Consider the following 64,304-nt stretch of genomic DNA (forward strand, 5'->3'; position numbering starts at 1 on the left):
TCTTAAAAAAAAAAAAATATTCCAACTTGGAAATTGACCTAAACTTTGATTCTTAAGAAAAATATGGAAGGGAGTTAGGATTAAGGCGTGTTTTTGGTTTTTGTTTTGCAAAGATACTAAAGCACAGAGCTTGAGATGAGCTTCACCATTTCACTGAAACTAGGGGAAAGGGTGCAATTTATGTCCTAAGACGCTTTTTGACTAATCTAGATGAACTAAAACAGAAACTTGTGGAACATTTGAAAGAATACTGTAATTTAATACCAGAAAAGTACAGGTCTTGCCTTATCTGGAACCCTTCTTGTTAAGTATGACCATGTTTTTGCCCTATTCAGATACTAATTTTTTCTTCTTCAGTGCAGTAGACTGAGTATGAAAGGTGAAATGTTTGAAGTTTTGGGAGATGCCATGTTGCTCAGTCTCTGAAAAGCACTTACTCTTGGCCTGCTGTGTCCCCTCAGCCGCACTTGAGATCATGACCTATTGTTTCCTTTCTACGAATCAGAACTGGCAATTACAGTAATTACCCATATTAACTTTGCATTTAGTTTTCCACAAAACCTTAACAATAGCGCCACCAAGTGTTCAGTAAAAAAATTATTTTGGCTGGCTTAATACTAGTGCTCACAAGAGCAGTCACTTCCATGCTACTGTGTACAATGTTGTAAACCTCAGTGATTCCAGTCACAAAGAGCCTCATGTCTTTTAGATTACATTTCAGGATGCATGATGATAAAGCGTGTAACATATAGCACCTAACATTCTCTTGAAATATTAGTTAAAAAAAAAGCCAGCGCTAGTCACACAGTCCTTTTCTATTAGTTTCAACTCCCTAGTCTCTGATCACAAGTTTCCTAGTAAATGTTTCACTTCATTTAGTGAGTCTGCTGAGAGTTGGCTACAAAAGGAATTGCTGAAGATAACCTCAAGGACAAAACAAGAACCCTTTCCCTCCCCCTAAAAGAGTCACTGAGTGCAAGTACCAGGTCTAACTACCCAAAAAAGCTGAGGCCCCACAGGTGCCAGACATACACTCCCATAGAGGGACTAATTTTGTAGAAAAATATAGCAGCTTTTACTTTGGCACTAAAATGTATCGTTTTGGAAATTCTGTAACTCTGAAAACAAATCGCCAACCGCACAGATTAGGGACAATGGAAATATGTTAAGGCTTTTTCCAGTTACTTTCCTATCCACCTATGAATTCTAATTAATTCATACATTTATAGTTTACCAAACTATTTTTAAGTTAGTTTTGTTAGATTAATGTGTAACCCTGAATTTAAAAGCCATCAGTTTTTATAGAAATGCAAGTTACACCCTCAACTCCTCCACAATGGTCGAAACAACTGCACAGGCTGCTATTAAGGCAATAGGATGAAAAAAAATAAGATTAGTTCTTTGAAACAAATGACTGATTAGCAACCCTTTGGAGAAAATTTCTTCAAGTTTCATTTCTGACTCGGAATAAAGGATTTGCACTGTCTTGCCAACTAATTACTATGTTCATCATGCTGTAGGACCTGATGCCAGTTTCTGACTGGACAGCCTCAATGTTTCTCTAACCCATTCTCTTTAGGTACCAGCCATCCCAGCTGCGGCCACTGCCCCCAAGAGGAATCCACCCAAAGCTCTTCTCCACATGTCCTTGCCTTGCGGATGCTTTGTCTCCCCTCAGTCAGAGGAGGCACTGCACAGGCTGCAGCGAGCAGAGCTGCTTCCCACCTTCCAAATCCCGCCTGCTCGCTCAGTCCTCCCTGCGGTCTCCTGCCTTTACTTGTGCTTCCTACCCTGTTCATGTGGAACAGCTCCTAGCTCCTCCGCGGAGTGCACATGTGCATTTCCTCTTTGCAAGGCACGTGCCGGGGCTGTGTACATGGTGCTTGATTCCCGGAACTCCTGGCAGAGGTGCCTGAAATAATCTGCTTTCCCCCAAGGCCCAAACAGACTAGTCCTGGAGAACACACGCTACCTCGTTTCCTTTGAGCCTTGGCCATTGTGTGGTTTTGTCTCAGAAATTAAACTGTATGTAATTTGTCAAATTGGTTCAAAGAAAGTGATTCTGTGAAAGCATAATTGCACATATTCAACACAATACACATTTTAAAAGCAATTTAATTATAAATATTTATTAAATATTTTTAACTTAATCTTTTAAAAATCAAAACTTGTGAACATCCAGTCAGGCAGGTTAAAATGAAAATGCTAACACTGAACAACTGACAGCAGGAATGAAGCTGAACAGATCCTTAAACCTAACAATTCCATTCCTCACCACACACCCAATAAAAATGAGTAAGAATGTTCTTAGAATCATTATTCAGAATTTCCCCAAGCTGAAAACAATAGAAATGTCTACTGATACTAAAAATGACAAAAAATTATGATACATTTAGCCAGATATCAGAGCGCCTTATGCAGTTCAGAAACAGGCTGACCCTGTGTGTATAAGGTGAAAACAGCAGTGAGCTCTGGGGGATCGGAGAGTGGTGGGCACTGACCAGCTCCAGGCACCTACGGAGGCTGCCTGTGGGCACGGAAATGTTCTTTAGTTTGATCTGGGTAGTAGTTACATGGCTGTATACTTAAGAGTTGTGTGCTCACTGTACAAGTCCCACTGTGATAAAGTTGAAAAGGACACGAGTGAACTGAGGCTTGGGATTGCGTCAAGAAGCTGCAGGTACGGCCGGCCGTGGGAGAGAAAGCAAACTGACGGAAGTACCTGTCCCTCTGCCCTAACGTGTAAAAGAACAATTTTAAAGTTTTAGTGTAAAAATGGCATTCCTTTTATTGTAACGATCTTCACTTTGGCTTAAGGTTTGTAATACTATTGCCAGGAAATTTTGTAAAGCTATACATGGCAGTTACTTATCAGCCCGAGGTTAAACCATTCACTTTGCTAAACTGAACATGAAATCCGACCCACAGAAATACATCGGCTATTTGTTCCTAGTAATATTCTAAAATAAACGTAATTACATTATATTCCTTTATCCATGTCAACCTAAAATCTGCTACCACTTTTTAGTAAAGGTGGAAGAAACAAAATTCTTAGTGAAAAGCAGAGAGACCAAAAATTTGAGTACCCTAAAACAAGCACAAAAATTTCTACTCTAGATTGTATTTTGTAAGTCTGACGCTAGAAAGATTAAATCAATTCAGGCAAAGAGTCTTCATGTAATAAATGCCCCAAATTCACCAAATATCTGATGGGATTCTTCACATGAATATTTAGCATATGAATAAAAACAATTATTTCAGAAAGAACTAAAACATGTAAAAATTACACAGAACAAGCCGGGCTGTATACAGAATACATAAGGCAGGAGTGACTATACCACCTTGAGAAAAGAGATTTTTTAATTATAGTGTCATAGGTCTGTATGAGATAGAACATTTTATATCGGTAATGTAAACTAATTACAGCCTGTAATCTGTCTTAAGCAGAAATTCTGGGCGGCTGACACTGCTCGTGGGAGGCCGTGCTGATGCTGTGAGGGACTCACTTGTCAGCTTTAACTCTAATGCTGTCGTTTTCAAGGCACCAGTCCAAGTGTTCATTAATTTCAGAATTCAAAACCGCATTATGACAAACTGGACAATTCACTATTTCGCTCTGACTGGATGGAGTGCTGAAGTTTTGAGTTGTGGTTGTAGGAGATGCACTATACTTTGGATCACTGCTACCACTTTGTATTTTCTTTTTCTTGATAAAAAAATTGTTAAAAGCAGTCTTGTCCTCTAGCCTGGGACGTTTATTTGAGAATTTCTCTTCAGGTCTGCTCACAACCTGGGTTGTGGTAACAGCTGTTTCCTCCAGTGCTTTTGAAGAATTTCTTGGAGGTAGATCAGAACATGCAGCCCATCTCTGTGAGTCACAGGGGCCTGAGATTGTAGTGGCGTCACCAGCCATGAAGCACTTCACTGGAGATCCATTCTCACTTCTGAAAGCTTTTGGGTTTGCAACTGATACTCTAGAAAAGTAGTTGCTTAGAACACTTTGGTGGTTGGCATTAAGAACAGGAGAAACTAGATGAGTTTTCTTATTTGAACTGCTCTGTTCGTATTTCACGTCAACTTTAGAGCTTTGTCCTGGAGCATCTCCTGAATGGCCTTTCCTTGTAAGGTCTTGGCTTGTACTCGTGGCTTCAGAGGAGATGGATTTTGCAGATGAAGCCAAGCTACCTGTTTTCCCTAGGACATACCCTTTCCCACTGAACGGGATTAACTGCCGCGCCTCACCTCTACCGGACTTATCTGCAAAAGAAGCAAATGAGATTATTTCAAGTTAAAATGAAGCAGTCACAAATACTTAATGGATGGTTTAAGCAAAATGAATAGTTTATTCTAATTTCAGCTATAGAATAATTAGCAGTTAACAGCAGAATGACAATTTTCAAAAGTCAACATACATAGAAATAAAAATATTACAAGCTCTGAGATTCAGGAAACATAGAAGATTAAAAAAAACCCCAAGTCTCTCACTTAGATATAGAATTCCAGAGTAAAGTAAGGCACAGCTTGGGACACCCACAACCCACATCCATGTGCCTGGGCCCAAGTCCCAGCTCCAACCCCGCTCTCAGCTTCCTGTGTGCACCCAGGATGGAGCAGGTGATGCTTCAAGTACTGGGGTCCCTTATCACCTGCACTGCACACCAAACCAAGGTCTAGCCTCTTGTATCTGCCCTGGCGCAGCCCCAGCTGCTGAGAAATCTCCTTCTGTCTTTCTAATAAATAAGTAGAAATAATTTAAAACCCTATCATGCTCATGGCTCAATTGACTAAATCCTCCACCTTCCAGCTCCTGGATCCCATAGTGGTGCTGGTTCACATCTGGCTATTCCACCTCCCATCCAGCTCTGCTTATGGGCTGAGAAAGCAGTCAAGGACGGCCCAAAGCCTTGGGACCCTGCACCCGCGCGGGAGACCCGGAAGAGGCTCCTGGCTTTGGATTGGCTCAGCTCTAGCCACTGCAGCCACTTGGGGAGTGAACCAACAGATGGAAGATCTTTCTCTCTTCTCTCTGTAAATTTGCCTTTCCAATAAAAATAAAGAAACCTTTTTTAAAAAATCTATTAGGAATAATCCATAAACTTACCTTAATATTTGTTCTTATACAATAGTGATTATTTACACTGTAGCTCTGGTCATGGGAAAGTTAGAAAAATATAAAAATACCTTTATTCTCCCCTGCTGATTCCAGGTGCTGTCCTGGTTTCATCTTTCCCTTGCCTTTTTTGGCATAGTTCTCTGGCTCCTTGATTTTTATATAAGTGCCTCCACAGGTTTTCTGGTGTTTGGCCCACCAATAGTCATGGGCAGAGGGTGCCCTGTTAGTAGCACGTTTGACATAGCCATAGTATGGTTTCTCATACTGACACGGCCCATTGCAGCGCCACCAATGCCGCCGATACTCATCCACCTCATCATAAAAAGTATGGTATACCTGAGTTGAGAGAAGAATGTTATTATTCCGTGAGTATACAAATTATCAATTTAAGGAAGTATTTCAGAGCTTTCTGAACAGTTCTAATGTGGGGAAAACAGTAGCTACAGTTTCATTCCAAAAATCATCTTAAGGGGAAATAACAGCACTTTTAAATTCAGTTATGGGAAAAAAACGCTAAGTTTTCTGTAACGTCATAGAATTTTTTTAAAAGATATATTTTACTTGGAAAGTCAGAGTTACAGAAAAAGAGGGAGAGAGAGAGAGATCTTCCATCCATTGGTTCACTGCCCAAATGGATGCAACTTCAAGAGCTGGGCCAGTCCAAAACCAGAAACCAGGAGCTTCAAACAGGTCTCCCACATGGGTGCAGGTTCCCAAGCATTCTCTGCTGCTTTCCCAGGCAAAAAGCAGGGAGCTGGATCGGGAAGTGGAGCAGCCCCAGCAGCTAAATCTTCACCTTGCACATGCCGGAATCCCATATGGGCACCAGTTTGTGTCCCAGCTACTCCACTTCCCATCCAGCTCCCTGCTTGTGAAGGCAGTAGAGGATGGACCAAGTGCTTTGGTCCCTGCAGCCATGTGGGAGACCTCAGAACATGCCAGCTCTAGCTGTTGTGGAGTGTCAGCACTGCTAACAAGACTGGAGAGAAGTTACATCCCACCAGAAAGATGAAGACACTGTGATATGAATCAGAGGGAAGAGCACACTTTCGGCATAGGATACACAGGAGGAAGGCAGGGAGGTAAGAATTTCACTTAAACAGAAATGCAGAACACAGGAGGATTGGGGTTAGGGAGGAGAAAAGGAGAACAATATGATTAGTCAACAAAACACAATAGACAACTAATACTTAATCAGTGCTGAAACTGTCCTATCACGACTGGCCTGTGTTTTCTCCTCCAGTTTGTTGTCCTCACAAGACCCTGCCAAGCAGGTGAAGTGACACCAAGGTTAATCGTCAGTGGAGTCAGCATCTGAACTCCAGCAGTCCACCTGCTACAAAACTATGCAGATATGAATCAAAAAGACTTTTGATGAAGAAAATGGCAGACTAGTAGCAGATTATAGTATGGATTAAAAGAAACTACAATATCTGAACTATAAAGATTATTTCAACAGTCCAGAGGAAAGGTGATACCGGCCTGAAATAAAAAACGTTGACACGGGGCAGCTTTTTGGTCTAGCAGTAAACTCACTGGTTTAAACACGGGCATTCCACATCAGACACAGTCAGCTCCTGTATGTGGCTCCTAATGCCAGCTCCCTATGAAGCAGACTCTGCTGCCCGGAGCAGCAGTGATAGCTTAACTGGGCTTCCACCCCATCCCCCCAGTTGAGAAAACTTGGGGTTGTTTCTGTCTCTGGCTTGGCCCTGTCCCGGCTATTATAAGTATCTAGAGAATAAAATAATTTTTAGAAATGCTGTCCCCAAAGAGTTCAGAGGTCTCAGCCACATGGCTGACTCTGCTGCCATTCTATTAAGTGAGTTTATACAAGGCACTTCACTTCTTCTCTAGGACTCTCATTTACTGCTGAAAACCTTTAAAATAATACTTGTTTCCAACTAAATGAAATCTGTTTGAGAGTAATCCCATGTCTACAGTAACACAATTCACAATAGCTAAACTATAAAGTCAACCCAGATGTCCATATACACTATGGAATACTACTCAGCCATAAAAAAGGCACGAAATATTATTGTTTGCAATAAAATGGACCCAGTTATAAACCATTATGCTTGGTAAACTATAGCCAGCCCCAAAAAGATAATTTTTTCCTAATCTGTGGTAACTAATATGGAGTCGAAAAATGTAACAACCACGCGTGACATTCCAGGGTTTGATTACTGTATACAGCCTTTGTTTACACAATGAAAAATCAGCAGTTTGTTTGTTTTGATTTTGTTATTATTTTCTAATTATCAGGTATTGATATTTACCTAATGAAGTGTTAAAATCTATGAGTGCAAAATGAGATGAAAGCATGCTATCGTAAAAGCCAGGAAAGGAAATAAGGAAGGAGGAAGACAGGTGTGAGATACACCCAGGAGGGCTGGAGGGTGAGAATTATCAGCAAGCTCCTGAATCTGTAGTGAAATGTGCTCTCTTCATATATTAAAAAAAAAAAATTGCTTCTTCCTATTTCTGTATTTTTAATTCTTAGGAGCTACTGAATTTATCACGACTAAATACCATAAGCACGTGGAGCTTTACATACTGATATATTGGCTCCAGTCAGGTGGTTGATGCGATTCATATGTTTGCAAAATTCTGGACCATGTCCTTCCCGGTCTTTATCATTATTAGTAACAAATAAATAGGCATGTATCATTTCATGCAAGAGGGTCTGAAACAGAAACAATCAAAATAATTTGTTAAGGAACATTTTGATCACAGGTTTTTTCAAACTGAGAAAAAGTTATGAACCATCTCTTTCACGTTGCTCGATCAAGGTTCTATACGACAGTCCCAACACACTTATTTCCATCACTGCTCCATCTGGTCAGAAGCAACTACTCTGGTCCTAAACACGCCTGACCTCACTTCACAATCTCCCTGCTGCTCACAGCAGCCCGCTCTCTCTGTCCACAGTCCAGTCTGTCCTTTCAGGGCCAGCTCTCCAGATCACTGGGAAGCAATGAGGACTATGAGGCTAAGAGACACAGCAGAGACGAGTGGTTTACAGACAGGACACTGCAGCCTAAACCAAGAATCTATTATCCACTAAGCACGAGATGCGGGAAAAGCTCCTGCTGCTCTCTGGGAAAGGCCACAATTAATCCAGTCCAAAGTCTGGCACACAAAAAGAGCTCACTAAAGAATGGAAGGAGTGGTGGCAGAACTAAGAAAATCTGTATTTATAAAGCTTTTCTTGACTGACCTCTTTTCCTTTCCTGAATTCCATTCATTACAATTCAATGGACTACTTTACAGAACAGTTTCTTCCTTTTTTCCTAAACAAGTTGATACTGATAGCTTTCTGAAAACAATGCCACCCATTTCCACCCTTCTCTCATGTAGACGTTAAAAAAAAAAAGTGTCCCTGTGCTTACTCTTTCATATAAATATGTATTAATTATGCAGCTTGTCTTCCAACTAGGGCTCTTTATAAGGCTGATTTGGTTATTATACTTCTCAGTTTTTTAATTTGTTTTACATGCACTAATTGTTCTGGTTATTTACTAAGTGACTAAAATGGTGGCATTAACATCTGCACCTGCATGTTTCAAATAACAAAGCTGTATCACTACTCTCAAAATCATGTCTTTTTGTTACGGTTTTTTAATCTGGTACATTTTTTTAAAGATTTATTTATTATTTTTATTACAAAGTCAGATATACAAAGAGGAGGAAAGACAGAGAGGAAGATATTCCGTCTGATGATTCACTCCCCAAGTGACTGCAACAGCCGATGCTGTGCTGATCCAAAGCTGGGAACCAGGGACCTCTTCCAGGTCTCGCACGCAGGTGCAGGATCCCAAGGCTTTGGGTCATGTTCCACTGCTCTCCCACAAGCAGGGAGCTGGATGGGAAGTGGAGCTGCTGGGATCAGAACTGGCGCCCATATGGGATCCTGGTGTGTTCAAGGCGAGGACTTTAGCCACTAGACCACGCTGCCGGGCCGAATCTGATGCATTTTTAAAAATTGATTTTAAAGGGCCTAGCGCGAGAGCGTAATGGTTGGGGTCCTGGCCTTGAATGTGTTTATTTTTATTACATATCTAGAACAGTTGGGACCAAACTGTTTAGATTCTGGAATATTTTCTCAGATACTGTGACATGGGAATGAAACGCAAGCCTAAACAGAAAATTCATGTATGATTCATATACCCTCATTACACTTAATCTGATGGTATTTTTTTGCAGTATTTTTAGAGTATTTGAGTTTTTGATGAGATCTGCCACATGAAATCAAGTGTAAAATTTTCCAACTGAGGCCCAGCCTAGTGGCTAAAGCCCTCACCTTGCATGCACCAGGACTCCATATAAGTACTGGTTTGTGTCCTGGTGGCCCCACTTCCCATCCAGCTCCCTGCTTGTGGCTTGGGAAACCAGTTGAGGACAGAGCCAAATTTTGAACCTGAGCACTCTCCTCTGGGATGTGGGTGTGTTAACTAGGGCCGCCAGGGCAAGCATCTGTCCTTTCCGGCACCAGTTATCGAAAACACTTTCGAGGTCCAGCGCAATGACTCAGTGGCAAAAATCCTCACTTTGCATGCTGGGATCCCATATGGATGCCAGTCCTGTCCTGCCTGCTCCACCCACTTTCCATACAGCTCCTGCTTGTAGCCCGGGAAAGCAGAGGATGATGGTCCAAGTTTTTGGGACCCTGCATCCACGTGGGAGACCCAAAAAAAGCTCCTGACTCCTGGCTTCCGATCAGCTCAGCTCTGGTGGCTGTGGCTATCCAGGCAGTGAACCAATGGATGGAAGATCTCTTTGTCTCTCCCTTTCTCTGTAAATTTGCCTTTCTAATAAAAATAAACAAATCTTTTTTTAAAAATGGAGATAACAAAGATCAAATGAGATAGAATATAGCTAACAGCTTTTCTCAACTATGAAGCACTGTGAAAATAGAAGAATTATTCATCCCGCAATTCAAGTTTATTCTGTGGGAAAAACATTATTTGTTGTCATAAAAGTTCATTCACGGGCCCAGCGGCGTGGCCTAGCCTAGTGGCTAAAGTCCTCGCCTTGAATGCGCCAGGATCCCATATAGGCGCCAGTTCTAATCCCAGCAGCTCCACTTCCCTTCCAGCTTCCTGCTTGTTGCCTGGGAAAGCAGTAGAGGACAACCCAAATCCTTGGGATCCTGCACCCGCGTGTGAGACCTGGAAGAGGTCCCTGGTTCCCAACTTCAGATCGGTGCAGCACCGGCTGTTGCGCTCACTTGGGGAGTGAACCATCAGATGGAAGATCTTCCTCTCTGTCTCTCCACCTCTCTGTATATCTGACTTTGTAATAAAAATAAACAAATCTTCAAAAAAAAACCAGTTAATTCACAGCAATCTACATCAATGGTAAGAACCTGTAAATTACTAAGAATCAGGTTATTCAAACAATACCTCCACAAGATCCTTTCTTGGTCTCAACTTTAAAAGGGGTTCACTAAGACGGATAGTACACATTCCTCCACTTCCTTCATAACTGCATGTCCCAGCACACCTGGAAAGAACCACAAGAGAAACGGGTTATCATAGCCACAAACAGGAGTTAACAGCACAAGGACCTCGGGGTGCCAATCTGGAAAGGACAGCCCCTTTGTCAGCACATACTTGTGTGTTTCACCTCAGTTCATCAACAGTGGGGGCCCACCCGACCGTCAGCGGCTCAAACAGCAACCCTGTTCCCCACAAGCTACGATCAGATCTGGTGCGCAACAAGCACATTTTCAGAAGGAGGTGTGTATTTTAAACAGACTTTGTATCATATCCTAATCTTTTTATAGACTGTGTTTATCATTTCCAAACCCCCGTGGGAGGCAGACACTGTGGCACGGCCAGCGAAGCCGTGACTGGGTGCCCAGCTGCCGAATGTCTGGTTCCAGGCCAGCTCCTTGGGAGACAGCAGTTGATGGGTCCGGCACCCACGGTGGAGTGAAGATCAAGTTCTGTTTCCTGTATTTAATCTGGCATACCTCGCCTTTGGTGGATATTTGGGGAGATAGCAAATGCAAGATCTCTTTGTCTCTTCCACCTTTCACTCAATAAATTAAAGGGGGGGGGGGACGGGGGAGCACGGCATAGAGGAAACTGAATCCTGACTGGGACAGCACACAGGAACAGATTTTCAACTCAAATCAGGACTTCTCAAATTTAATGTGTACTACGAGAATCCTTCCAGAAGCGTCTCTGAGTCCTGAAACATGGAGGATCCACTCCCTCCCCATTCAAACACCAGCCGAATGTCAAGTGGTGTCTTCCCAGCTAGGCCCACACACATCCTCACAACTTTTGGGGAAGTTGTACTTGTTTCTGCTTCTCGGGTCCCACAGCCCTAACACAGGCAAATCAGAAAAGCGTTACTCTCGAGTGTAGGGGCACCTGAAGTCTCCCACTATTACAGTGGGAGTGAGACACACAGCTTTTTCTCAGGTCAAACACATCCAGGGAGGGGCTGCCACTTCAAAGCCCACCACGGGCCGGGCGGGCCGGAGCACCCGGGGAGGGCCGGGCCGGCAGCTCGCGTCGCCCTCCGCGCGGCTCGGGACTCACAGGGTCATCCGCACGCTCCACTTGACCTCCACGGCCTCGAGCCGGCCCCAGAAGAACTGGTCGTTGAACTGCACAAACAGCGCCTGCAGGTCCGGCGTGGGGTCCACCAGCTCCCAGGACGCGTCCACCAGCGACGCGGGCTCCGGGTCGCACCCCCACTCCTCCTGAAGACGCAGCGCCAACAGCAGGTCCTCATCCATCCCTGCCATGATCCCAGCCGCGGCTTCCCGGCGTCAGGAGGACTCCCCGAGTTCCGCGGCCACAACGCTCCGGCCGCTTCAAACACCCCAAAATAACCGGCTCTCGCGCCGCTCCCGGACCCGGTCTCGCGAGAACACAGGGAGCCAAACTGAGCTTGCCCGGAGCGCAGCCAGCAAGATTCCAGGGTGTAAACAAGAAACGGGCACCACGACTCCTAAGGAGGACAGAAGCCGGCACTCGGACCTGCTTCACGGCGTCCGGAAGCTGCTTACGGCGCTTACATTTCAAACGTGAAACCACCAGCGCCAACTCGACGCATGCGCAGTGCTGAGGCATCGCCCTGAACCTCCCCTCACTTCCGCCATAACTCCGCCTGCGCGTGCGCTCTCGTCCTCTGACACGCCCCCCTCCCCCGCGCAGACGTACTGTCCGTGCTCGGCTTCTTGCGCAGGCGCAGCTCGAGCGGCTCGGAGGTCGGCGCCGGCGTACTGGCGTCGCTGGCTTCCTGCTTCCGAAGCCCTAGAGCTCGGCTCGGGGAGGCTCGGGGAGGCTTGGGCGGGTCTCGGCGGCGGCCGTGACAGCGACGGCGTGCGGCCCGGGCGGACATGGCGATGGCGATGTCGGATAGCGGGGCGAGCCGGCTGCGGCGGCAGCTGGAGTCGGGGAGCTTTGAGGCGCGGCTGTACGTGAAGCAGCTGTCGCAGCAGTCGGACGGGGACCGGGACCTCCAGGAGCATCGGCAGCGCATTCAGGCTCTGGCCGAGGAGACGGCGCAGAACCTGAAGCGCAACGTCTACCAGAACTACCGGCAGTTCATCGAGACGGCCCGCGAGATCTCCTACCTGGAGAGCGAGATGTATCAGCTCAGCCATCTCCTGACGGAACAGAAGAGCAGCCTCGAGAGCATCCCGCTCACCCTGCTGCCGGCCGCCGCAGCCGCGGGGGCCGGCGCCTCCCCGGGCGGGGACGAGGGGGCCGGGGGCGCCGGGGGCCGAGACCACCTCCGGGGCCGAGCAGGGCTTTTTCCCACCCCCGGGGCCGCCTCCCGCGACAGCTCCAGTCCGGGCGAGGAGGGGAAGCAGCGCACGCTCACCACTTTGCTTGAGAAGGTAGAGGGCTGCCGGCACCTGCTGGAGACCCCGGGGCAGTACCTGGTGTACAACGGGGACTTGGTGGAGTACGAGGCGGACCACATGGCCCAGCTGCAGCGGGTGCACGGCTTTCTCATGAATGACTGCTTGCTGGTGGCCACCTGGCTGCCGCAGCGGAGGGGGATGTACCGCTTCAACGCCCTTTATCCCTTGGATGGGCTAGCTGTGGTCAATGTCAAGGACAACCCACCCATGAAGGACATGTTCAAGTTGCTCATGTTCCCCGAGAGCCGTATCTTCCAGGCAGAAAATGCTAAGATAAAACGAGAGTGGCTGGAAGTGCTGGAAGAAACTAAGAGGGCCCTGAGCGAAAAAAGACGCCGGGAGCAGGAGGAGGCCGCCGCCCCTCGCGCGCCTCCCCAGGTGGCGTCCAAAGCCACTAACCCATTTGAGGACGATGAAGAAGAAGAACCGGCTGCCCCCGAGGAGGAGGAGGAGAAAGTGGACCTGTCAATGGAATGGATCCAGGAGCTACCTGAAGACCTGGATGTCTGCATTGCCCAGAGGGACTTTGAGGGGGCCGTGGACCTGTTGGATAAACTGAATCATTACTTGGAAGATAAGCCCAGCCCACCTCCTGTGAAGGAACTCCGGGCCAAAGTAGATGAGCGCGTCCGGCAGCTCACGGAGGTGCTGGTCTTTGAACTCTCCCCCGATCGGTCCCTGCGGGGTGGTCCCAAGGCTACTCGCAGGGCAGTTTCCCAACTGATTCGACTTGGCCAATGCACCAAGGCGTGCGAGCTGTTTCTGAGGAACAGGGCGGCGGCCGTGCACACTGCCATACGTCAGCTCCGCATCGAGGGTGCCACTTTACTCTATATTCACAAGCTGTGCCACGTCTTCTTTACGTGTCTCCTGGAGACTGCCAGAGAATTCGAGACAGATTTCGCAGGCACCGACAGTGGCTGCTACTCGGCCTTTGTGGTCTGGGCACGGTCAGCCATGGGCATGTTCGTGGATGCCTTTAGCAAGCAGGTGTTCGACAGCAAGGAGAGCCTCTCCACGGCTGCCGAGTGTGTGAAAGTAGCGAAGGAGCACTGCCAGCAGCTGGGGGACATCGGACTGGACCTGACCTTCATCATCCACGCCCTGCTGGTGAAGGACATCCAGGGCGCCTTGCACAGTTACAAGGAGATCATCATCGAAGCCACTAAACATCGCAACTCAGAGGAGATGTGGAGGAGGATGAACTTGATGACCCCGGAGGCCTTGGGCAAGCTCAAAGAAGAAATGAAAAGCTGTGGGGTGAGTAACTTTGAGCAGTACACTGGGGACGACTGCTGGGTGAACCTCAGTTACACGGTGGTGGCTTTCACCAAACAGACCATGGGCTTTCTGGAAGAGGCCTTGAAGCTGTATTTCCCGGAGCTGCACATGGTGCTCCTCGAGAGCCTGGTGGAGATCATCCTGGTTGCTGTGCAGCACGTGGATTACAGTCTCCGCTGTGAGCAGGATCCGGAGAAGAAGGCTTTCATCCGACAGAACGCGTCCTTTCTCTATGAAACAGTCCTCCCTGTGGTGGAGAAGAGGTTTGAAGAAGGCGTGGGGAAGCCCGCCAAGCAGCTCCAGGACCTGCGCAATGCCTCGAGACTCGTGCGTGTGAACCCGGAGAGCACGACCTCGGTGGTCTGAGGCCGGCTCTCCGGGGGGGACACACACAGAACTGCTAGTCATTCGTATTTCTAAGAGGTTGGATTAGCATAGCCTCCCAAACACAGCTTACAAAGTACCCTCCCAGAAATGCAGACTCAAAAGGAGAAAGGAAGAAGAATGTCAAATGAAGCCCAATAACAAGAAACGTCACAATTGTGAAAACAAGTACTTTCCTTTTAAATTATGCCTGTTCTGTGCTCACACTACAGTATTCCAGCTTCTCTTTTGAGCCAGAACACACTTCCTTACTGTGTATGTCCGTTTTCAACACACAGAAATACTGTGCAAACACATGAGTTCAACATTTGTGTGGAAGGATTTCCAGTCCACTGAAGCGTTAGGTTTCTTCCAAAGTGCAGCACCACGTAACACTCGGCCTTGAGGCACGCTTGCATAGTCAGGAAGAAGGAAGCACTTGGCAAAGTTTCCAGGTATCTTCTAGTCAGTTATTTCTTGAATGATCTGTCTAGCTAGCATGTGAACTCAGCTACTCCCATCCTTAAGTAAGAGGAAGCTTTTCTAAAAATTCCAACATTTCCAATGTAATTTGAATGGTTATTTATTTTCAGTTGTTATTTAGCAGCTCCATAGCATTTGAGTTGGGAGCATTGACTTAGAAATCTTAAAAGATTGTGACCGGGTTCCGCACCACCCCCCCACAACACATTTCTGAATTGTGTGAATTTCCAGCTGAAGCTTTTGTGTTTTTAATCTCTCAGTAATAATAATACTAATAAATAGGAACTAATAATTAGGAAAGCTGAAGATCCTGACAGCAGCCAGGGATTTCGGCTTCCCCTCTCCCCTTCGGACAAATTTCAGTCTTCAGACAAATGCAAAAAAAAAAAAAAATTCATTGAAATATTTATATAGATTCTGGGTACTATATAGCTAGGAAATCAGGAAAGACAAAATGAAAATCAAATCTGGTGGTCTCAAATCTGACCACTTTGAACAGATTTGGTTTTGAGTTTTTCTGACCAAGTGGAGACCAGAGCGAGACAGTGTACCCAGAGAAAAGGGAAGAAGAGAGAGAATGGTTGCTTTAAAAAACACCAGTATGTTCCATGCTGTTTTTATTTTTAAATTTTTCTTCTGCTTTAAAAAATATAATGCTTACTTTAGATTACAAGTAAAGCATAATTAGATGAGCTTCCTGAAATTTCTAAATGGTTTCTTATGCTGTGTATAAATTCTGTGACATTGCTCCTACCTTGAGAGAAATTGTGCTTGCCAAGATCATTTTTCCCTAATTGTGATTCCTGTCCATAAGTGCCATTTTGAATGCCAATGATTTCAAAAACTCATTTCTTTCTTCTTAATAAAAATGGTAGTATTAAGACTTTGGAAATTATGTAAAATCTAAAATGGATTCCAAATAGTGGCTTAGGGTTGTAAAACTCCTTGACTTGATTACTCATATGCCAAGCCAGCTTTTTATTTTCTATTTAGCATATTTACAAGGTTGAAATCTATCAGAACTACAAAATTTCTGATTTTTTTTTTTCACAGAACTTCTGGATTTTCTAGGTAACCTTAACTGAGTATCTTTGCTGAACAAACTTACACTTTTTAAGATACCTGGGAACTTGAACTTTGCAAAATTGTGTTACTACGATTATTTTTGTCATTCACACATTGTAACGTATGAAACACAAGTATTGTATACATTTATGATGCTGGCCTGTGAAAGGATACTTCTGGAATAAAATTCCCTTTTGAGGCATGAAGTTGTAGAAACTTAAGTGTGTATGTACGCTCACCTATTTAAGTGGCTGTGTACTCATAGACCTGCCTGCTCTTTGGAAGTAAAGAATTTTCTTCTGTTAAAATGTGTGTTATTTGTAATCAGTGTTCTAGCTGAAGGAAGCATGCTTTTATAGAAGCAGTGTGGGAAGTTGACCCAAGACACTGAGCGTTCCTTTATATCCAGAACAGAAATTAGCACTGCATTCTTTAAGGTAGACTCAGAGGTCTTCTAATTCTCTGGTTTCATTATACTCCAAGATAAGTTCTAAGACATGAATGTAAATATTGTACATATTGAAATATATGACTTAAGCATTTACTGCCTTTTTGGTTTGCTTCAAGCATACCAATATTACTTGAGCTTGGAATCACAGACTTGATTAATAGCTGCTTGAGAAAGTGTGCTCTGTGAATTAAGTCTTTGATGAAAGCTTCATTTTACTTAAGTGTTGAAGACTTCTTTTAGTACTACCTATAGTAAAATTGTCAGCATTTGTTTTTCTGCAACTTGATATGCAGGAATGAGAATCTGAGACTTGAGGTGTAGAAAAAATCAATACATATACATTGTTATGCTGTGACACGAGGGAATCTGAAATGTTCTCTAAAAATAAACCTTAAAACTTTTCTTACCCTGCATAATGCTGATTGTTACAATGAATATGCCTCTTTCGATAGGAATTAATATTCCTGACCAAGTTTCATATAGTTTCATTATAGAAATAACCTGGATTGAAGTCCAGTGTGATGGCTTAATTGGCTAATCCTCCCTTTGCAAGTGCCAGGAAAGCAGTGGAGGATTGCCCAAATCTTTGACCCTATACACTGTGGGAGACCTATCAACTGCACTCCAGCCCTTGCATCCATCCAGGGAATGATTTAAAGATTTACTATTTTTATTGGAAAGTCAGATATACAGAGAGAGATCTGCCAGCTGCTGGTTTACTCCCCAAGTGGCTAATTAGAAGCTAGGAACTTCTTTGAGGTCTCCCACACGGGTATATGTATGCCTGATTATACATAATATGTAAGTTATAATCTGTTTTAATGATAATTAATTGCATCTTTATAGTTTAATAATTAGTAGGACTGGTCTCATTCTCCTGTTTCAGGATTTCCTAAGTATTCTTACACATTTATTACTCAAGTTATATGTTGGGTTTGTGTGTGTTTAAAATTTTTTAATTTTTATTGATACAGAGACTAGATTTCATATCCTTTCATAGATACAATTTTAAGATGATGGCCACAATTCCCTCCTTCACAACTGCAATTCCCCCATTCCTTATTTTCCCTTTAATTGTTGCAATAACATATTAAGTTGAATTTTGGATCATTTTATACCACTGTTACCATTACCCCAAATAGGTAACATTTTGATTAAAATCATATTGAGTCCCTAGATTAACACACAATTGATGCCTTTATGATACTGAATCTACCTCCCCACTTATGCAAGTGTTACATATTTGGGGAACACCTTCAAATTTCCCTCTGGTAAGTCTCATATTTCTTGGTGAGCTCAATCCTGGATACTTCACCTGCTCTGAGTGGAAGGAATCTCTACTTCCATGATGTTTTCAGAATGTGCTGATTTTAGTTAATGTTATTAATTCTGACTTACCTAATTCTTTTATGATTTTAATTGTTTTCTGTTTTCAAGCATGCAATTCATATCAGCTACAAATAAAGGTCATTTTACTTTTCAGTTTTCCTACATTTTATGCAGATCTCTTAGTATTCTATATTCATGGGGGCAGTGTAGCAGTATAGAAGTAAAACTTCCATCTGCAACACTCGAATCTGAATCCTTTACATCGACCAGTTCAAGTCCTGGCTGCCCTCTGGTGCCTGGTCCCAAGCCTTTGGGCCGTGCTTGACTGCCTTCCTAGGCCACAAACAGGGAGTTGGATGGGAAGTGGAGCTGCGGGATTAGAACCAGTGCCCATATGGGATTTTGGCGCATTCAAGGTGAGGACTTTAGCTGCCAGGCCAAGGAACCGGGCCCTAGATTTTTTTTTTTTGAGGTTGAGGAAGCATGTGGTTTCTTTTTATCCTTGCTCCCACTATGAAATATCTTGCTGGCGGAGGTATATAGGTGAAGTCTAAGTATATCCATCAATAGGAAACATTCATGTGTAGAAATTTATGCAAGAAAACTAATGCACATGTTAATTACTGACTATTGTCTGTTGTCACACATCTGGACACAAACAGGGGCCTCCTGTTGTGATGGTAGCAGTAGCTGACTGGGGCAGCTTCTCAAAGTTGTAGATCATAGATCCAAATGCCTTTGGCCATACTGAATGCATTTTCAATTTAGGGTACTTTCAACTTGCCATCATAAGGCGAGGACCATTTCTATATGGTAGGACTGGATTTCAAACTATTTACTTTTTTCAAATTATTTGCTTTTTTCACGTCTTTCATATGGGTACAAAGGCCCAATTATCTTGGAAAGGTGGTTGCTGGAGACAAGTAAGTGATAAATTCTCCATACCATCTCCTAGAATTCGCTTTACCATAAAGCCTTGTTTTCACTACACTATATTTACATATCACCCAGTCTGCCTGTGCCTCTGATGCCAGAGCTAACCAGGATATAAGTCCAGTTTTGGACTTATAACTGAACTTGTATCCAAAACATTTGGACCCAAAAACTCCTTGGTCTTTGTGCAAGACTGGGTTACAAAGATATCTAAGTAAAAAAAAATCGTATTAATTTTCAACACAGGCCAAGCACAATGTTTAGTAACTGGGAATTCTTCCTGAGGCACATCTACAAAGCAAGAAACAACCACAATCCTTGCTTCCAATTTGGCTTCGCCTGGAGGGCAGCAATGTGGTAGCGATTTACTAGACTTGCTGCTAAGTCCTCAGCCAGCAACATCATTCCATTAACTTTTCAACTCTTGGTCATCTCAATGCCCATGTATCTTCTGGATTTTCCAAGGCAGCAGAGTAGCAGCCTCAAGCAAAGGCCCGCAGAGGGCGCCCCTGTCACCAATGCATGATGCAGAGCAATGACTCTTCAGCCTGAATATACAACAGAAACAGCCTGACCTCAGGGAAACACATACACATTCCAGAAAATTTGAGCACAGACAGCTACAAACCAAAAACTGTAGGAAATGTTTCAATGAATTCCTATGGCACTACTGATTCCTATGCAGATGTTTCAGTCTCTAATCCAGTGTATGTTGATACCTTCTGGTATCTTTGGAGACAGGACCCTTGGAAGTGATCAGGTTTCATGCCCTTTCAAGTGAATGAACTGAATCTTGTAGACATCTGATCTCTCTTCCAGCCTCCAGGATAGTGACAGACATCAGTGTCCAAGCTGTCTAGCTGGTGTCATTCTGCATGGCATTCCAAGCTTCCCATCAGTTTCACTATCTGCAACTCTTGCTCCAGCCAGTTGAACTTTGAGATCCTCCAGAACCTACCCCAGAATATTCTGACCATGATACAACATTACCATACTGTTCCTCTAGCTGTCACTCCAATGACAACCCTGATCAATCCAACTTTCAGTTCAAATGTCACTTTCAGAGGCAGCAAACTGCCCAAGTTTCCTGTGTTCACCCTTCCTCTAAATCTGCAAGCATGTTTGTGATGGGTCATATCATATCTAGTAAGCTAGACAACTTATCTTTGTCAAACAAAGATTAGGTAACTTTAAAGAAAGCAAGCGATAAGGAATATAAGATGCGGGTGAATGCGCTTCACCCAAATGCTTGGGCACATGCATTTCCACTGGAAACAGGTGAGGCTTTGTGGAATTTTACATTTGGGGCATCATGTTGGTTCTCAAAAGTTTGGGGTTTTGAAGTATTTCACTTTCACATTAGGGATGTTTAACTCTTTTCAGCAATTTCCTTTTATTGGATTCTTCAGATTCATTTACTTGAAGGGCAAAGTGACAGAGAAAGGGAATGACAGCAAGAGGGGAAAAGAAAGATCTTCATCCACTGGTTCACTCCCCGAATGGCAAACGATGAAGGCCTGGGCAGGGTGACAGCCAGGAGCTAAGAACTCCATCCTGGTCTCCCATGTGGATGACAAGTGCCCAAATACTTGAAGCATTTTCACTGACTTCCCAGGAGTACCTGAGGGAAGGCAGATCAGAAGAAGAGCAGCTGGGACTCCAACTGGCACTTCAACATGGAACGCCAGCTATGCACACAGTGGCTTAATGTGCGGTATCACAGCACTGGCCCCAGCAGTTTTCTTTCTTATTGTATGATTTTATTTTTATTGAAAAGGCAGATTTACAGAGAATGAGAGACAGAATGATCTTCCACCCAGTGGTTCACTCCCCAAATGGCTGCAATGGTCAGAGCTGAGCTGATCTGAAGCTAGGACCCAGGAACCTCTTCCGGGTCTCCCACGCAGGTGCAGTCCTCGGCTGCTTTCCCAGGCCAGAAGCAGGGGGCTGGATGGAAGTGGAGCAGCCGGGACATGAACCAGCATTGGAACTTTCAGGAAAAGTACTGGCCAACTGAGCCACCAAGATGACCCCAGCAGTTTTCTTTTCCTTTAATGCCCAGAGCTTAGTTTTAATTCAGAAGTCAACATAAAACTTTAGCACATGTAGTAAGTTGAAAAGTATTAGTGAAATCAGAGCTGAGTTTTGCTTTCCCAAGTATGTTTTTAAAAGATTGCTTTATTTTAAAACACACACTGTTGGATACAAATGCCTTTTAACCATGTGGGAAGATTACGTTGATTGCTCACACTGATCATTTCTTCCGCTCTCTGGAATCTATGTTCTTGAAGTCTTACGAAGGATGAGAAGACAATCTCTTCCTTTACTTCCCTATTGCTGTAGTAATAGTCCTTTGATGACTATAATTATGTGACCAAATTTTCCATAATTGGCGATTATTAAAGTTTTGCAGTGGCTGTTTTTCTTATTGGTATTTTACATCCTAAGATTTAAAAAAAAAAAAAAGAGAGAGACAGTTCATAAAATGACATCGATTGTGCCCTTTTTCATACGAATGTTTCTGATGCTTCTGTCCCAGACATCTGACACTGTGCACAGCCTGACAGGACACCAGCCTGCTCCGCAGGAGAAGTGGTAGATGCTCCAAGTGGTGTCGGTGCAGGAAGCACTGCAGGTTCAGGACAGAGCCAGATTCAGGACTCAGCCCTGTCATGTTGTCTGAACTTTTAGTATATCGTGAAATGTTCACACTCAAGTTACATCAACCTCCTGTGACTAATACCTTGATTCTGCATCCTCACAGAATATTTTTGTATTTCTTTGCAATTTTGAATTTCACATTCACATACTCTAGAGACTTCAGACATCTGTAAATAGAAGGCTAGAATTTTGATCAACCTATTTCCTTCCATAAGGTCTAGTCCTTCCATCTTCCCCATGGTATCAATTATTCTATTACCCTTCTATACTGTTTCTTCAGCCATTCATTTCTATCTGTATGCCCTGTCCTGGTTTTCTCCTGACACCAACAGAAATATTTAAAGCTCACCCATGCAGACAAATATCTTGAATTATACTTTTTTTCAAATGTTAATACCTTCACCTTCTATTGTTACCCCATCATTCCTGTAAGATATATTCTGCACTTCTTCCAATCATTTATCTTTCTGTTTACACCAACCTTACTGGCCTTGTAAACAAATGGCCTTGCTTTTTCTCAGCTGCACTATCTCTTTATCAGCTGAAAGGATCTAGAGCAGAATAAGGATTAGATCAGTCACTCATGAATATGCCATCGGTCTTTATGTTTAGGAAGAAAGTCTAAATTCAAAAAAGTTAGAAAAATGCATACACGGACACTAATCCTTCACTTGGAAAAGAAGGATCCAAGAACGGAGAGGAAAGGCACAAATCAAAGGATGAAAATGAGAGTTATTCTCTTCAAAACTAGAAGTGTGTGTATCTTTCACTCAGGTTAGACAAGTTAGGAACTGACGATGTTGTATTAGATGGTCCATGACTGTTTTTCTGCTCATCTTCTTGGCCCTTTTTCTTTAGATGCCTTGAGAAAATTCTAGGCCATGTGAATAGCTCCCTATTTATATTTGAACTCAATTATTCTTCATTCTGGTGAGCTATTTGGTGTCACAAAACATCTTATTTTTCTACAATAGATTGGTAAATACAATGTGAAAACTCATTTTATTAGGCTGGACTTACCAAGCATTTCTTCTAATTTTGTTGTGGCAGGTTCATTCACACTAAATATGTAATCATTATTTCTAGAAGAAAAGAATCAAACGTTGCTATTGCACAAATGAGGAAGAAGACAACTACCATCATTACACATTGTTCCCGACTATATACACAAACAGTAGGACTGCTTCTCAGTAGTCTTCCTCAAGACGGTCTGAAGTGGTTAAAGGCCTCTTGCTCCTGTTCTAGCCTTGGCTCTGTGCTTCAACCTTCTCACCACATAAAAGATATGACTATAAATAAACATACTCAGCTTTATCACTGTTACATTCGTTCACTTAGAAAATCGATCTATCCAACCACATGCAACAATCTTAAAAAAAAATCTTATAATTAATCTGTAAATTTGAGTATTAAGTCAAAGCCAAATTATTGGCCTTAAGCACTTCTTCACTGCATTTTTATTCACAACCACATAAAAATTTCAGGGTAACAAACCAACCTAATAAGCAGAATGGAACATTCACTACGTGATACACTTCTACATCTCCCTGGGGTTTGTACTCAAGCATCACTTGCTGTCTTTGCCCTTTTAGTTCCCGGGGATCTCATGCAGTACTCACACTTTCTTCTTCTCTATGACACCAAGCCTCACAAAAGCTGCTAAGGCATTTTTTTGTACATCAGAAGATAATACATCGTAACACTGAGAGGCACCTAAAACAGACAGTGAGGAGGGGTTTAGGGGACTACATCTTTGTTCTCAAATAAGAAAAATCCCACTCAAAGAAGTGACTGACCTTGATTGAGAAGCTGACTTGTGAATTTTCTAACAGCAGCCAAGTACTGTTTCTCGGTGAAGTGGTCTTCTTCTTCTCGTAAGAGGTACAGGCAAATTATCTAATTTTAAGATGGAGGATGAGAGGGAACAGAAACAGAAAAAGGACAGCAAATACAACAGGAAAACAAATCATTGTACATTATCCCTCTTAAGAGAAAGACATAGAGCAAAGACTGCCCCCTCCTCCCAACTCTCTTCCTCTCTCTCACACTCACATACGTACACACACAGGGGAATTTGTAGAGCATGTCTTTCGAACTTCAATTACTTTTTACAATGAGAAAAAAAGAACTTGGAAGAATACTAACACCTTAAAAAACTTCAGGTGATAGCTTGCAAGTTAAGTAGTATCAATTTCTATAGCTTACGCTATTTGGGAAGAGGGGGACAGTTTTTATAGCTTTGTGCTTTTCTCTAATACACCTAACACAGAGATAGGTCATAAAAAGTTGATGATTTATGTTACAGAAAGGTGCCTAAAGCTGGAATTGGAACTGAGCAAGTGCTAGGCTACGCGAAGGGGCTGCCAAGGGTTATTTCATTAATCACATTGACTGCTCTGCCAGGAAGCCAGTCTAGCACCTGCCACTAGTGCACATACAGAGCCACAGATTCTCTTCCCTTCTACCCCTGTGGTTTGCATTTCAAATTTCCTCTCTCCCGTTGAATTCTGCTTGAATCCTGCTGAGACTGTTCCCTCTAACTATTCTTAAGAGCTCTAAAAAACTTTCAAATACTTGTACTTTAACTTTCCTTCCAACATTAGCATTCAGTAAACAACTGACTTTATGTTATTATACAAGGTTTGCATTCACTGAATGTGTACTATGTATCAAACATCTTGCATGAAAAAGACAAAATATAACTAACAATGCTTGGATATAACTGTGGTCACATGGAAACTGTCCTTAAGATGCCACTCAGTTGCTGCCCTCTGGGGTGGACTAAATCTCCTCCTGATTTCAAGGAGCAAAGTTACTTCAGAGAAGTCATCAGCTATATGAACCTGTCTCCCTAGTTCTACCACTTCGGGAAGATACTTAGCTTTCACACCAGAAATGAGCACATGGTGGGAAAGCCTTACCTTTGAGACGAGGGGCCTACGGGAGAACTTTCACATTTATATACCTGATAACTTTCCACAAAAGGTCTGAAGAGTCCTGCTAAAAATTCTAACACAGCATTTCCTTTTTCAGTAACTAAAATGTCCCGTGCAGTCATTTGAATGGTCTCGCTTTTACAAAGCAGGTAACAACCTTCTTCGAAGTCCTGAAAGGTGAAAGGAGTGCCATAAGGCTTCCGCTATTTCAGGTTCCTGAGTATGCTGCCAATCTCGAAACATACAAGTCACATGTCCTCAGGTAAGAGCACCGTTAGTTCCACAGTCACCCCCAATAGCCAGAATAACATTTGTTCTAACATTCAAAATGTTGAACTTCAACATAACAAATACAAGAAGAATTTTAAGCCTGAGAAATCATGCTTTAATGACAAATTTTCTTTACTTTGCAATTACATTCCATAAACATAAATAAAAAGTACATAATACAGATCCTAAAAATACTTAGAAGTGCATTAATGCTCCAAAAACTCTGCTATCCCCATCCCAACCCCCTATAGAAGGAAGCCTGTTCTCTACAATGCAAGCTACAAAACCTAGACCAGCCTGTGTGTATTTTGTCACTCCCCAGCAAGAAACCAACCACAGGTCATCGCAAGAGTCCGACTGTTCCTCAGCTGCTCTACAATACCAGGGAAGACCACAATGCAAAATAATAATAACAACAATAACAATAATAATAATACATCTTGCTGGTCAACAAATCTTCAAAAGATGTTAACATGAAAATGTGTGATTTTTAAATGCTTCCTAAAAGAGTTGATTTATTTTCAGTGGCTGCAGTCACGTTTCAAAAAGTAACCCTCTGTCACCAAATATTCCCAAGTTTTTAAACTTGGCTGAACATAACTAGAGTCAGTTGACCCCAACACCCAAGTTTCTCTTTAAGTCGGTCCCATTTTTCCTTAAAGAAAAGGATAACACACTGTCCAGGACACATATGCAAATCCATGTCTAATGGGCCTGGAACTCACACTGCAGTACATGTGCTCACGGTTTCAAGGACTTTACCTTTACTGTATTTCCTGGAAAGAAGATGAACTCATCTGATAAAACATCACGTAGGAAGTTAAAGCAACTGTAGACATCTTCTGCAAACAAAATCACAACAAAGTTATAACATTGCTTTGCAAACTTTCAGGGGGAACCAACAAAACCATGGTTTTCTGAAATGCAGTATTTCAAAAACATATTTTTAGTCACAAACAGGGATAAGAATTCATTCCCCTAAAAGGAAGATAAAGTCAATTTGGATTTTATCTGTTAGGCACTCTATATGTTCACCATATCTTTAGTATTTTTCCTTAGAATCATCTGAAATTTTGAAGAAAATCAAACCTAGTGCTGGCCAACTCCAAAACCAACCAAATTACAACACTGAGATGAGGCTTACCTTTTTTTTTTCTTTTTAAAAGATTTATTTTATTTTTACTGGATAGTCAAATATACAAAGAGGAGGAGAGACAGGAAGATGTTCCATCTGATGATTCACTCCCCAAGAGGCTACAACAGCCAGAGCTGTGTCGATCCAAAGCCAGGAAACAGCAGCCTCTTCCAGGTCTCCCACACAGGTGCAGGATCCCAAGGCCCTGGGGCATCCTTGACTGCTTTCCCAGGCCACAAGCAGGGAACTGGATGGGAAATGGAGCTGCCGGGATTAGAACTGGCGCCCATATGAGATCCTAGTGCGTGTGAAGACTTTAGCTGCTAGGCCATGGTGCCAGGCCCAAGGCTTACCTTCTAGTAACTAATGTGTAGCTTGGTTTGCAACCCCTGGCATTGCCTGCGGGCTCCTGTGAACAGGAACTGTGCACTGCACCTACACTGCTACCACACCACACCTAGTACCCACTCTGTATGGCACAACTGTTCCCCACTGTCTGTATCTGCTGAATGTGAGAAAGGTTACTGCAGATATAAAGCATCAGAGCAGGAACTAACAGACTGTATGCAAATACCAGGTGCTTTCTGAATAATTACTTAACTTTCTAAACCTTTGATTACAAGATGTCAGGATCCTTCCATTTCTGTAATTCAAAGCAGGAAGCCATGCATTTAGGGAACAAACCTAACTTCTGAATGTAAAGACCCCATTCCTTGCTGTCGTTTCGGTTGCACAGGTGTGGCTGAACACCGCGAGCTTCAAACATTGCTCCACACATGGAACTGAAATGCCAGGTCTCCTCTGAAGTTAAAAATTACAATCCTGAGTTACCTTTCCTGAAACCAGGTGACATCTGCAGTGCTGTGGCGACTAAGGCTGGACGGACAAAAACGTTGAGCAGCTGGTTCCGGTAAGATGAGCACATGAGCAGAGAGATGTGTTGGAAAATAAGTCCATCAACCACTTCTGAGTCTCCAGACCCCAATCTGAGAACCACCTGGTCTTTGACAAGGCTGGCAATGTTGGAATGCAAAAGGATGTGCGACTGGACAACTTCTTCAGCCGGCTGATTATCTACACACAAAGACAATTCATTCAAATGAGGCGAGTCGCAGTGGGGAATCTGAGGGCTAATACACTAATGCTAGTGACCTAAAAGTCATGTATTTTTAAACGCCACGTACTGGTCTCAGTCTACCAAATCAAGTCACAATACCATTCGTCAAAGATTATATTTATATATATAAAAGTATACAGTATATATTAATATATATTTATACTATAAATATATATTGGTCACATTTATTGTATAAATACATATATACATATGAATAATATTTATATAGTTTCTTAAAAAGAGATTTCTTTATTTTTATTGGAAAGGCAGATTTACAGAGAGAACAGAGAGAAAGATCTTCCATCCACTTCCCAAGTGGTCACAACAGCTGGAGCTGAGCTAATCTGAAGCCAGGAGCCAGAAGATTCTCTCAGGTCTCCCACACAGGTGCTGGGTCCCTGCTTTCTTGCATCAAAATCAGGGAGCTGGATGGGAAGTGGAGCAGCCGGGACACAAATCAGAACCCATATGGGTTCCTGGACTCTAGCACTCACTCCTATCTAATTTGCCTTGTTCAAGTTAATGCTGCTCTATATAAAAATACCATAAAAAGCTCTAGAATGAAAACTTAGAAATGTGGGATAATCTGAGTAAAAAAGAAAAATGAAACTGGATATATGTAACATGTTATAAGTTGGGAATTACATTTAGTCACCTGCTCCATCATTATTACTGATATACCAGCTAACTCTCACTTGACAGTAGTTGGAGTTGCTACACTTTTATACAGTCATGTATTTGTCCCATCTTGAAAAATGTGAAAGCACCTAGAATTCAATGTTTCTAGACCAGTTATGAATTTCACATTTTATCTTCTCTCATAACATCTGCCACTTGCCACCTTAAATGGAACTGATATGTCTTCTGCCTTCATTCAGATCAGCACGATATTGAGGAGAGATGTCGGACTCCTCTTTCTTTTCCCTGCTGGTGATCAACCTTTGACTCCTTGGCACTTGTGTAGCAGTTCCTTCTAAACATCTCTGTACTGAGTCCCAAGCTCAGCCACTGCAGTGACAAAGGCATCCTCACTTCTCATCCTCATACAGTGTCCTCTTACCTCAGTGTCTCCAGTCTCTCTCCACTGGGTTCCCTCTTTAAAACTGATAATGGGTTACTCTGTAGAAGTCAGTGTGTCACACTTTTTACAACCTGCAGGTTTCAGATTCCCAGGATCTGCAGGCCTACACAGTCCAGCCACTCCCCACATTCTTATCCTGCATGCCTTATCCACAGCCTACATTCCATCAAAGAGGCTATGAATTCTGTCAACTCCCATTTCTTAATCCCTAAGTGAGCAAGGTAAAGCTCCCTCACTGTCCTGACAATCTTCTACCTCTCCATCAAGACTGGTTCAAAAGTCACCACTTTAATAAACTATTAGTATGTGTCCTTTCTTAGCAACCTTAGGAACCCTCTGCAGTGTGTCTTTGGCCCCCTGTTTCTATCTCACTGAACTCCTCTCTCTGGTTTACACGTGTCCTCTACCACTGCCTTCGATTCTTCTATCAATCAGGAGAACCTTCAAGACAGGATTCTCACCTTGTTTATCCTTGAATCATGAGAGGTACCCAGCACTACTTGTCACTCCTAAGTTTGAAGAGTATCTGACTAGAGATAAGTATCTTGTTTCGAAAGAGTTACATTGTAATCTGTACAATTTTAAATCAAATAAAAACAACTTTAGCCCACTGTTGTCATATATGCCCCAAATTCAAGTACAGTATTTGTTAACTCCAATGAAGTTTTGATTAAGTTGATATCCAACAATTACATAAAGTTCCATAAGACAAGTATATTAGTGTGTATTTATAATCCAGTGATGCAAACAGATAGTCAATAAGTGTGGTCTAAAAAGAGGTGAACAGGGAGGGAAGGAGCTGCAGGAATGCCAAAGGATCTATGTCTTCATGCTCCATGCTGTGAGACACCAAGCAGGGGGCATTCTAGTACTCCAGCTACTTAGAGTCTCAAGTGATTACGTCATGTGTGAAATCACTCTCCTACAGCATCATGTGTTCAATATACCACTTCAGTAATGAAAACAAATTGCTTTTGCTTTCTCTGAACAATGCTTTCTTAAAGTCCCATACAGGTTTCTTGTATGTAGGTTACAACTTTTCTAAATCAGATTTTTTTTTAAAAATTGAGCATTCTTATCACATATATCCTGCAACATACCAGGCCAAATGAGAAATCCTCCGAATGTCTGGGTTAAGCCTTTTAGCCATAAAGTCTTTTCTAACAGAGCGTCAAAGTCCATGGACGGCCGGTTCTGAAGTAGAATAGCTACTATTAGGGACCATGGGCTCAGAACTAGATTTTCAATTTGTACAAGCTGCATTTTGTAGGCAACTTCAGTGACAAAGGCATGCGTGTCCTCAGACTGCTTCTGAGGAATATACCTAAAAGGAAGAATATAGAACAACAAATTGCAGATCTGCTTCTCAGACAACTGGAAATGCAAAGTGCAATAGAACAAGACCAGTCTTTAGATGTCAGGTACTTTCTTCCAACTAAATTCCCTCAGGTCACCTGTAAGCACTGTCCATAAGTCTCTAGGGTGTGTGGTTGAGGAACAACATAACCTATTCAAGGGAATAGGATCTTATTAATCCCCAGTTCTAGATAAAATAAAACAACAATGAAGAAAAAGTTGGTTTATAATAGAAACTATCATTTTTGTGAAAACTGATGTCTCCCCAGTTGAATAAATTGCTGTCTTCCTAGCATCCAACATGCTGGACATATCTCTACTAGACTACACTTACCAAACTTTACAGTCCCATCTCACATGTGTTATGCACAGGGTTCAGTTGGCCCAACTATTGCGCTGCCCCATTCTGAGAAGCAGCAGAGCACGTGTCAAGTACTACCCTGGTCCGTTTCTGACTGCTACTGGCATTGTTCACTAAACTTTGAAATATGCAACAAGGCTACATAGGGCTAGTCGCAGCAGGGATACATGTGTCCTAGCAGCAGCTATGTAATCAGGTGGCTTAATGTGAAAGCTGTAGCCAGCAAGAATGGTCTACACTAAGTAACAACCAGCCAACTCAATTTGGGACCTACAGGGGGAAAAAAAAAAGCCCAAGGCAGCAAAAAGCTAACACACGTTTCTGGGTAGACAAACACTCACTAGTGCTGTACCCATGTGACGCCTGGCTGGGTACATGGTTTAATGTTGCCCACTTCTCTAGTACTCCAAATTAAGAAAATCCAAATGGGTATCTGTATCCTGCATCCTGAAATAATACATTATCTTGCCAATAAAATACTAACCTTTCGAGAACAGAAACTTACATTAATTTTTATGCAGTCTTTTCTAAGATCAAAAACAATACTTAATACATATTTTAGCTGACCTATCATGATTCCACAATACCCATACATCTACTTGTTATAACGGTATGTGTCTTCCCTCCTTTTAACAATCATCATCTCATTTTTTCCATTTGACATACATATCCCACAGCCAGCCACTTTTTCTGTCCTTCATTGAAGCTTTCCAGGGATGTAAATAGAATGATAATGTTTCCCCGATAATTTGCTATGTGGTCTAAGGTAAATCAAGTTTCAGTTTTAGAAGTGGCCAACTGAAAAATAATTCACACATTTAGATTTTAACCCTTACTGCTAGGTCAGATATTAAAAAATGGCCCTGTACCTGGGAACCAAGTTATACGGACTCCTACCCATCCGCCCAGAGGCCAGAGATCGAAGTGATACAGGGTCTCCAAAGTATACATAGACGCTTCCAAAATTTTCAGACAGAATCCTTCTGGCTTTCAACAACCCCTAGTATGGCAACGTAAGAAAAACACAAAAAAGAGTAATTTCAGAAGTTTGCCAGTATGTAACTTTGCACATTCTCTAAATGCAAATAAAATCAAGTTTGGTGATCCTTCACATACAGCAGTAGATTCTTTCGGTTTAGGAATCCCTAGGAGCTCATATGCATAAAGAGTTTCTTCTAAAATCTTATCATAGCTGATGCTAATTGGAACAAGGTATGTATCAAAAACTTCTCTTTTGAAAAATGGTTCCATCACAATACTCAGAAGACCTGTAAGCACAGAGAGAAATGTTTTATCACAACTATTAAGGAGAACAGCATACAAGGATACACAAACACTATATGTACTGGACTGTGTATTATGCAATAAGCCATGAATATAAAAGGTTGAATATACTTATAAAGAAAAGAGCATTTTATGTAAATACCTAAACAAATGTCAAGTTCTATCTAGTGGCATCATGATACCACAGCGAAAGCCACTGAGGTTGTAACTCTCCTTCTGAAGTGCAAGTGACTTACCAAATTTAGGGGTCAATGTTTTGGCAGAGCGGCTTCTTGTCCCTTCGAGGAAAAATTCAACAGGAGCATAACCATTCTTTAAAGAGAAAACACAAACAAAAAACACAAACACAAAAACCCATTGCCTACTCTCAAAATGATAAATTCTTTTGATTTCCTTCCCCATCTCCCTCCCAATCCCACTGAACAAACATTTGCTTACAGTGAAATAAGAGAGTCACACAGATTAAACAGACGGCTGAGGTTTCATACATCCTTGAGGGGGAAAAACAGCTAATTGGCCTATTCAGAAGTTAAGAACTTAAACAAGCAAATATCAGTGAAGAGAAAATATTTACTTGGTAGTTATTTGCATTTACCCGTAACATAGTTTTTACATATTCAGAGAATACAGCCCAGTAGAGTTTATTGCCACCAAAGGTGCGTCGCATGAAGAAGGCCCCTGACATCCTCAACAGCTCACCAATCATTTTCATTCCCAGGAAGTCTAGAAGATAAAGGAGTGATTGATATTTATTGGCAGATCTTGAAACTTTCTATAAAGACCTAAATTCAAACACTGAGCTTTCATGCTTGTGAGATATCCCTATATTAATACTTCTATTTTCTAAGAATAAAATCACACCTGTTTAGCAGAATGATGGGGCAGAAAGGACTCTGTGAGCCAGGTGCTCACTGGGACACCCTGTGCCACCACTGCCTTTACAGCCAGGCTGGTTACAGACCAGGGATAACAGCAAGGCCTCGTGACAATTTACATAACACTGCCAAGGTCTTGGCCCTGCTACTGACCTGGATGCCAACACATGTCCTTCATGCTTCCAAGGAGCAGGCTGAGCCAGTTCTCACCTTCTGCCTATTAGGTAAAAATAATAACCTACTTCTGGTGGAACAAATAAAGCAAGTCTGAAAGGAGAGGAAGAGCTTTCATCTGCAGTTTATACACAGCCCTTCTCTGCAGAGAGCTCTCATCTGCAGTTTAAATATAGCCCTTCTCTTCATTTTTCCTGATTTTCAAATGACTTTTCTCATATTTTCAAATGAAAGTATTTGTTGCCTTATTAACAAAGCTGTACATTCAAAACCTAATTTTTCTGGCTACCTTGCAAAGGAGTTGTTAAGTAACATTATCTCAGCAGTCCTACTGTTAGCAATTTATCCTACAGAAATAATAGTACTAATATATTACAACACTGTTTGTAATAATAAAGCTAAGTTATGATATATTCACACTGATGAATATTATACAGTTCTAAATATAAGACAAAATTACAAAATGCTGAGAAGAAAGAAAAGGGAAAAACTTCATTACACAGGATTTGGCAAGAATTTTATTTAAATTGAATTTCATTAATTCATAAGACAATAGTTTTTCACATTTGTCATATTCATTTCATATGTTGCTATGAAAATAGAGACAAGATATTCAACATCATGGGTTTCACGAAAATAATAAATGGCATAATGCAGGAAAGACAATATTTTCAGCTATCTATATTACAAAAAGTTCAAAAGTGAAACATTTTTCAGCAGTTTCATAGGTAACGCTCCACAAATGAGTAAAAACATGTCATTTCTTTCTTTGCCTTATTTCACTTTTATGGCAGAACTCAGCAATTACATCAAAAGCAAAGCTAACAAAACTAAACAAAATAAATCAAGCTTTGCTTCATAGTTAAGATCTTCTCTGCATCAAAGGACACAACAAACAGAGTGAAAAGCATTGACAGAATGAGATATATTTAAATATCCAGAATATGAGTATATGAAGAACTGCTACTACTCAACAGTAATAAGAAAACAAATACCCAAATAAAAAATGGGCAATGAACTTAAAAAGATATTTCTGTAAAGAAAATATACAAACGTGGGTCGGAATGGTAGTGCAGCTGGTACAGTAGCCTATCAGGCTAATCCTCAGCCTGAAAGGACAGGCACTAGTCCCTGTCCTAGCTGCTCCTCTTATAATCCAGCTTCCTGCTTATGGCCTTGGAAAACAATGGAGGATTGCCCAAACATTGGGTCCCTGCACCCATGAGGGAGACCAGGTAGAAGTTCCTGGCTCCCAGCTTCTAATCAGCTCAGCTCTGACTGAGCTGTAATTCTGACTTTCGAGTAAATAAATAAATACATCTTAAAAAAAAAAAGGTATGGACTGTGATACAGTAGCCTAGTGGCTAAAGTCCTTGCTTTGCACATGACTGCATCCCCTATAGCACTGGGTCATATCCTGGTAGTTTCTCAAAAAATTAAGAATAAAATCATAAGATGCAGCAATTCTAACACTCCTTGGTGGGGTTAGCTCAATGACTCAACTGGCTAATCCTCTGCTTGCAAATGTGGAGATCCCATATGAGTGCTGGTTCGTGTCCTAGCTGCTCCATTTCCCATCCAGCTCCCGGCTAACAGACTGGGAAAGCAGCAGAGAATGGCCCAAGGTCCTGAGACTGTACACCAGCATCATACCCAAAAGAAGCTCCTGGCTTCAGATCATCTCAGCAAGAGTCGCTGCAGACATTTGGGGAGTGAATCAGCCTTCTCTCTGAGAAAGATCTTTCTCTCTGTCCCTCCAACTCTGTAAAATCTGCCTTTCCAATACAAATAAAATAAATCTTAAAAAAAATATATATTCCAGGGCCTAGCACGGTAGTCTAGTAGCTAAAGTTCTTGCCTTATGTGTGCCAGAATCCCATTTGGGCGTTGGTTTGTATTATGGCTGATTCACTTCCCATCCAGCTCCATGCTTGTGGCCTGGCAAAGCAGTCAAGGACAGTCCAAAGTCTTGGGACCCTGCACCCGCGTGTGGGAGATCTGGAAGAAGCTCCTGGCTCCTGGCTCCGGATTGGCTCAGCTCCTGGCATTCTGGCCACTTGGGGAGTGAATCAGCGGACGAAAGATCTTTTTCTCTATCTCTCCTTCCCTCTGAAAATCTGATTTTCCAATTAACAAAACAAAACTCTTCCTTGGTATCTTAAAAGCGAAAAGTAGGATCTTCCATCTGCTGGTTACTCCCCAAGTGGCAACAACAGCCAGAGCTGAGCTGATCCAAAGCCAGGAGCCTGGAGCTTCTTCTGGGTCTCTCATGCGACTACAGGGTCCCAAAGGTTTGGGCCATCCTCAACTGCTTTCCCAGGCCACAAGCAGAAAGCTGAATCGGAAGTGAAGCAGCCAGGATACAAACCAGCACCCATATGGAATGCAGGCATATGCAAAGCGAGGACTTTAGCCACTAGGCTATCACACTGGACCTGAAAAGTAGGATCTTAAATAGATATGTGTACTTTCATGTTCAAAAGGCCGTGTTATCTGATCGTCAACCCAAACTGCCAACCCACTGATGAATGAAAAGATAAACATGGTGATAATCAATACTGCAACTTATTCAACTTTTAAAAAGAGAGGGTCTGACACATGCTACATAATGGATGAATTCAACAGCATTATGCTAAGTCAAATATACCTGTCATAAAAAGACAAACACTATGTGAGTTCACACATATGGAGTATCTATAATAGTCAAATTCACAGAGATAGAAAGCTGAATGGTGGTCTGGAGCCCAGGGGGAAGGTAGAACAGGAAGTGACAGTTTAATGTTTCAGAGTTGCTATGAAAACAGTGTTAAGGATGAATCATAGTAATAATAGCCTATTAATGTGATGATATTTTAAGCCAATGAATTATATACATATAGATGGATAAGATGGCAAACTTTCATTACATGTGTTTTTCCAAGTGCCATCTTAGCAATTTTTTTTTATAGTTACATCAATTTATTGGCTATCAATGTAATACCAAATAAAAAAGTAGGTATCTTAATTAAGGCTAAACCAAAGAATCCTGGTGCATATATACTTTCTTATGTGTACAGAATAAAATCACATACAGGACATAATCCCAACTGCTACACACTGGGATTGGAAGGAAGAATAGCCTATTTTTATCATCATCATCTTCACAACTTCAGTACCCAGGGCATCATTCTGTTTTGTCTTTTAGAGTTAGAAGCAGAAAAACTACATACCCATTCCTGCGGCTATAACTGGGACAGGCAAATCGTAGTTGTATAAAAGAAATGACAACATGAGAAAGTCAATGTAACTTCGGTGACTAGGCAGCAAAACGACAGGATGCTCCTGGATGGCTCGTTGCAGCTTGAAAATAAATTTTAGACTTTAAATAATTTCACCTGTATTATTAACATCACATTTAAGAAACAGAATAACTTTGCAGAGAGAATGCTAATCATCACCATCATGTTCCTATCATACATAGGAGTTTAATTTGCTGAGAAGCTAAAATTTACTTCAGGGTTCTGGTTAAACAAATTCCCATAATCCAAGGATTTAAAAATGCAAATTTTATAATTAAGTTAATGATGAATGTGAGCATCTCCAGTAATAGGACAGATATCATGTCTTCCTGATGATGCACAGAGAACAAAACATGGCATCACATCAGACCCACATTATGAATGGAATACAGCATAACATATATCAAAATCAGGGAAAACTAAAATAAATTAAAAAAAAAAAGACATAATCTAGGAATTTCTCCTCTATATGGGATACAACAACTAGGTCAACTGCCAAAGCATGAGAGAGGTTTGTAGTATTATTATTATTTGTTTATTTTGATCATTGCAACATGAAAGAAATGTCCTTGTTTATGCGAAAAATACACTAGGGTACTGAGAAAAGGACAAAAAATTATTTTAGCGAAAATCTAAGTGAATTTGTTTTTTTTTACTTTTGCAACTTTTTGAACATCTGACATAAGTTGGGCTATAAATTTAAGATAGGATGAAGTCTGAAGTTAAGGGGGAAGAAAACAAACCCTAGGAGAAAGCACATCTGCTCAAAGGGAACATGTGAGGGCTAGGCCGTAGGTATTTACTGGCCACGACAGTTGACTAAATCACAAGGGGTTCAAGAAGAGATTTTTGTTTTTTTTCTTTATTTTATGAAAAGTGACCATCTCACCCACAGACAGAACATTTCAAAGTACTCACAGATCATTAAAACCATAGCAGAAAAACATTCTTAAACCATTGGTTTGACAAAGGCATATGACAAGGTTTTATGACGCTATGTTTACAGTAACAACTGATACATGCATATACTATTTTTTTTTTTGTTTGATTTTTAAATTTTAGTTCCCACAAGATGTAGAACATGAGATATTTGTCTTCCTGGGACTGGCTTATTTCACAGAGATTGCTTTTAAATAATCAATACTTACTTTCTGAATACCTTCTTCATTTACACACACTTTTGAGAAAATCTGTTTAAATATTTTGCTCAAAGCAAAGGCAAAAAACCGTATAGCCCCCAGACGCAGTTTGTGGCTCATCTCATCCAAGATTTCACAAACTTCTTCCCGGAGGGCATCGACAGATTGAAGTGATTCCATGGAAAGCTGTTAGGAAAGGGTAGCAGGGATAAATTTCTTTAAGGAAAGAAAAAAAAAAAAGAAAAAAAAAAGGAAACCAGGACTCTTTTTCATTCAAACGAATCAACAATAGTTTCAAGTGGACCAATGTGATGTAACTCAAACACATCAGATGTTTTTAAAATCTTAATTTGACACAACTTGCTTTTCAATACAACAAATGATCCTATTCAGACAAATGTAAAGGATAGAAAATCAAAGAGAATCAGCTTCCTATGACAGCATCCTATTTGGTTTATTTTGGTTAATGTATATTTAATCCCTTTAAAATAAGTTGTTGCTTAGGCTGAGGACCCCAACATTTAACAATTTCTCTCAGTAGACTGCTGCAGCACTTTCCCTGCTTGCTCCATGCTATCTCAAGGTCACATGAGTGTACAAGGTTGATGGCTGCCCCAGAAACTGGAGGACAGCAGACCTTGCTGCAAGCCCAACCCAGAGGGACAGAATTCTGGCAGGCTCCTGAGGCAGTGAAATGACCGCTCCACCAATGAGGGGCAGAAGCAACAGTTTCCATGTCAAGATGGGTTTACAACTCTCTTGCACTGCTCTTCCTGGCTCTTCTTCCTCTGTAGCCCTCTCCTTCATGTCTGTCTTTCTGCTACTTGGGGAAGAAAGTCATGACTGTGGTTTCCTGGGATAAAGGCCATCTAAAATTCTTTTCACATATTCAGCTGAGGTATTCTTTCCCCGGTGGTCTGGTCGGCGAATCTTACAAAGGTGAAAGTAACAGACTATGCTGAAAAAGGCAATTCAGAGTTCATGATACATATAAATCATTGGTACAAAATTTCCCAAACTATCAAAAGAATAATTACTACAATGAAACTTCAATCCTCTGTCTACCATTGCCAGGATACAAGATGGGTGCCAGTTCATGTCACTTTCCTTCCAGTTCCCTGCTTGTGGCCTGGGGCCTTGCACTTATGTTGGAGACCCAAAAGAAGCTCCTGGATCAGTTCAGCTCTGATCTGGCTATTGCAGTCATTTGGGGAGGGAACCAGAGGAAGAAAGAGCTTTCTTTTTGTTATCAGCCTTTGTAATAAATAAATCTTTAAAAAAGGAAGGAAGGAAGGAAGGGAGAAAGGGAGAGAGGGAGGAGGAGAAAGAAAAGAAAGGAAGAAAGAAAAGGAAAAGAAAGGAAGAAAGAAAAAGGAAGGAAGGAAGGAAGAAAGACAGACACACAACACAAACAACAACAACAACAACAAAAAAAAACAAAAAATACCACTTAAAACTAATCCTGTGGATGGCTGGCACTGGAGGGCAACACAAGATGGCCCAACTACTTGGCCTCCTGCCACCCATGTGGGACACTAGGATAGAATTCCTGGCTTTAGCCGGGCCATCTGGAGACTGAATCTCCAAATGGAAGATTTCTTTCTCTGTCTTTTCACCTTCAAATAAACAAACACTAGAAAACACACACATAACTATTCCCCTTTCTAACTACATATGCAAAGTTACTTTATTTCAACTCAACATATAACAGACTGAACACAGAAACAACTATAACAAGTCAGCTGTTTTCCATTAAACTAAAGACTAAGGAGGTTTGCAAAATTATAAATAAATAAGAGCAAATTCCAAGAGGTCAGAGGAACTGTAGTATTAAGCACAGCACAGCCTGAAGTCTAAGGAAATATGCTAAAGTTTAAACTGAAGAGATCTCTCCTAGGGACAGGGGAACAGGTGAGATTAAAGAGAAGCTTAATCATGATTCTGCCCCCCATGAAGGAAAGAGTGATTCTCAATCTACAGGAACAAAGAAGCAGGGTTAAAATGGCTACAATCGTTGGTAAACAGCCTCAAGCAAAAAACTGCAATTCTGAATAAGCATTCTCTTTTCTTTACAAAAACATGCAAATACTACACAGGTGCTTTTCCTTAATACATATACAGAGGCCAGGATTGCGGTATAGCCAGCATCTGTTGTGGGTGCTGATTCAAGTTCTGGGTGCTCTACTTCCCATCTAGCTCTCTGTTACTGGCCTGGAACAGTAGCAAATCAATGGCCCAAGTATTTGAGTTCCTGCTACCTACACAGGAGGCCTGGATGAAGCTCCTCGTTCCTGGCTTCTGCCTGGCCCAGCACTAGCTATTGTGGCCAACTGGGGAATGAACCAGAGGATGGAAAATACTTTCAGAATAAATTAATTTTTAAAAACAGAGGGGGGGGAAAAAAGACATTTACAGAGAACCAAAAATACAGTGGAGGGTGTCCACAGGCACATTATTCTTTCTTGAAGTTCATTAAAAAATAAATATATTCTCTTCTGACTACGATAAAAAACCATAACCAATCATAGATAGCAGAATGCTGCTGCTAGTAAAAACGATGCAAGTCATTCTAAGCCATCTTCCAACAGCAGTGAACATGAGACTCTGGGAAGGATGAAGCAACAGGTCAGCAACAGCTACAAACACATCGTTCAGCACCTATAAACCTACAGCCAAATGAGCACTGGGCAGTATAATAAGGATGGCTAGCTTCCAGGGGAGCTCTAATATATTAACTGTCTTCACTTGATCTTAGCCAAAAGGCTGAGAGGCGATTAATATATCGACTATCTTCATTCTGATGTAGTCAAACGATGTGTCCAAAGCTGAACTCAGGTACCCTGCCAGACCTGCTCTTTATCTGAAGTTTCCTATCTGAATTGTTCTATTGTCCATTTTTTTTCTTTAGATTTGTATATTTGAAAGGTTGCATTAGAGAGAGGAAGAGGCAGAAGCAGACTTGGAGCAAGAGAAAAATTTTCTATTAACTAGTCCACTGCCCCCAATGGCTGTAATAGCCTGGGCTGGGCCAAGCTGAAACCTGGAGCCAGCAGTTTCTTTTGGGTCTCCCATGTGGGTGCAGGGGCTCAAGGACTTGGGTCATATTCTGCTGATTCCCCAGGCATGTGAGCAGGGAGCCGGATCAGTAGTGGAACAGCAGGGACTCAAACCTATGCCTGTATGGTATGCCTGTACAGTATGTTGGTACTACAGGTGATAGCTTCATCCACTAGGGCCTCAAGGTTGGTCTCTACTGCCCTTATGTTTTACATTCTTTCCGTTCCTTCATCCAACTGATCATTAAACAAATCACTTCCCTGACGCCCTGTACCAAATTATTTGTCATCTATCAAATGTCTTAAATCTGCCCATTTCTGTTTCTGTAACCACTCCTGCCAATCTAGGCAATTGCAATGGCATGAAGGGATGACTGACTGCAGGGGCATCACAAGCAGATTTCCTATTTCTAATTTTAGCAGAATAGAGCTTCTAAAATGTATAGCACTCCACCTTGAAACCTTTGAATAGCTTGGCATTGTAGGCAGGATAAAATCCTATTCCTATGCAGTTTACAAAGCTCTGCGCAACATGATTACCGCTTGCCTTTCCAGGAACATTTCTTACCTTCCTTCTTTATGTGCTCATTGCTCTGGTCATGAACTACCTTCATTATGAGGGAGTTACATGGTCCCTCTTAGCTACAGTGTATAAAATAAGCTAGTGATTCCCAAATTTTGCAACCTCTCCTGATATTTGAATTTAGTTGGCATGGAGGCAAAACCAAAGCATGGGAACTTTTTAAAAAAACTCCCTGAGAAATTATAATGTAGAGATTTGAAAACCATAGGAATAAGCCATTTGCTCTGTCAGGCACACCCACTTCACATAGGAAATCTCTAGTCATCTTCTAACCTTCATTACTAAGTCAGGGCAGGTGCTTCAGGATAGAAGGTTGGGATGTCCAAGCCCCATTTCAGGGTGCCGTGGTCCGTGTCCGGGCTATTGAACCTTTGTGATCCAGCATCCTGCTAACATACCTGGGAAGCAGCAGATGATGGCCCAAGTATTTGCGTTCCTATAAGTACACGGTCTTCCTGTAGACCCCTGGCTTTAGGCTAGCACAGCCCTGGCTGTTGTGGGCATTTGGGGAGTGAATCAGAAGTGGAAGTTATGTTGCATCTATTTGTATGTGTTTCCTTCTCTCTGCCTTTCAAATAAATAAATATTTTTAAATGAATCATTTTTAACTCCCTACGCCAAATTAGCTGCCCACAGAACAAATCAGCGTTCCTTCCCATTGGTTTCCATGAGCACATCAATCACCGTACTATCACTGTGCAAGTATCATTCCTGACTGTGTACTGCACTCCAGTTGCTTATCGTTAGACCTCCCGTATTTAGCAGAGACAGCACACATTACAGATACAGTATTATGTGATGACTGTGCTGAAGGTAACTAGACTTACAAGAACACACTTAAGATACCAAAGTAAAGACTTTGCGGACAATGAACAAATCTGGTATGGCTGCAAACTTACCTGTTTTATGACATAATGAATCTCTTCAGAATTGAGAACACTATTTTTAATATCACTTGGCTTGCAAGGGGTAATACCCTTGTAGACAAGAGGTGTATAGCATTTCATTGCAAATTTGAAGTCACTGAGATGCCTCCTCTCTTCTAAAATATCTTCAAATTCATCCCATTTTTTGAGCTCTTTCTGTGGATAATGCAAAAAAAAAAAAAGCACATATTGTAATCTGGACAGATTAAAGGACATTGGTTAGTTCATTTTTGTCAAAAAATTTTTGCTCTTCTGAGTAGAATGTTCTGATGATAGACTTCCCTATACTAAGAAAAAGAAATGTTACCACTATTGAATTATCACAATGGTCTCATCATTCTATTTCTAATTGTCTTCTTTGCAAAGCCAGGTTTCTTCAGAAAACTTAACAATGAGCTCTAGAGTGATCTAACCAATTTTACAAGGTTTCTCCTAATACACTGACAAATTAGATTCGCCTGTCTCTACTTACTTAGCTTTCAATATTACAACAAAATATATATTAAAAACCCCAAATTATGACAAATAAAATAAACTTATGTGGGCGTAAACTAAATGAAATAAGTGTTTCCCTATAAGCAGACTATTTGCTGTGAAAACTTCCTTACCTGCTGTTGAACAAACTGAAATCCTAATCAGACCCCAAAACTTTGTTTACCAAGTACTTCTGAATCATCAGTTTTCTAAAACATACTTTCTTGATGACAAAACTAATGGTTGCAGTAACTGCAGTTAACAGTTACATACCGTCAGTCACTATTCTAAGAGCTTTGCAAATTGAAGAGCATTCCTTTTAATAAACCTGTGAAGTAGTTCTTCCCATCTCCATTATATAATGGGAAAAGCAAGAAAGACAAGTGAAATAATTCCTGCAAGGTCTCACGGCTTGTAGCCTCCAACCATCCTGTGATTTTCCTGCTTTGGTTTTTAATTCATGATTCTCTTCATGGTAGAAAATTCATCTCATTCCTCTAATCCAGTGGTGCTCAATTTAGGGAAAGTTTTTCTCCCCAAATCCCCTTCCATTTTTCCCCTAACATGGTAATATCTCATCAGATCATTCTGAGTATTCTCACCTACTTCACTGGTTCACAAAATAAATCATGTATGTTTCCAAAACTCTTCTCTTGTTCTCCTCTCAGCTGAGCTCCCAATATACACTCCTAGTTATAAACGCTTTAAGTTTATACATTAAGTAACAAAAACTCCATACTTGGTATTTCCAAAACTGAACTCATTTATTGCTACCCAGTCCTACGAGCTATTTTCGTAAATATCCAATTCAGCTATCACGCCATCTGTATCCTTCCACATCATTCTAAATGCCTCCTCTCTCACACTTGGCATCTAGTTATCCAGTCTCGTAAGATTGCAGCATGTCCATTCCCCACCCACATGGCCACTAATTCAGCTCAGGCTCCCTGTGCAGCCCCGTTGTATATTACACTTTCCCCACTGACCCTGCCTGTGGTTTTGGTCCCTTTGAATTAATACTGTAAGCTGCCATTGTGCTCTTCTCCAAGCACAATCCTGACTAAACTATTCCCTGCTTAAAACACATACTTACTCCTTCGGAGCAGGATTTAAGCCACTTCAGGTGCCATGTACAACCTAACATGCCCTGGTCTTTCCTTCCCACTCCCACAGGCCTGTCAATGGAAGAAGCTGCATTTCCCAACACACTTCACTGTTGACATGCCCCTGCACTTTTGCACATGGTGTCCTTGCTTAGACATCACTCCTCTGTGCAGATAATTTCCCAAGATCCCCACAGGGAATTATCCACACCTTCTGTATTAGGTCTTTTTGGTCTAGTACCTACACCTATTACAATATGTAATACAGCCGGTTTCTCTGTAGTTCCAACATCTAATCATGTTGCTGAGGTTTTAGTGTAAAAAAGTAAAAGAGTAGTAACACACTTTTTTAAAAGGTGGGAGAGCTTTCTCAGATTATACATTTCTCATTAGTAAATTAATTCACACATCAGTTCAGACTTGTACTACAACAACTATCATAATTTTAGGGCTGGCACTGTGGTATAACTGGTAACCTGAGGCACCAGCATCCCTTACAGGCACCAGTTTGAGTACCGGCTGTTCCATTTCCCATTCAGCTTCCTGCTTATACACCTGGGAAAGCACCAAAGGATGCACAAGTGCTTGGGCTCCTGCATCCATGTGGGAGACCTAGAAGAAGCTCCTGGTTCCGATAGGCCCAGCTCTAGCAACTCCATCCACGTGGGGAGTGAGTCAGAGGACAGAAGATCTGGCTCGATCTGTCTCTCCCTCCCTCTCTCATTAACCTGCCTTCCAAATGAATAAATACATTTCTTAAAAACTAACAACTTTAGAGATAAAACAGAAATTAGGAACTTATTTAGTAATGTTGGGAGTAGAGGAAGAAAAGGATCACAATCAGAGGGGCAGGAGAGTCCTCAGGGAAGCAGGCACAGAAACTTGACAAAGCTTCCCAGCCAGTGGGTTCTGGAGAGATTTCATTGTGCTTGGAGTGGTGAGACTAGCTGCAACTCAGAACTGCTGAATTCTCAAAACCACTTGAGCAGTGCCCTTGGAGCATGCCCCATGTCGGACACCATGGGCTGGGTGGGAGGCTGGGTGGGGCTTCTCCTTTTTTCTCCCCCTTATCCCAGAAACAAACAAACAAACAAAAACAAAGAGAGAAAGAGAGAGAACAAATATGTAAACAATGGTCTTACCCACTTACCTATCAAAAAAAAAAGAAAAGAAAAAGCTTCCCAAATATGATGACCTACAATCCTTTCTGTTACTTGCACCAAAATCTTAGTATTTGACCCCAGGCCCTTCATGATTTCCCTATCACCTACCTCCATCATTCCCCCTCTTCCAACAGTTTAGCAATGCAAAGACCTGTAGCTCCCTAAACAGGCCATGGTATTTCAGGGCTCCCAAGACCTCTGTCAATAGTACTCATTCTCAAATATTTGAACACTTAGGATATGCTTATACTGGGTACACAGTGTTGATCAAGACAAACATTGTTTCTTTTATTATGAGTAAACTGACTGGTGCATGTGCTATCATTTACTGAAAGAGAGACATTTACAAATGCCCCTCCTACTGTTCACCTGGAAATTATTTACCCATCAAGCACTGCCAAGTTCGTCTCCTCTGTGTACCATTTCCTGGTTCTCCATTTTACCAAACTTGTCATCCTTTCTTACATCTTTTTCTTTTTTAAAGATTTATTTTTACTATTTTTTAATTGGAAAGGCGGATATACAGATAGGAGAGACAGAGAGGAAGATCTTCCGTCCGATGATTCACTCCCCAAGTGAGCGCAACGGCCGACACTATGCCGATCCGAAGCCAGGAGCCTCTTCCGGGTCTCCCACATGGGTGCAGGGTCCCAAAGCTTTGGGCCGTCCTCGACTGCCTTCCCAGGCCACAAGCAGGGAGCTGGAAGGAAAGCGGGGCTGCCGGGATAGAACTGGCGCCTATATGGGATCCCGGGCGTGCAAGGCGAGGACCTTAACCACTGCGCCACTGCGCCACTGCGCCACTGCGCCACCGCGCCGGGCCCCCTTTCTTACATCTTTATGGATTTATTGGATTTTTAAGATGATCTATAGAACATTTCCTTAAATTTGAATTTGATGCCTTCCCCACAAAACTATGCATTTCTTGTCCAGACAGGTAAAGCCTTACACATTTTTGTACTCTCTATCCTTAGTGGCAAGTGAGTAATTGTACAAAGAAAACACAAATTACTAGATGAAGCTACTTTTTGAATTGTTACGACAATCCCCCAGTACTCACAGGAAAAGGTCCAAATGTCCCCAGCCTGATCATAACCCAATCTATTCTGGTGGTTTTTATGTCAGGTTGCTCAATAAAAGTATTCTGATGCCCTCAACTCCAGAAATTGTTGATTAATGTAGTCTTGGGTGGTGCCTCATTATCAGGACATTTTTTAAGTACTCTAAATGATTCCAAAGTACAGTTAGGACTAGGTATGAACTGTTTACCAAATGGTCTTTCCTAAACCACCCTGGAGAAGTGTTTATATCAATCAATCAATATATATTTATTATTATTATTAATTGCATTGCATTATGTGACACAGAATAAATAAATAAATTTACATGGCTATTCACAAAAGTTAAGATTTAGGTGAAATAGCTCTCCCTTTTTATAATTTGCAAAGCAGACCTCTCTCTAACAAACCTCTCCTTGTACCTCTCCTGCAACTGCTAGCAACTGAGAACCCACAGTGTACCAGGCACGATTATGCAGGCTAAGAGCACAGCCCAGTCATGGGAGGCAAGGGACTGAGTTTACACATAAGTCTTTAAGAAAAAAGACAGAATGCAACAAATTGAGGTAGGGCATAGCTAGGGACACCTAAGTGCTGGTTAAAGTTTAATCATTTAACAACCTGCACGAGAGAGCCATGACTTGTGTTGGCTAATTTCCGGGTATACATACTTCTAAAACAGCATTCTTCAAGCTATCAAGGGCTTCACAGAGCACAGTTGGACTAATGCACAATAACACATCACTGTGGAAGCTCCTCCTTCCAGTGTTATGAACACAATAACCTTAACAAAGTAGGCAACAGTAAAAATTCAGTAAAATTCTTAAGAAATGCTAACTCCTGAACCTTTGTTAGCTGTATCTATAATAAAATTACTTAATTGTAAATTTGTATAATTTATTCTTCTAATAAAGGCTATCTTTTAACAGTAAGCTTGATGAAAAGTTTCAAACAGTCTGGCAATCCATTTTTAAGACTGCTGTAGCACATCACTGGAAAGAGAACTGAAGTGAAATAACAGTGCAGTAACTAATGATTAGAGAATGACCATAGGTTGAATGGTTATCAAAAATCTTAAAGAGCCAGCCAGCAATTCAAACTTCCAGGAAAATAGCATGCCACTCAGAGGAGCGACCATTCTGAGGACAAAGCATGCTGTCAGAGCAAAGGAAGACAGAGGACTGGAGATCCAGGAGCCAGATGATTAAGGTTAGAACAGCAGCTGTTACTAGATCCTGTACAGCCTTCTGGTAAGCAACCCAGATCACTTCATTGACTCTAACAGGAAGCCGTAATTTGAATTATGGTATACCAGTGGTTATCTATCCTCAAGCTTCTTACTGCATGATCTCATTGAAAATTTTCAAGCATACTTTTAGCTTCAGATGTAACATATTGCTAATAACTGTCAAACCCATATGGTTAGACCACACCATCCTCTTTTGTTTGGTACCATTTCCCAACTCTTCTTGAATGTCTCCCAAACACTTTATGATGTGTCTGGTCCATAACACAACAGCCTACATGTTAAAATCATTACATTTGCCTCTTAAATTGAACACATCCCAAATGAAGCTACATTACTCTAGCTAAACCTGCTCCTCTTCAAGTGCTTCCTATCAATGAAGGGCGTCATCTTCCATCCAGGTGCCAAGTCACAGCCACCCAACAGTTGATTTCAGAGCACCTCCTTTGCCTTAGCCATCACATTCAACTGGTTCCACAGGCTAATGACTTACTACCTGAAGTATCACACAAATTCATCCACTCCTCTTCCTCCCACTCACACTGCCATTGCCTTACTTCAGGCTTCCTCACATCTCTGGGTTACTTCAAATTGCAATTGCCTAATTGATCTCTACATTTATGCATCAGATTCCTTCCCCAATTTAATCCTCTTCCTATAGGCCCCACTTGAGTGGTTACCCAAAGATGTTACACAGACAGAAATCTAGCAGACATCTTAGATTTTCAAAAGATACAAATGGCCTCACATAAAAGTACTCTTTTTAACCTATCAAAATGTGTCAATACAATACACAAAATTCCTTTATTCTACTTCCTTATTTTTACTTCTCATGTGCTCTTTATTCTACTGTTACTTACTTGGTTCTCTGAAATATGCAAGGGAGTTGTTTTCTTACATTAACTAGGAAAACAGCCTTACTCTTCCTTATTTCCCATTCACAGCCTAAAAACTGTGGGACAGAAGGTTAGGCCACAACACTAGCATCTCATAAGAGCACTGGTGCCCATCTCAGCTTCTTTCTAACCCTGCTCCCTATTAATCCACCTTGGAAAGCAATGAAACATGACTACTGGACAACAATGTTGTGGTGCAGCAAGTAAGGCCTTTTCCTATGATGCTAACATTCTCACACAGGCTCCAGTTTAAGACCCAGCTGACCCACTTCTGATCCAGCTCCCTGCTAATGTGCCTGGGAAAGCAGAGAAGGATGGCCTGAGTACCCGACCCTCGCACTTACACGGGAGACCTGAAGCAATTTTGGGCTCCTGGCTTTGGCCTGGCCCAGCCTCACGCTATGGGAGCACTTGAGAAGTGAATCAGTGGATGCAAGCGTTTTCTACCTGTGTCTCTGCTTCTCTCACTGTAACTTTGCCTTTTTTTTTAAAAAAAAGATGTATTTATTTTTATTAGAAAGATATCAGATTTATGGAGGGAAGAAGACACAGGAAAAGATCTCCCATCTGCTGGTTCACCAACAGATGGACCAGGGTGACCAACACAGCTGGGGGCTGAGCCAAACTGAAACCAGGAGCCAGGAGCTTCTTCCAGGTCTCCCACATGAGTGCTGGGTCTCAAGGCTTTGGAATGTCCTCCACTGCTTTCCCAGGCCACAAACAGGGAGTTGGATGGGAAGCAGAGCTGCTGGGACATGAACTGGCACCCCATATGGGTTCTGGTGCTTGCATGGTGGGAATTTAACCAATAGAACCACTATGCTATGCTGCGCCATAACTGTATTTCAAGTAAATAATTTGTAAAAACACACACAGAGACCAGCCATCTTTCACTGCCTTCCAAGGTGGATCAGCAGGGAGGTGGGTCAGAAGGAAGCTGGTGAAGAGGGAAGTTTAAATCAATTTCTTCCTTTAATATACACCTGAAAATTTTCACACACAAAGCCCAGCTTTGAAAAAAGGCTATCTATTTGGTCAAGAACTGCACAAAAGCCCTCTTCCATAAGTGCCTGAAAACTTAGAAAGCAAAATGAAAATATTCCCATCACAGAACTGTGGTGTGTGTGGGTAAACCAGGAGAGAGATATGTTCCAAAAGAAGGTTTAAAGAGGCAGTTAAAAGCAATTGTAAATCCCAAGTTCTTGAAAGAAAGGGAAGAGCAGTATCTCCCAAGTTCCAAAGAATATCAGTGTCCCAACTGGAAAGGAATCATATTCTCTTGAAACCAGGCTTCTTATCTTGCTTCTTTGGTGACTTCCATTTTGCCCCTCCTGCATTTAAGTGACAGCCAGGGCACAATAACATGTCTTTAGAATGCAATCTTGTATTTCCTCCTGAAGCAGAGATTAATTTAGTAGTTAACAACAAAAAACAACATTAGAGCCATCTGCCCTATCAACTGTGCGATCCCAAGAGTTAAAAGCTTTCACTTCACAGTTTCTCCATGAAGATACCATTTTTCTGGAAGGAAAAAACCCCATACAGCTAAAAACATAAGACGAATTGGAGTTGGGAGTAAAAAATGCAAACTGGAAAGCGGCAGAATGGCAATAGCTGTTCTCTAAGATGAGTTGTGAAAAATGCACAACGAAAAACAGAAGATGAAAAGCGCCAATACAAACTCCCACTAGTTTTAAATCTTTCCAGTTTTAGATTAAATAAACCACCCCTGCAGAAAAGCCGGATGCTTTTTCCCCTCAGGACTATCGCAACAGCAAACAGACATGGTAGAGAGCTACAGGCTATTTCAGTCTGGGTCGGACCGCGTGGGTTTCTAAGGTTTGCTCCACTTGCTCTCGCTTACAGGGTGGGAAGATTTCAACTTTCATTACTACTTCTGGAGGCCCAGAGCCCAATTCGGGGAAAGAGAAGAGCGGAATGGGAATAAAACAGAGCAATCACTTCCGTAGAAACTTGGGAAAGCTCACACACATTTACACGGACTCGCGGCGATATACGTTGCCTTGGAGACCAACCCACTCAGAGCCCCTCCTCGGGGGTCTCAGAACCCACTTTCTGGGAGGCAGTGATCGAGAGTCCAAAGGGTAAGAGACTAGGACAAGAGGGGCCTCTCTCGGGGGCTCGATCTGGGACTCGTTCCCTGGGGTGTGCCTACCGAGTAGAGGAGAACCACAGAGCTGGGAGTGGAGCCGACAGAGAAATAACTAGATGAACTAGAAGAATCCATGGTGTGGCTGCCGTCCCGGGCGGGGCCTGGGTTCCTTTGCTAAGCGTTGGAGATGGTGCTGCAGGGGGCGGTTCTTCCGCGCAGGGCGGCCAGACCTCGCCTAGGGCGGCGGCACCCTCTACGACCGCTCCCCAAGACCCCGGCCGCCGCCATCTTATCCAGGACGGAAGCCGCATGGGGTCCCGTTGCGCAGACGCGCAGGCACGCAGGCGCACTGGCGCCAGAGCCAGGAAGTGAGGGCCCCGCAGGACGGAATCCTGGAGGCAGGTATCGTAGCGGCTGTGAGTTTGCCGTGGACTCCACGATGCCGCAAGAGCAGGAGCTGGACTTTGCTGCGCCTCCGAGGTCTCCCACACTTCTGGACGCTGTGCTGCAGAACCTCTATGACTTTGGTGAGTGCAAGGCTCCGGAAACCCACGTGGAGAGCGGAAGCGATCTCGGCGGCGAGAACTGGCTTTTCCTTCAGGCTGAAGGTTCTTGCAGAGCAAGCACCCCCTTAGTTGGTCCTACCGCGTTCCGACAGTGGGCCCAGCACACCCTTCTACTCTAGGGGAAGCGCTTCCCGCCCCTCGACTGGCTTTCGTGAGTTATTCATGAAGCAAACCTTCCGTTGGGTCCCGCCACTGAAGACCAAGCGACAGGTACTCAGACCAGGACTTTCAGATTTAACTGGGGTGATAGGTTCAGGATCTTGAAATAGCCCCCTTCTCACGTTTTCGCACCCGTGGAAGTCCCGCAAGGCGGCTTCCAGACGTGCCTGAGCCGGCCTGAAAGGGTATACCCTCACCAAAGACTCTGAGAACGTTTTGGTGAAATTTTCACAGCTTTTTTTTTTTTTTTTTGACAAGTTGGCCGACCTTTTGCTCTTCTTCCTTTATCTTAATGAGGGAAGAAGGGAATTAAATAACCTGTGATTAAGACTGTCATCTGCCTGGCACGTAAAAGAGGATCCTTAAATCGGAAGAACGTGTTCCTTCCGTGAGTAAAAACTAGCCAGGGACTTTAGAGAGCAACTTGACAAAGCTTTTTGTAATTTTTTTTTTTTTTACTGGTTGGCCAACTTTTTGCTCTTCCCCGATCTTCATGGGGGTCCATGAAAGTTAGGAGGCTTATTATTATTATTATTATTTTATTTCATTTTGTTTCATAGGCTCTAGGATTCCCCCAACCCCTCCCCTGCCCTCCCCCCATGGTGGATTCCTCCACCTTGTTGCAGTATTACAGTTCAAATCCAGAAGGCTTATTATTAGAGATGGACAGCTGCCTGACAATTCAGAAAGAAGGCAGTCCCTAAGGCTGAAAAACTTGCCGTGGGGAATGTAATATCTCCTGTACTTGTTCCAAAGCCAATCCCTCGTGAGGTGTTAATGAGTTAGTATCAAATATGTTCCTTAAATTTACAGTGGTATTGCAGGCACTGACTTAGCAATTGCTGAAGATCCTAAGGTCACCTTATCAGTACAAGAGCTTTGAAGTATTGAGAACTTACCAGGTACTACAGGCTTTTTGCATATTTTTACTTGATTTTTCACCTCATGAAACAGGCAATTCCATTATTAGAAATGTAGAAACAAGTACTAGAAGTAAAAGAAAAATCCTTGTAGAGGATTTGTTTGTTTATTCGAAAGAGATCTTCAATGTGCTGGATCACTTCCCAAATGACTGCAGTAGCCTGGGCTGGGCCAGGCTGAAGCCAGGAAGGTGAAACGCCCTCCAGGTCTCCTACAGGAATGCAGAGGCCCAAATACTTAGAAGTATTTTACTGCTTTCCCAGGCGTGTTACAGGAAGCAGGATTGGAAGTGGAGCAACTGGGACTGAAGCACATGCCCTTTTGGGACACCAGCGTCACAAGCCATCTCTTAACCTGCTGGGCCAGATACATTTATTGAACGTTACCTAGCTAATAATTTGTAGAGCCTGTTCCACCTGTGTGTTTGTCCTAATTTGTACTATGGACAGAATCTTTCTTGCCCTTAAGATTATTGAAAAACACAGGAGATTCACCTCTAAACTTCAGAATTTTTAAAGCCAGAAGAAAAAACTGTTCTTCCAAATTCTAGTTTGTGTTCACAGAACCAGGAAATATTTATGCTAAGAGAAAGCCCTGAAGTCACAGACTGTGTTATCTACTCATTTAAAAAAAATTTTTTTTTAAAGATTTATTTATTGATTGGAAAGTCAGATATACAGAGAGGAGGAGAGACAGAGAGGAAGATCTTCCGTCCGATGATTCACTCCCCAAGTGAGCGATCCGAAGCCAGGATCCAGGAACTTCTTCCGGGTCTCCCACACGGGTGCAGGGTCCCAAAGCTTTGGGCTGTCCTCAACTGCTTTCCCAGGCCACAATCAGGGAGCTGGATGGGAAGTGGAGCTGCCAGGATTAGAACCGGCACCCATAAGGCATCCTGGTGCGTTCAAGGCGAGGACTTAAGCCACTAGGCCACGCCACTGGGCCCATATCTACTCATTTTTATGTCCCAAATACCAAAGCTTAATTGTCTCTTAATAAGTTGTTTATTTTTGTTTTGTTTTTTGAGAATAGTAAAAAAAAAAAGGCAAACTCATATTTGGAAATTTTTGTAATGTAGTGAGTAATACACCCTAGAATTTTGGTCAGAATATTGGGTAAATTGTAAGCATTTGAAAAGATGAAAACAGGGCCCGGTGCGGTGGCGCAAGTGGTTAAAGGTCCTCACCTTGCACGCGCGGGATACCATATGGGCGCCGGTTCTAATCCCGGCAGCCCCACTTCCTTCCAGCTCCCTGCCTGTGGCCTGGGAAAGCAGTCGAGGACAACCCAAAGCTTTGGGAACCTGCACCCGCGTGGGAGACCCTGAGGAGGCTCCTGGCTTCAGATCGGCATAGTATTGGCCCGTTGCGCTCACTTGGGGAGTGAATCATCGGATGGAAGATCTTCCTCTCTGTCTCTCCTCTCTATATATCCGCCTTTCCAATAAAAAAATAATGAAAATAAATCTTTAAAAAAAAAACAAAAAAAGAAAAGATGAAAACAGTAGATACAAAGTTTTAGTGGAAATAATGGGATTCAATTAAGGCAGGTGTATTTGGTTCATCATAATTCAAACTGCGAAAGAGAATAAGGTGACTGTTCTGAGTACTTGTAGCCTCAGAGAGGGTTCAACAGGAACACTGCCTGTTGTGATAGATGTTCTGAGAACAAAGCAGGTGCAATTGGGACCCGTTGCAGTAAGGACAACTGAGTGAGCACCAGACCGTGTCAGACACAGTTAACTGGGGAAAAGAATGCATTTCAGATTCTAAGAAGTGTGCAGGTACACCTTACACGCAGAACAGTAATTTAGTGTGTACTTCTGGGAGCCTCTGGCCATGACACATGCACACAGGTGCATTAGTAGGACTTGGTATTGGTGATAGTTAAAACCAGAAAAGCTCATTTTTCCCTATTGTGTTTGAACAAACAGGAGAAACAGAAAAAGCAGAAAAGACAAAGGTCAGAAAGAAAAGGGAAAATAAGAAGAAGGATGGCCAGGCTCTAATGGCCCTGGTGGCAGAACCAGCTCCTGCACCTGGCTCTCTTTCTAGGCGTCAGAAGAAGAATGCCTCCAGCTTTTTCAAGGAACTCCGAGAAGAGTTGCACTGTGCTCCTGCTGTTCCCTGCCCGGATCCCCCCTCTCAACCAGAAGTCCATGCTGCTGCAGTATCGTCCTCTCCCCTGAAGAAAACAAGCGGAGGAATAGAAGTGGTAGAATTTCACAGCAGACATAAGAAAAGGAAGCTGAAGCAAGATCCAGACGAGAACGCAAAGGTAATGAGTTGGTTAGGTTACGTGTGAGTGGTGAGCTCTGACATTGTGGTATTTGGTGTATGGTTTGTAAACTGTGTCAAGGGTCTTGAAGACCACCCTAAGGACTGAGGATTTGCTAAAACGGCTCATGTGATTCAAGACTGAACATGGAGTCCTTGTCCATCATGTACGCTTGTAGTTTAAACTTGTCATTTAAGCTCTAGGCCTCCAGGGAATAAAAGATGTTTGCCATAAATGGTGTTAATATAAACCTTGAGGGGAAGCTTGGTACTTCAGGGGCTCAAAGTCTCAGGCATACAAAAACATTTTGTTGGACAGAATATTCAAATTGGTCAGTTCTCAAGAGCCAACCATTGGCCAATCATGAAAACAAGACTTTTTTTTGGGAAATGTACAGGATTTGATGAACCCAGGCTGACTTACTTACTTTTTCCTGTATCTAAGCCTTCGGCTTAATAGTTCTCAAGAATACTATTTTTTGGATCAGCTCAGCTCCAGCCATTGGGGCCACCTGGGGAGAGAATCAACTGATGGAACATCTTCCTCTCTGTCTCTCCTTTTCTCTGTATATCTGACTTTCTAATAAAAATAAATAAATCTTAAAAACAAAAAAGATTGGGCCCGGCGCGGTGGCGCAAGTGGTTAAAGGTCCTCGCCTTGCACGCCCGGGATCCCATATGGGCGCCGGTTCTAATCCCGGCAGCCCCGCTTCCCTTCCAGCTCCCTGCCTGTGGCCTGGGAAAGCAGTCGAGGACGGCCCAAAGCTTTGGGACCCTGCACCCGCGTGGGAGACCCGGAAGAGGCTCCTGGCTTCGGACCGGCATAGTATTGGCCCGTTGCGCTCACTTGGGGAGTGAATCATTGGACGGAAGATCTTCCTCTCTGTCTCTCCTCTCTGTATATCCGCCTTTCCAATGAAAAAATAATAAAAATAAATCTTTAAAAAAAAAAAACAAAAAAGATTGACTGTGAATTAGCCAGAATATGTTAGCAGAAGGCAAACTAATGATTTTCTAGAGCTTTAAAAATTAGACAACTCATGGCCTGGCGTAGTAGCCTGATGTTTGCCCGTTTTAATTGGATTATTTGTTTGTTGAGTTTGAGTAACTTAAATAGTCTGATTACTAACCCCTTGTCAGACATGTAGCTTGCAAATATTTTCTCCTTTAGATTATCTCTTCACTGTGTTAATTCTTTCTTTGGCTACACAGAGCTTTTTAGTGTGATGTTAAGTCCATTCATCAGTGTCTAGTTTTGTTCCCTGTGATTTTGGAATCATATTCAGAAGCTGCCCAGATCAATGTCTTAAAGAATGAAACACTTTTTCCCCCGAAGACCATGCGTGTTAATTGTAGAGCTCTTCCATAGACTGGAGAGGTGGGTGTGAAGACTTTGTACATAGCATAGCCCTCCCTGACATCTGCCTCTCCCACTAGGAAAACAAAAACTAAATAGTTGATGTTGGGAGTTGTTTCTTAAACACACCAGTCAGGCCCTAAAAGAACTGGGCGGGCAGTTTCTGAAGTGTAGGTCCCCAGGTGCTTTCAACTCAAGGGAAACACTTTATGCTAGTAACTTCAGGTCTTGTACTTAAATGTATGATTCACGTTGTGTTTTTTTTTTTTAATATGGTGAGAGCTAAGGAGTATGGTTTATTTTGCATATGAGTACCCGGGTTTCTTAGTAGCATTTATTTATATTTTTCTCTTTAAGAGGCAAAGGGACAGAAAGGATGAGACAGAACCCCTATGTGCTCGTTCTTTCTCCAAATGCCTACAATGACTGGAATTGATCCAGGCCAAGTCCAGGAGTAGGAATACAGTCTGGATTACTGGAGCCATCTCTGCTGTATCCTGGCCTCTGCATTTGCAAGAAACTGTACTTAAGAGGAGAACCATGTTTTGAATCCTGTTGCTCTCCCCTGGGCTGTGGGCGTGTTAACTAGGGCCACCAGCCCAAGCATCTGTCCTTTCCAGCACCAGTTTTCGAAAACACTTTCCAGGCTCAGCACAATGACTCAGAGGCAGAAATCCTCACTTTGCATGCTGGGATCCCATATGGATGCCAGTTCGTGTCCCACCTGCTCCACTTCCCATCCAGCCCCCTGCTTGTGGCCTGGGAAGGCAGTAGAGGATGTCCCAATTCCTTGAGACCCTGTGCCTGCATTGGAAATCTGGAAGAAGCTTTAGATCTGCTCAACTCCAGCTGTTGCAGCCACTTTGGGAGTGAGCCAGTGGACCAAAGATTTCTCTCTCTCTCTGTAAATCTGCCTTTCAAATAAAAATAAATCTTTTTTTAAAGAGTGAAATACTCTTAATGCTATGCCTGCTATTGCTGCCTGTGTCAAACATTCGTTGACTTTAAAGACATTATATTGGTCATGATTCTATGGAGACACAGAATCAATGGGGTGAATGTACATAAAACATGACAAAAGGGATTAGGGATGGCAGCTGAGAAGTTCCATGACAGATCACCTGCAATCTGAGACTTCAGGATGCCAATAACATGATTCAGCTTGGAATGCAAAGGCCTCTCAGTATCAAGGAATTTGGTGGTATTATAACTTAGGCAGAAGGGTCCACTAGTGTAAGTCTGTGTCAAAAGCCAGAAGCCTGAGGGTTCTGCTGTCCAGGGCAGCCTCTAGCTCTCCAGACAAACCATTGCATCTTTGTATTTATTGTTTGCAGGTTCCCCAGCTAATTGATGATGCCCACCCACACTCTGGTGAATTTTTGCACCTGGGCCACTCAGGCTCGTATGCTCACCTCTGGAAACACCCTAACAGGCAAAATCAAAATAATACTTTTCCAAGTTTCTGAATATTCCTAATCCTGTCAAGTTGTCACCGAAATTGATCATCACATATGTGGATTTTTTTTTTTTTTTTGGTCTTAGATTTTCAGTTCCATTAGTCTATATGTCTTTTTTTCTCCTTCTCTCTGTATATCTGACTTTGCAATAAAAATAAATAAATCTTAGAAAAAAAAAAAAAAGAAGGAGCAGGAGCATGTGCCAGAATTTTCTTGTTTTAAAAAGGGGAAGAGCTGAAGTAATAATTATTGTGTGAATATGGCACATTTAATTTAAAAATCTTTCGGGACTAGTATTGTAAAATAATGGATTAAGGTTTTGGTTCGATTCTTGGGTGCTCTACTTCCAGTCCAGCTCCCTACTAATGCACCTGGGAAAGCAGCAGAAGATGGGCCAAGTTCTTGGGTCCCTGCTACCCAGAGGGAGATCTTGGTGAAGTTCCTAACCCAGTGCTGGCTGTTTGGGCCATTTGGGTAGTAAGCCAGTAGGTAGAATCTCTCTTTCCATATCTCCTCCCTCTCTAACTCTGCCTTTCAGCAAATTAATTAGTTAGTTCATCTGTCAATTGACATTTGGATTGCTTCTACATTTTAACTGTTGTGAACAAGGCTGTTGTGAACATAGTTGTATACATAGTTGTACATAATCTAGAGGCAGAATTTCTTGATCGAATGAAAATGCTGTTTTAATGTTTGTGAGGAATTGCCATACTGTTTTCCATGACAGCTGTACCATTCCTTTCCATCGATAGAGCACAACACTTCTGATTTCTCCATATCCTCACCAATATTTGTTACTTTCTTTTTTAAGTTAAAAACATTTTATGTTTTATTAATAGTAGCTAATCTAATGAATGTGAGCTAATGAATGAGATTGTTGTATTCAAGGCTTTTTAAAATGATGTCTATTCTGTTGGTGATATATACTACATTGGCTTAGTAACAGATGAGTTTAATAAGCTCTTTTTTTTTCACAGACTAAAACTAGTGTCCTTGAGAAAGCTGCAGATGTACAAGAATTTAATCTAGAAAAGGTATGTACTTTGAGGTTTATTAAATTGTTAAATTTTGTATTTATGCATTATATGTTAAGTTTGCCAAAAATTATGCATTAATAGCTTTATTTATAATTACAAAAAGCTAACATTTTACATGTCTAATGGTTTAAAAAGTATTAATTACTACATTCATTTGAGTGAATAGCAGAAACTTATTTAGTGCCTGTTGTATAACTACAAAGGCAGTGATATAATAATAAGAAAAGCAGAAATGCGTGTATTCTTTGGTGATGACAGGTTTTAAAAAGGAGTAAGAAAAAAGAAGAAGCCTAAGACTGAGTATTGGGAGTTCTCATCCTTAAGTATGATAGAGCTCTACATCGTTACTTTGACGTAATTGGTGTGGAGATGTTTCTTTGCTTGAACTGTCAGAATTAAAGGTGGGAGCTATTGGTAGCATGCTGGGAGGCCTTCCACAGTGCTACACCCACTCTGCTGCAGATTGACTGCTACAGTGTGTCAGAAATGTGCTACTCTTAAGGAGGATTTGTGTGTGTGTGTGTGTATACACACTAGTTTGAACTTGCTTGGATCTACTTCTGTTTTGTGTCCACAGGCTCGTTTGGAAGTACACCGGTTTGGCATCACGGGCTATGGAAAAGGAACAGAAAGAGTCCTGGAACGAGAACGTGCCATCATGCTGGGTGCTAAAGTGAGAGGCTGTTATTAATTTCCATCATCAGAGGGAAAGGCTTTTATTACTAGAATATTTTCATGGAATAAGAAACAATAACAAGTATTTCTTTGTTTTCAGCCTCCCAAAAGTAGTTACGTGAATTACAAGGTTTTGCAGGAGCAAATCAAAGAAAAACAGGCAGCAGAGAAAGAAGAAAAGAAAAAGGTAGGCATGATAGTCTGTTATTTATTCTATTAAACTTGCAGAGAAAGGTGGACAGTGTCTCATGATGGAATGCTGGGGACTGGTATTCAGAAAGTGATCAGAGCAGCAAAGCAAATGATCCAATTCCTCATTTTTGTTATCCAGCCTATTTATATGGAAGCTTTGCTTTGAGTTAACAACTCTTATTCAGATAGCAGATGACTTTGATCTTCTTTCTACATGGTTTTTTTTCCATTTTTCCTTTGTATAAAGCACAAAGACCTACGAAAGCCACAAGCAGAAGAGATGTTACACTTCCTTTCTTTCTTCTAAAATGAAAGATTTTATTTTTAGTTTAAGACTGGATTTCATACTTTTGAAAAAACTGTAGAGTAAAACTTTGAAACTGTTATGTTTAATATTCCTACTTTAAAAAATATTAAGAATAAATAGTATCTCAGTGAGTTCTGGTCAGAAACTTCTTGTCTTTTCTGGAATTTGTATTATCTGCTGCTAACACAAATGTTACCTTAAATTTTGAAATCAGGCCCAGGACACAGATTTTTTCAAGAAAAAGAAGAAAAAAGGGCAAGAAGATGGGTGAGTAGCTACCACTGGGAACTAGAGTTCAGTGATCTGTATATGCCTGTTGATTGGTTCTGAAAATAATGCCTAGAGAGTATCTGCTGTCCAGCCTATTAAGTGTTTCACAATCTCATCCAATTCAGTCCCTGTAACGGGAATGTTTGATTAATTGGCCAAGATCAAGTTCTTTAACTTTGGTTCAAGGTACCTCTTCCACTCTATTTGAATTACTCTTTCGAAAATGATTGTTTCTGTCTTAACCTTTATTCTTGGGTTTGTTGTGTTTGTACGTACCGTGGAATGGTCATTTGTTCTGGCCCAGGTGTCTGTTGAGTACCCACTGTGTGCCCCCTGTACATACATACTTTGTGTATATAATAGCCTTCTTCACACTGAAGATATCACTTTGAGAAGCTGGCACTAGTAAGGGAAATACCCAGACATGTACAAATGAAAAATAAAATGCTGTCGGGCACTGGAAAATGTCAAGAGAAGGCTGGAGAGAGGAGTTGTGAGAGAAGATCCTCCCTGCACATGAGCTGGGGAGTTCCTTGAAAAGGGATAGAATCCAAGCTGACAACTGGGCAAAGAGGAGGCAATAGCCCGAAAAGATCTAGAAGCAGAATATTCCACACGGAGTTCCCGAGGCAGGAAGGCCAGTGGGATTACATGGAATGAGGGCTGTGTAAAGGGAATCTGGTGTTGGTAAACCAGGCTGCAGTAGCTCGTTCGTGATGCTCCAATGCTTCAGTATAGACCTTACTGCACAGTACCTTTCTCTTGCTTTGAATGCAGGAAATCCAAAAAGAAGAAATCGGCTCCCAGCATTTTGTCAAATGGACGGAATGGACAGATTGGAAAATTCAAAAATGGAACATTGATTCTGAGCCCAAGTGATATCAAGAAAATAAATTCCTCAAGAGTAGTGAAATGAAGTACTTTATTAGATAAAAAGAAAAATGGCAACCAGTTTGCTAGACTTCTGGGCTTTTGCTTTATGTTCCAAAAACTGTTTTTTCATTTTAGAGGAAGAAAAGTCACACAGAACTACCATTTCTAGTTGCCGAAGTGTCTGTTTTAAGGCACTGAGCATCTGGGACAAGATGCAGCAAGAGCTTGAAGAGAACCCACTGAAAGACACTGAAGTGTTTTCCAGCAAGTTTCACTTAAGTTTTTGCTCACTGATGTCTGTTGCATATGCTTATAATATGGTTCTTCATAAGTTTACTGTTTTGAAAAATACTAGTAATTGACATGTAATTGCCTTATAAACATTTTTAATGATTTATGTTATATTTGCCATGAATAAACAAAGCATTTAGTAAGATACCATTTGTTTTGTGGAAAAGCAATTTTTAATTTTCAGCCTACTGTGTATATGAAATCTACTTCATAAAAGGTTACATAAATAAAAAATAACATTTTGTGGCTTGACTGTTAACAGATAGTTTTAGCTTATATCTTAGTACTTCCATTCAAACAAATGCTGATTTTTTCTCAGTCCTCTACACAACATCACCTACTCCACTTTCCCAGCACTGCTCACACTCCTACAGGTGGTAGGTAGCTTGACTGCTCCCAACACTGCAGTCTTCATTCCACTGATTTTCTTATCTAGAGTAATTTCCCTCCTCTCTTCACTGCATTTTTCAAACCTGTCTATTCTCCAAGCCCAGGATCAAACATTCTTATTAAGAAAATTAAGACATTTCTTTGTGAATATATTTATACCCAAATACATACGTGCCATTAATTCCAGGTCAGAAGTGGAGCTAGGTGCAAGATCAGAGATGACAAAAACATAGGGTCTTTGTCCTCTAGGAGTTCATGGCTACTAAGTGTGGGCCAACACAGGAAGGGTTGAGCCACCCTGATACAGGTGAGGTGTAAGGAAGTGGATCTGGATAGGTTTTGCGAAAGCTTGATGTTGAGAACATAATTAACTCATGGCTTTACCCATGTGTATCTCTGTTGCATTCTCAGGAACTGTGCTTGGTGCTGTAACCCAGCAGTGAACGTGAAGACTGGGGGCAGACACATCATGCAGCTCTGATGCCATGGGCACCAGCACACTGCACAAGGGACATTCTGACCCAGCCATCAGGGGAGAATGTGTCAGTCAAAGGGAGCAATATGTGCTGAGGGAGGAGAGAACCAGCCATTTTGGAAAGCAAACAATAGCAGTTCAGGATGGAAGGAATGTCAAGGTCAGGATGTGAAGGTTTTTGAAGTCACTTAAAGCAACTTGTGTGATGCTTAGGGAGGGACCCTAGCAGAATGATGGTATAGTCAGGCCTCTAGCAAGGCCATGGGGGTCTGATTAGTACCCAAGTACTAAGTCATCTACAGCCTGAAATGTCAAAAGCTCAGTTCTGTTAGACCTACCACAGCATGAAATTTGGTAGGGCCAATGGCAGTGCACTGTCAGTTGTGTTTGTGCACAAGCAGAAAGTGTGGCTAACACCCAGACATTGCACACAATGGCCTTGAACTCACCCTGGAATCAGCTGGCAGAGGAGGAAAAATCCTGTGCTTTGTTGTGGATAGACTCACGTTTAAAGTGATGACACCTCTATTATTCCTACTCGGGCTCATCCAACTGCTGCTATTGCTACTGAAATACTCTGGCAGCAACCAAGTCCAACACTTAGTCCTGACAATAAACTATTTCCCCAGAAAGACCAACCAAAGTAGAATGCTTGGTACCTTGAAAAAAAAAACTTTTTTTTTTTTTAAATTTTGTTTGTGATGATGTTAACATAGTTGAGAAGGATACATACCCATGTGAATCATTGATTGGGATAGGAAGGGTCAAGAACTAGGGGAAAGTGGATGAGACCATTATTTCCAATTTTCTTTTTCTTCTTCCTGTATCTGGGGGAAAGGGGAGAGAAGGGGAGAAGCCATACCCAGCATCCTAACTGCATCAGTACTTGAGGATTGAGGATGGCCACCCTTGTCATTCCAGGGTCCCCAATGTGGAGCATGCTGCAAGGGTACTGTTAAGTGCTATCTTGAATTCTTTCCCCTCTGGAAGAGAGATTCATCTTGTTGGGAATAGATCATTACCCTGGTCATGGGTTTCCTTTCCTGTTTGCAAGGTTTCCTCCAGTTGTTATCCCCAAGGTGAATAGATTATTTGACTATCCCTTAACATGGGGTCTCACAAGATAACATTGTTTACAACCAAGGGATGTAAATGGTAACAAAGGAGATACAAGACTGGTTCTAGAGTCCACCATCCTGAACTGCCATCCAGATAAAAGGAGGGAAATAGCTCTTGCAGGTACAGCTGAGGAACCATCTTAGACAATGCTTTCTGAGAATGAGACAGCACCCTCCAGGGGGCAGCATATACCTTCGATATCAATGCATTTGTATGGAGCTGTGTGTCCTGTCTGTCAACACTTCTAAGAATCTGTTAGATGACTTGAAATTCCTATCCTCTTGGCTTGTGGCCCTGTGGACCTAGAGGTGCTACTCCCCCAACGAAGGATTAGAGAACTCAGCATTTATCCTACTGAACCACAAGCTAACATTGTTCTCTGGGCAAAAAAAGCTTTGCACCTTGCAGGGGCAGGTGACTATGAGTAGCTGTCCCACAATGGTAGCAGGGAGGAATCTCTTTGCACCCTAGTCATTCACTGGGACATCCCTGAATAATTCTTTCTCCCAATTTTTGATAGGATCTAAAAGAGGACAGTAGCCTGGACCTGAGAAGAGCTTGGTGATGGAGGCTCAGATCCACCAGGGATGAGGATCTAGATCATGCCAACAGGTAAGCCACCAAAGATCAGCAAAGGCACTCCTGAAAGTGAGGAGGTAGAATGTGCCATTTGCAGTTCCAAAGATAGCTACAATGATAGGGGACCCACTAACTATTTGAAGCATACCTCGCTGCAATTCCAGAATAGCATTTTTGGCATTACAAAACATGGCATGGCACAAGCATTGGACCTTGTGAAATCTTACAAGATTTCATTTCAGGAATGAAGAACATCCTCTCTTTGAAATAAACTATAAGCCTTCAGATGAGGGTTCCCTCATGTGCTTCCTAGGTGACCCACAATGAATGATGGATGTGAGGATATGAAAGCCACTCACCTCGCCAAGAGTCAACTTGTATGAGACTTTTGTTGGGTTCAGTCACAGCTGAATGTCCTCTCCTGTCCACTCCAGCTTTCTTTTGGCTTTTCTGGGCATTGATCCCTGGAGCATTGCAACAACTCCTTCCCTGAAACATTCTGAAAGTCTGCCTTCTCTGATAGCCAACTTACAACACCCTTTGACCCAGCTGAGTCCAACTAGTAATCTAGTAGATATGGTCTTAGGGCTGTCGGGGTGAGGGTCACAATCGGATGGTGGCAACAAGGGATGGAGTATTCAGGCTAGAACACCATGCTCAGTCTGTGTGGCTGAAGGGGCTAAATAAGCCCCTGGACGCTCAATGATGGGTTACGATGTTTCCCCCATATCTCTCTACTTTGAACTCACCATCAATTTTTGATTATGAATTTATCTTAACCATGTGTTAATGGTTAGGTGCTTTCATGACTTCCCACTGTTAGAGATTGTTGTCTTACAATTTAGAGTCATTCGTAATCAACTTAAGATTACTTGAGCTCACTAAGCAGAACTACACTAATCCACCACCCAGCAATGCCATCCTTTCCTATGGCTTCTACCCTCCCCAGTAGCTAGTCAGGGCCAGCTTGGAAAAAGGCATATTTTGCCACTGAGCAGTAATTACAGACCACAGCTTGTCTTTTAGTTGTTGGCAGTGTCAAAAGAATTTATTTCAAATCTGCTTAAGATTGTGGTAAAACTCAAGTTTTCCAAAAGGTAATACAGAAAATTCAACCAACCCCCAAAGACCAGAAAACACAGTGTTTGCAATTCAAAAAATACAAACGCTTGTGGATACCAATACAAAAATTAGAAAAAAGTTACTTTCCTTATCATTCCCCACCCTCCTTATCTTCAGTGAATCATGAACAGCAAAAGGACCAAGAGCAGCCACCAAATACCCACAACCAGTGACAGAAAGTGGATGCAGTCAGGGGATGGGCCAGGGGATGGGGAGAGGGGTATTGAAGGAAGGAAAATGGAAATTCTGTCAACAGCCAAAACAAGGACACAAAGCTTTTTGTTTCTTGTTAAATTCCTTTGCCAACGTTAAAAAAAACACCTCTCATGCTTAATACAACAGCATAGTGCAAAAGGAGCAATTCTACATCATGCATTTAACATTTTCTCATTTGCCCACTTCCCACTTCCTCTCAATGCTGAGAAAGTCTGGGGCTGGGCCATCCGGTCTCCAAGGGTGGGAGAAGTCGGAAAGGCCTTCCTGCATGGGACTCAGGAGCAAACACCCAAAATCATCCTCCTTCCTCAGCAGCAAAGGACCCCTTCCCAGACCTTCTTGAAGCCTGTTTTTTGGCCTCTTCTTAGAGTTTCACTGAAGGGCTTTGGTGTACAGTGCCAGCAGCCCCTTGACCTTCCCCAAGACAAGGTTAGGCAGCTGCACACTCAAGGAACTGCATGCCTTGAGAGAACAGCGATGCCTTCCCCTCCCAATTGTCGCAATAGTTTCAGCTTCTAGCTGTTTATGATTGAAGTCAACATTGTTCATCAGGAAAGCCAGGACTCCCCACCCACCCACTTCCTGGCTTGTACTGCTGAAGTACCACCAAATTTCAGCAATCTGAAAGTTGCGTGGAATCGACTAACCCCCTTTGCTTTGTAGGCCAACCACCTCTATAAACTCCAGTTCTGTTGTACCTCGTAAGATTCGCTTTGGAAACAAAGGACATAAACTATGGGTTGGGGGACTCCTTGAATTCCAGAGTTTAGGTAATAAAGAGGCAGAAGGCAGGTTAACAATTGCTTAGTATTGGGGACTGCTGCTCAC

General features: G+C 42.2%; 4 protein-coding genes across 7 annotated transcripts; 2 read left to right on the plus strand and 2 right to left on the minus strand.

Annotated features, from left to right (window-relative positions):
- Positions 1–3,492: 3,492 nt before the first annotated feature.
- Positions 3,493–12,155, minus strand: SPRTN (SprT-like N-terminal domain). 3 transcript variants are annotated; one of them, XM_040967982.1, is made up of 5 exons: positions 11,668–12,155; positions 10,519–10,618; positions 7,671–7,799; positions 5,182–5,449; positions 3,493–4,257 (listed from the first exon to the last, which is right to left on the minus strand). In XM_040967982.1, exons 1-5 carry the CDS (start codon positions 11,874–11,876, stop codon positions 3,503–3,505), a joined length of 1,461 nt encoding a protein of 486 aa, XP_040823916.1. In that variant the 5' UTR covers positions 11,877–12,155; the 3' UTR covers positions 3,493–3,502. The 3 variants fall into 3 exon arrangements, with proteins under 3 accessions (XP_040823916.1, XP_040823917.1, XP_040823918.1); XM_040967983.1 differs by lacking the exon at positions 7,671–7,799; XM_040967984.1 differs by lacking the exons at positions 3,493–4,257; positions 7,671–7,799 and having other exon boundaries at positions 5,075–5,449.
- Positions 12,156–12,420: 265 nt separating this feature from the next.
- On the plus strand, positions 12,421–17,057 carry EXOC8 (exocyst complex component 8). Its single transcript, XM_040967957.1, has one exon. The coding sequence runs from the start codon at positions 12,474–12,476 to the stop codon at positions 14,649–14,651; it is 2,178 nt and encodes a 725-aa protein (XP_040823891.1). The 5' UTR covers positions 12,421–12,473; the 3' UTR covers positions 14,652–17,057.
- Positions 17,058–21,069: 4,012 nt separating this feature from the next.
- On the minus strand, positions 21,070–49,493 carry GNPAT (glyceronephosphate O-acyltransferase). 2 transcript variants are annotated; one of them, XM_040967787.1, is made up of 16 exons: positions 49,258–49,493; positions 41,115–41,297; positions 36,586–36,762; positions 35,369–35,498; positions 31,706–31,833; positions 31,347–31,422; positions 30,943–31,094; positions 30,696–30,826; positions 29,210–29,433; positions 26,743–26,985; positions 25,539–25,618; positions 24,536–24,676; positions 23,367–23,466; positions 23,190–23,283; positions 22,591–22,652; positions 21,070–21,352 (listed from the first exon to the last, which is right to left on the minus strand). In XM_040967787.1, exons 1-16 carry the CDS (start codon positions 49,327–49,329, stop codon positions 21,309–21,311), a joined length of 2,037 nt encoding a protein of 678 aa, XP_040823721.1. In that variant the 5' UTR covers positions 49,330–49,493; the 3' UTR covers positions 21,070–21,308. The 2 variants fall into 2 exon arrangements, with proteins under 2 accessions (XP_040823721.1, XP_040823722.1); XM_040967788.1 differs by lacking the exon at positions 41,115–41,297.
- A 74-nt stretch (positions 49,494–49,567) lies between these two features.
- Positions 49,568–59,722, plus strand: CUNH1orf131 (chromosome unknown C1orf131 homolog). Its single transcript, XM_040967898.1, has 7 exons — positions 49,568–49,721; positions 52,774–53,117; positions 56,908–56,964; positions 57,545–57,640; positions 57,743–57,829; positions 58,356–58,408; positions 59,189–59,722. The coding sequence occupies exons 1-7, from the start codon at positions 49,634–49,636 to the stop codon at positions 59,325–59,327; spliced, it is 864 nt and encodes a 287-aa protein (XP_040823832.1). The 5' UTR covers positions 49,568–49,633; the 3' UTR covers positions 59,328–59,722.
- Positions 59,723–64,304: the final 4,582 nt, after the last annotated feature.

Source organism: Ochotona curzoniae, unplaced genomic scaffold, assembly GCF_017591425.1.
Source record: "Ochotona curzoniae isolate NIBS_2020 unplaced genomic scaffold, NIBS_Ocur_1.0 scaffold_4683, whole genome shotgun sequence".
NCBI classification, from domain to species: domain Eukaryota; kingdom Metazoa; phylum Chordata; class Mammalia; order Lagomorpha; family Ochotonidae; genus Ochotona; species Ochotona curzoniae.

Bases quoted from the DNA above. Each gene is read 5' to 3' on its own strand.
- GNPAT (XM_040967787.1), bottom strand. From the start codon at position 49,329: ATGGATTCTTCTAGTTCATCTAGTTATTTCTCTGTCGGCTCCACTCCC. The intron at 23,467-24,535 runs GTATATAAATGT...TCTTAAAATTAG, and splicing joins CTTTTGTGGAAAGTTATCAG to ATAATTTGCCTGTACCTCTT. The intron at 21,353-22,590 runs GTAAGTCCAGCC...TTTAAATCTTAG, and splicing joins AAAATTAGAAGAAATGCTTG to GATGTAAAATACCAATAAGA.
- EXOC8 (XM_040967957.1), top strand. From the start codon at position 12,474: ATGGCGATGGCGATGTCGGATAGCGGGGCGAGCCGGCTGCGGCGGCAG.
- SPRTN (XM_040967982.1), bottom strand. From the start codon at position 11,876: ATGGCAGGGATGGATGAGGACCTGCTGTTGGCGCTGCGTCTTCAGGAG. The intron at 7,800-10,518 runs GTATTGTTTGAA...TTTCTGTTTCAG, and splicing joins CAAGAAAGGATCTTGTGGAG to ACCCTCTTGCATGAAATGAT. The intron at 4,258-5,181 runs GTATTTTTATAT...CTTCTTTTGCAG, and splicing joins ATCAGCAGGGGAGAATAAAG to ATAAGTCCGGTAGAGGTGAG.
- CUNH1orf131 (XM_040967898.1), top strand. From the start codon at position 49,634: ATGCCGCAAGAGCAGGAGCTGGACTTTGCTGCGCCTCCGAGGTCTCCC. The intron at 57,641-57,742 runs GTGAGAGGCTGT...CTTTGTTTTCAG, and splicing joins CCATCATGCTGGGTGCTAAA to CCTCCCAAAAGTAGTTACGT. The intron at 58,409-59,188 runs GTGAGTAGCTAC...CTTTGAATGCAG, and splicing joins AAAAAAGGGCAAGAAGATGG to GAAATCCAAAAAGAAGAAAT.